Raw genomic sequence first — 69583 nt, 5'->3', positions numbered from 1 at the left:
ATCCATTCAACAAACAGTTCTGAATGTCTACAAGGTGCCAAGTACTAGGAGGCAGCCTGCCGGAGGAGATCCTGGAAGGCGTGGGTCCGCACTGGGGAGTTCTCCCTGACAGGTGCTCAAGACCGCTTCCTGCTCAGAGCATCTTGAGTGCAGGATGCTTGGGGGAGCAGCCAGCGCTCTTGGCAGAGTGAGAAGGAAAAAGATAGGTGCAGCACTTTCTCCATCTGAGTCCCAAGGCGAAGGGAAGAAATAACTCTTCTGGTTCTCCTGGCCACCCTGAATCTTGGATGTGAACCTATAGAAAACACCAGAAGGAGACTCAGCTGCCTCTCACAGGAAGTTCTGGGGCAGAGTGGGTAGGAGAAAAGCAAAGCATCCCCCCAAGGACCCACACAGACCACCAGTAACATGGAACTAGATTTAGTAAGAACAAGTCCAGAAGTGACACCCATCACGGACTATCCATCAGACAACTCCGGGCATCTCGCCGAGTCCACTTCCTTGCTTCCAACACCAGAGGACCAGGCCCAGCAGCTGCAGGGGAGGGCAGTGTCCTGGAATGAGACCTGCCCCTCCTCCTCACTTCCATGAGGCTGGAGGGCTTGGAAACTTGCCAGAGCAACCCTCCCTAACCCAAGTCCGCTGACCCACATGCCTCATTGATGCTGGAGGCGGGGAAGGTGATGAGGTGTAAATTGGAAATGCGAGTGGAGCCTTAAACTGACCCAAGTTCTAAAAACAGAAACTGGCCAGAAATGTGCATGATGTGTCCCAGATTTATTTGAGGCAAGAGAAAAATGGAATTGGGCAGAGCATAGAAAAGCCGTGTTTGTTTGCTAGGGCTGCCATAAAGAGATACCACAAACAGGGTGGCTTAAAATAATGAACATATATTGTCTCATGGTTCTGGAGGCCAGGAATCTGAAATCAATGTCTCAGCAGTTCCCCCTGACCCTGTAGGACAGAACCCTTCCTGCCTTTCCTGGCTTTTGGTGTTTGTCAGAAACCCTTGGCACTCCTTGGCTTGCAGGTGCATCCATCACTCGGTCTCTGCCTCCACCATCACGTGGCTGTCCTCTTCCTCTTCCTTCTGTGCGTGGCTGTCCACCCACACTCGCATTGTCTTAGAGCAGCGGTTCTCAACCTCTGGGTTGCGACCCCTTTGGCGGTAGAACGACAGGGGTCGCCTAAGACCATCCTGCATATCAGATATTTACATTACGATTCATCACAGTAGCAACATTACAGTTATGAAGTAGCAACGAAAATCATTTTATGGTTGGGTCACAACATGAGGAACTGTATTTAAAGGGCCAGAAGGTTGAGAACCACTGTCTTAGGGGGATGGCAGTCCTGTTGGATTAGGCCCACTCTAATGACCGGATCTTATTTAGATCACAACTGCAAAGACCCTATTTCTAAACAGGGTCACATTCACAGGCCCCAGGGGTGGGACTTTATTTAACATATCCTTTTTTGCAGGCAACATTCAATCCATAGCACTGTGATTGGAAAAAAAAGAAAATGTTTTCTCTTTGTGCCCCACAATATAATCAAGTGCTTATACGAGCTGTCACATTCATATTGCTTGATTAAAGTACATTGCTTTAAAGTATTTTATTCTTTTACTTGTAGAAATCTTCCTTAAGGATTTTTTTAGTGCATTAATCCATTAAAGTTTGCATTAGGTTACTTTACATACACCACTTACCAGTTGAATTTTTCACAGTTGACTATTAATATTAATATAGCAATTTAGTACAAGAAGTGTTAAGAGCTAGTGATAAAACCATCATCATAAAGCAAAGAGCAAAACTGAAACATATTAAATTCCTGAAATTTGAGCCTAAAATCTCCGCCACTATCCTAGAAGATTAAATAAATTCTAGATCAAAGGTAAAAGTTTTATTCTCTTAGGCTACTAGAAATGAATACGAAGCATTCATGCTTGTTTCTTAAGCAACAGGAAACCAATTCAGGCCCTTTTTTCAATATGGATTTTAATTTTGTTTATTCTGCAAGATACTGACAAAATAAAGGAGACCCAAGTTTAAAGAGCTTTATAAATCATCATGCGCTACATCTCAGACGTCCCTGAAGCAGAATCCTAAGACTATGAGTGAGTTCCTCTTTGAGGCAGTCTTCAACAAAGCTCTCTGCATTTTAGAATATTTCACTGTTTTTTCTCTTTCTGCAAAAACCTGCAACTCGCACAACCAAGATTCCTTCCATTTAAAGAGTGTGTCTCTCCTGCAATTTGCAGAAGAGCACCCAAGAGCTAACCCTAATCCACACCTTCCTAAGTTCCATTTCTGAGGAGCGAGAGTCTGACAGGTCCTGGTGTGTCTGGTTGGCGTCCGACACCACCTCCCTGCAGCTTGATTAATTGGATTCTAAATGGCTGGCTGTCTCTGAGGTCACCTTCATTCTTTTGGAATATATCATCTGTGGAATCAATGAGGCATCAAGCTCCTAACCAAACGAGTGGCCTGCGAAATTAGACCTGTATCTATTTTATGTTATGGGAGTGAGGCAGCCACTGCCGCTCTATTTGTCTTCTTGACAAGTTCTAGCTGTACAGCTTCAGTTCCACCTGTCAAATGTCAGTTAGCCGAGGTGTGTGTCACCAACTAAGGGACTCCAAGGAACAGATGGTGCCTTGAAAGTCATGCTCACAGTGATTTATGGAGAAAGATGATCATGCCAACATTATTTATAATGGCAAAAAATGACACAGCCTAAATATCCAGTGATAAATGATGGCCCCTCCATATGGAAATGGTACAAGACCATTGACCAACACCGCTTTAAAAAGATATTTAAAGGACATAATGGAAGGTGAAAAAAACAGGCTATCATACTGTATATGCTTAAACTATGTAAATTGTGTGTGTGATGCTTTTAAAAACAATGACTGGGAGAACAAATCTCTGGGATTTGGGGTTATTTTCATTTTCTTCATTCTCTAGAATTAAACAGGTACAGATAACATGTTTTGGAAATTAAAAACTGGAAAATTAATCAAATCAAGCCTAAATTCTCAAAGATTGATAACAATTGGAGATACTCGGTAGCTGTTTGAACTCAGAAAAACTCCTCTGAGACTCAGTTTCCTCATGTGAAAATGGAGACAATACCAGCCAACTCACTCTATTTGTTCTGAGCATTGGTTGGAGTGTATGTATATTAAAACTACTGAGTCTAAAGTGAATTGTGCATTCAACTATCTTGGTTTATTATTATTATTATTATTATTGTTATTATTATTATTTAGCATCAGTGGAGAAAATGCTTGGACTTCATCCTTTATTTCCTATCACACAAGACACTTTTACTGCCAACCTTGCCTTTGAAGCCTGATTTATTAAGGAGCCCACAGGCTGACGTAGAATGTTACTTGGAGAAATGGCTGGAGAATTCAGACTTTATATCTACCTAAGCTGGTGAAAGGTGTTTGTTCACTGTGCTCATACAGGCATGACGATGATGATTAATTTCAGCGAGGAAGGTTGAAAGTTCTCTTTGGAATGAATCACCCTTCATGTCAAATCAGTGGAAAGATCACAATAATCCAATTTTCATTTGCAAAAGCAGAATCAAGGACGCTATTAAAGCAGCTATAACTCTAATCCAGGTGAGAGATAATAGTAGTTTGGACTGAGGGTGTTATAGAGCATATGGGGAGAGGTAGCTAGGTTCAAGCTATGTTTTAGAGGTGGAATCAATAGGACTTGCTGATGGTTTGAATATAATTGATCATAGAAAGATACCAATGATAACTCTTAGGTTTCCGACTTGAGCAAAATTGGGTAGAATGACAGTGGGATAGGTTAGGGAGCTGAGAGAAGTCCCAGAGGAGTTGAGAAGCTTTGCTGAGATCACCAATTAGATAGGAGCAAAACAAGGACTAGTATCCAAGTCTCCTGATTCTGATTGAATTGCTCTCTTCCATATTAAATTAACTTTCCTTGGGGATTTTTTCAGTAGCATTATACCATTTACAGCACAGAAAAATTTTGTGTGTAGAAGTCCAGTTTCCAGGAGTAGTCAGATATTAATTTTGAGGCTTTAGACATGGGTGTCAAATGCACATGTCTTCAGAGCCAGGAAACATACACAGGTGAATATCAGGTTGATGGTTACAGAGAATGGGAAAAGGGGTGTTCTTTTTGATGAACCTGCAGCGTATATACCACATAATGGCATTCAAATCAAATTCAAATTAAAAAGAATTTCTAATCGCTCTCCTGCCAATTAAAACAGATTTATATGCAGTGTACCAACTCCTGCTAATTAAATGCAAATATGTTTGGTAACACCTTATTTTGCCTTTGAACACAAGCAAAAAAGAAATAAGTTCTGTTCAAGGACACAACTCTTGTTGGTCCACTTATTGAAAATAACAATGTGTTTCTAACTCTGTGGATATTTATATGTGAAATATAAATATAAATTTTATTCCATTTACAAAGAACTAAAAGAAAGACATGCCCAAACCAATGAGGATAATGAATTGTGATCCAGTGATTACGGTTAATCCAACCTTTCACAACTAAAATTCAAATAAATTAATTGGGTTATTTTACCTGATGCACTTATTGTTCCCTTGAAATATGATGCCAAGAAGCCTCAACCTCATCATTTAGAAATAGACAACTGAAAGAGGAAGAAAAGAGCAATTCAAAGTAGAAGCTATCATACAAAGTGATGTATGATCATATGGGTATTCAACAAGAAACCATGGGGAAAAAAATGTGGCATAGAAAGAACTGTTTTCCACCTGCCTCATGAAATTGCTTAATGTTTAGAAAAATGTTTAATTTGTATATTTTTAAATTGGGAAGCCATTCAGCCTACATGTTTCTTGCCAGTTTTATAATTTCCAAATGCATTAATATAGAACCAAATTTGGCAGAATATCAGAGTAGTGTATCTTTGACAAGATGCCTGAATGTCTTTTGTAGGCTTAATTTTTAAAAATATATTTAATGAAAGGTCAAAAATTTAATCCATTATGTAGCTCACAAATCAGAATAATTAAATAGCAATGAAATATCTTGAAAGAATATGACCCAAGGATTGTCGCTATCAGCTAACATTTTAGAATTTTTATTATCACTTTGTACCTGTTTTTTCATAATATTTATTTATTTATTTTTGGCTCTCAAAATATCTGTTCTGACTTTATTTTCTTTCCTACTCCTTAAAAAAGGTGGGCAATTGATTGATTTCTTCTGCTGGTAGGTTATAAACACTGAGGATAATGAATTGTGATCCAATGATTACAGTTAATCCAACTGTTCACAACTAAAATCAACCTTTCACAAATAACGTTCACAACTGTGACTATATGGACATGACTGTTTCCTTTCATCTGCTTATAGACATATATGCATGGAAAACCCAGGTGCCTAGCACAGAGCAATTATAGAGTGGGACCTCGCCCCCAGGGTGCCTTTTCCTCCCCTAGCGTATCGCTGGTCTTGCAGTTTGGACCCCCTGCCTTTCCTCTCTAGAGATAACACTAGGCCTCAGTTGTATTTCAGCTCCAGGCCCAGATAAGCAACAAAACCAGCCACAGCTGACATCAGGACCAGCTACATTAAAAAATGACCCCCTGCTCTGATGCTGGCCAATCAATCAGTGGAGACCACAACCCTGAAAGGACACCCCTGGAAAATTGCTGAATATTCCATTGAGATCTTCCCCTGGAACATCCCTAAAACCTCCACCCTTAAAACCTTTAGGAGAGCAGGACCCAGTGTGATCCTCCTGCCTTTCCCTTGCCCCTCCCTGTCCCAGGCACTTTACCATTAGCTTCCTCACTCCCAAGTTCCTAGGGCCCTTCCTTTACCTCTATAACTTGTTTCCTAAGCCCATTTCTTCTAGAAATTACTTCTACCTCTGTGATTTACTAAATAAATATTCTCTTACAGTTTGGCTCTTGGCTTTAAATTCTTTCCTAGCCAGAACCCAAGTACTGAGGTTACTGAACCCAGGTTTGGTTTGACCCCACCCACCAGTCAGACACCTGGTGCCATTCCCGCCACCCTCAACAAGTGCCTGTGAATTTATAAGAAAATCTGTGTCTATGTATGCTTCTTTAATAAAAACTATCTTTCCCCCTTACTTTTATTATGTAAACATTAAAGAAAGATAGTTAAATAAATAAATTTAAAACAGGATCATACCTGGGAAGGTGTTGGAGAGGGTCAATGGGGGGAAAACGTGGACATCTGTAATACTTTCAACAATAAAGATAAATTTTTTTTAAAAAAGCAGGACCATAATTTTTGGTCAGAGGATTAAATCTAGCCTTTTCCTAGTTTAGCACATGATTGACATGGAGTCAACTTCATTCTGAAATGAAAGGGGTGGATTTCACAAAGGATACTCCGGCCGGTGGCCTGTATTTGTTCATCGGTGGTTTAGATGATGTATTTATTGAAAGACAACATGCCGATGCACTTTGCTGGGCATGGGGGATACACATGGATGGCAAAGCACACGTGGTCTTTTGTCTTCATGGAGAGAAAACAGACGTCAATCACATCGTCACACAAATAGAAGCATGATTACCGATTGCAAGTGCAATTAAAGACCATACAGAGTGCAGGGCAGGATGTGGGCAACGGGGACATGAAGACAAACAAGCCCTTAGAGAGCACAGAATGCTCCTCCTCTCACACTCAGTCACCAGCTCTAGCTCTCTGTGTGTCTTTGGTTTTGAGGGGAAACCTAAGGGATTCCTTAAGAATATGCCACCCAGAAATTAGGAGTGCTCTATTGATGTAGCAATTAATTTTTACTCTAGTCTAGTTTTCTATTCCTCCCCCCAAAAAACTTTGTAGTCTGTATAAATAATAAATAATAGCTCAGGGATATGATTGTCCCGAGCCATATTCTCTTCTTCTGTCACAGAAGTCTTGTGGAGCTGCTGCAATGATAATCGACCTCATTAAAATCATCCCGACAGTCAGTGCTCCGCAGAAATTGAGGAGGATGCTGGGAAATCACCTTTGCTCTGCCAAGGTGCTGCGTCTCAATTAAAAGGAGCAGGTTTTCCCTGACAGGAGGGTAAGGTCCAAAATAAAGTAGTGCTTTCAGGATTACATGTTATCCGGGATATTTTAGAGATCCATGGTTTTTGTTGTTAGGGATTTTTGTTGTGCATTCTAATCTTTTTTATTTTATTATTACAGTCTTATGACTATTGCTCGTACAAAATCCCACCAATAGCCCTGCCTCCTGAGCTAGTTGCCCCCTCTCTGCACTGCTGCCTCCTCATGACATTCACTCAACTCTCATCTCTGCCTGAAAGCCCAGAAGTGCCCTGATCCTGTTTAGCCAAATAACAACATTTTAAAATACTCAATAATTCCATTTTCCAGCAGACACCGAGCATCTGCTGCTTCAACAGGAAAACAGGAAAGGGACTCATTCCTGACGTCAGGAGACATGAGCAAGTTGCCAGGTCAGGGGAAGCCTTGGTCGGCTTAACAATATAATGCAGTTACGAATCGCTGCCCTCCTTTACCTGTGGGGCTTGGATGAGATGAAATATATGCAAGGTGATATAATCAAAGCTTGACAAAGGCCTGAGGTTCGTGTGTGCACACTTTCTCTCTCTGCTCCAGGCACCATCCAGCCTTGGCGACATACTGATGGGGAAACGAGGCACAGAAGTCTGCCTCTCTGGGTCCTGGCCCTCCTGGATCTGACAGGTGAGGGTGCAGGTCTGAGGCCCCAGAGCTTGGACTTCTGCAGCCAGACGGAGCTGAGCCACCTGGTCGTGGGTGAGACATGGGGCACCTGGGGGCAGTCCTTTGTTTTCGCTCCAATAAATCTTGTTGGTGTTGCTCACATCCTCCTATGGGTGAGTCCCCGAAATGCTTTTCTCACGACTCCGTGGAAGAATCCTATTTCTACCCACAGCAGAATGGCCCCCATGAGAATTGCTAATTCAGTCACTTAAATAAAACTGTCTAAATTTAGATGTGCATATGGTACTCATTGAATAAATCTTAAAGGTGACACTTCTTGACAGGCAAGAGAAATATTTGAGTGCCAACTTCAGAACCACAAACCTTTCTAAATACTATAACTTGTGAGATACTTTGCCAATTTGTAATGCAAATATATATGCAGACACACACACACACACACACACACACTTTTCAAAGTATTCCTTTATATATTATATATGTTTGTCTTTATAGGGCAGGTGTTTATAGCTGAAATTGGATGGTATTGCTGTCTTTAAGTTTATTTTCTCTTTGTTTTCTTAATATTATTCTTTTCTACTACACCAGTGTTTTGTAAATAGGGAAAACAATTATTCTGATACTAGAGGCCCGGTGCATGGATAGGGTCCCTAGGCCTGGCCAGCAATCAGAGCTGATTGGGGCCTTCCAGCTGCTGGCTGGGGCCTTCCTTCCCCAGCTTCAGGCTGCTGGCTGGGGCCTTCCTTTGTTCCGTGCCACCCCCTGTTGGTCAGTGAACGTCATAGCAAGTGATCGAACTCCCGGTCTCCCGGTCGAACTCCCACAGGGACAATTTTCACATTAGCCTTTTATGTATATAGAGCCACAGTAAGCAATGGTGCATTTTGTTCATGTTAACCTTAAAGACATGACATATGCAATATTGTGAGATATTTATGTATAAAGTTGGTCTTCATCCAGGGTTATTGGCTCACAGCTTCCAAAACACTCATAATGTCCTTCAGTGTTGAGAGTGATAAATATGTCTTCTGCTAAGTTAATAAGGTGACTTTTGGAAAACTCTAAAGAATGGAGGCTGTTTGCCAGTGGACCTGACTGTGTGACTAAGGAATTGGAACTTTCAGTCCTAGCCTCTGACCTTCATCTGAGAGAAGGGGAGAGGGCTGGAGACTGAGCTCAATCACCAATGGTCAATGATTTAATCATCCATGCCTGTGTCATGCAGCCTCCATAAAAACCCAAAATAGCAGGTTCAGAGAGCTTCCAGATGGTGCTCGTGGAGACTGGGGAGAGTGGTGGGTGTGTCTAAGGTCTTGGCAGCTCCTTGCCCTTTCCCCATCCCTTGCCTAATGCATCTCTTCTACCTGTTGTTCCTGGGTTACACCTTTTCATAATAAACTGCTAAGCCAGTAAGCCAGATGTTTCTCTGAGTTCTGTGAGCTGCTCTAGCAAGTTAATTGGACCTGAGGAGGATTTCATAGGAACCTCCAATCTATAGCTGATCTCTTGCCAGTAAGTGATTTTGTATTTGTTTCATTCCACCAAAAATAAATATATTCCAAATAGCACAAGTAAACTATGCAGATTTTATTGACTGTTTAGATTGGAAACAGGGAGAATTCACATCATTCTTTACATACATATCAAATATTTTAAATCACAATTAAAATCTATGGCTTGAGAGAGACATAATGACTAATTGCAATTGATGGATCACAATTGGGTTATATTCAAACAAATGTATTCTTTAAAAATATAATACTATGAGGAAATTGAACTGACTAAATATTTAATGATATTAAGAAATTACTGTTAAATTTTTAAAGTATAATAATGGTATTATGCTTATATTTTCTTCCAGCACTTTTTTTCTGTTATTGTTAATCCTCACCCAAGGATTTTTTTTTTCATTGATTTTTAGAAAGAATGGAAGGGTGGGGGGGTGGGGGAGAGATAGAGAGAAATATCACTGTGAGAGACACATTGATTGGTTGCCTCCCACACACACACCAACCAAGGCTGTGGATCAACCAGAATCAAACCCTTTAGACTGAGGGTCAATGCTCAATCCATTGAGCCAAACTGGTGAGGGTTTCAAGGACTCTTTCGAATCCTTAACTTTTAGAGAAATATTCTAATATATTTGTGAATGAAATTATATAATGTCTTGGATTTACTTCAAAACAATCCATAAATGGGGGAAACAAAAGAAGACATACATGAAAGAAGATGGACTATGACTTCATAATTATTGATATATGAGCATTTATATACAACCATCTCTCTCTCTCTCTCTCTCTCTCTCTCTATATATATATATATATATATGTGTGTGTGTGTGTGTGTGTGTGTGTGTGTGTGTATTATTGATTTTTTACAGAGAGGAAGGGAGAGGAATAGAGAGTTAGAAACATCGATGAGAGAGAAACATCAATCAGCTGCCTCCCCTAGTGGGGATGTACCCGCAACCAAGGTACATGCCCTTGACTGGAATCGAACCTGGGACCCTTCAGTCCACAGGCCGACGCTCTATCCACTGAGCCAAACCAGTGAGGGCACCATCTCTACTCTTGTAAATGTTTGATATTTGCCATATTTTACAAAATAAAATAAAATAAAATTTAGACATTCTCTTCTCTTCCAAAGTCTTTCTTCAACCACCACTCATCAAAATTTCCCATTTCACTACATTTTTTCGCAAACTCCTGTTTTCTTAAGCAAGTCAACTCTCTCCTTACACTTACAATCTTATATAATAAAAACCCTAATATGCAAATCGACCAAGCAGCAGAATGACTGGTCGTTATGATGTGCACTGACCACCAGGGGGCAGACACTCAATTCAGGAGCTGCCCCCTGATGATCAGTGTGCTCCCACATGGGGAGAGCTGCTCAGCCAGAGCCGGGCTCACAGCTGGCAAGCGCAACAGCAGTGGCAGAAGCCTCTCCCGCCTCCATGGCAGCATATATGTTTGTCTTTATAGGGCAGGTGTTTATAGCTGAAATTGGATGGTATTGCTGTCTTTAAGTTTATTTTCTCTTTGTTTTCTTAATATTATTCTTTTCTACTACTCCAGTGTTTTGTAAATAGGGAAAACAATTATTCTGATACTAGAGGCCCAGTGCGTGGGTAGGGTCCCTAAGCTAAGGAGCAGCGAGCCGAGTGTAGGGAGCAGTGAGCAGGCGGGAGGTAAGGAGCGAGGGGTCCTGGAATGCAAGAGGGATTCCGGACTGTGAGAGGATGCAAGCTGGGCTGAGGGACCCCTCTGCCCCCCCACTAAGTGAACAAATTTTGTGCACCAGGCCTCTAGTCCTCAAATAGAAAAACAAAAGCCTCGAAGCTAACCATGCCCAACCTTTAAAAGACACAGTAAAGATGATTAATAGGCTTAAAGCCTATCCCTTGAGATCTTGCTTCTCATGCCAAAGCATCTGTTTAATCATTTAACCAAATCACAACACTCCTTGTGAATTATTACACTGGAATTTTTAAAACAAAGAAAAATGTATTCTCATGAATTTTATCAACTCAGCAGCATCAAAATTCATGTGTGTGCCTGTGTGTGCACATATACACTTGGATAGCTTGGTTTATGTATGTGATCAAGAGGCATAAAAGCCTAAGTGAGAGATGAAAAATTAATTTTGAGAGCTTGAGTTAAATAAAATAATAAACAAGTCAGAATGGGGTAAACCTAACAACTTAGGACAGTGCTATGAGGTATAGTCTCCATTTGAATTGATCTTTTATACTCTAATCTAATTTTATAGTCTTGCCTTTACTCTTATTCACTATTGATGATTCATATAAGGCCAACTGAGAAACACAGAAGGAAAATGTGATCAAGCATAGGAACTAAGTGAACATATCTGGTCCCCACAGATCTCTAGTCATATTTAGGCTTATGACAATCCATAATGTTTGGAACGTAACAGCATTATTGTTCTGGAAGACACTTGACTATCTACTCAAAAGATCCTCATAACACCTTTCTTCCATACTCCCTCTACTGAGAGGCATAGAAGCTAAAATACATGTTTTCCCAGAATCCACTGCAGTGAAGAGCAGCCATGTGATCAAATTCTTATGTTGCTCTTGTTCCCACCCCATGAAATGTGCATGAAATTCACCGTGGCTGTCTTCTCCTCCAAAATTAAGAATGCCAATACCACACACGGAGAAAGCTTTGTACTTTTCTACCTCCTTCCTTCCTGGAATGCAAGCGTGAGGTCTACATGATGGTATGGCAATCTTCTTGCAACTAGGAGGTCGAAACCACACTCCAAAGATAGCAAAGCCGAAAAAGAGAAGAACAATTCCTCAACAGCTGCCTGTCTCCAGATGGGATTTTATATAAGAATAATAAAACACTATGTTTAAGCCATGTTAAAAGTGTTTTCTGGGTTTGGGGTTTGGGATTTGTTGTTTTTGTTGTTGTTTTGCTTCTATTTTACAAGGAAACATATTTCTGACTTACACACTAGTGTTCCTGGCAGCAAACTAGGTGGCAGAAGTTCACAGAAACAACATCAATATATATAACAATGTTGCAGTCATCTGCTCCTGGCAAATATGAAACAACAGGGATTGGATTCATCCTTCCACACAAAATATCTAAAACAACAGACACGATATTTAAAAAAAAATGACAGTGTTCAGACACTGAACACCAGTTAATTCAGGATATTGATCTCTAAGAGTGGAGAAAATCAGTGACTGCCCCAACCTTACTCCTGGGGAAGAGCATAGGAAATCTCCTATCCACAAAAGGTCCAGTACAAAAAAAACAATTTAAAGTGTGCTGCGTAGGCATTAAAAACAACATTACAAATGATTTGGCATTGCCAAGAAAGTGAAAACAAAGTTGCTTTAGGCAGGAAATAACAATTCTTAGGTCAACTAATCTGAACTTCAGACTTTTACAATTAAGAAGCAAACTCAGTCCAGGGAGGTCAATTTTTCCAGAGTAATACAACTAGTTTGAAGCAGAACTTCAATGCAATTCAAGTTTCTGAACTCCAGGTTCCATGTTGTTTTTTTCTTTTTCCTTTTATTTCATACATAAATTCTGCTCTGGGGGCAGGGGGTATTTTAAATATATGTTTTATCATAACAATATAGCTGAGCACCATATAATTGTCCAACTCTTGGAAAATAAATAGAAAAAAATCAGTCATCTCCTAACATTTCCAATTGCTGTGAAATCAAGGAATTCTTTGGTATAGACAGTCACAAACATTATTTGCCACCACTTACAAAAAGAGTAAGAAATTGATTATAACAGTACCTAAATGACCACCTTTCTTCCTTTTGATTCTATTGCATATTGTTCTTTAAGTGCAAGTAATTTCCAACGTTTTTTATTTCCCTACTAGAGGCCCGATGCATGAAAATCATGCAAGAGTAGGCCTTCACAGCCCCGGCTGCCTCGGCCCTTGCAGCCCTGGCTTCGTCCGGAAGGTCGTCTGGATGGTCGTTCCGCTGTTCTGCCATTTGGTCAATTTACATATTATGCTTTTATTATTATTATCGTCACTCAATACCTTTCTGATCCACCAATTCTCGGCCCTTCTCCAATGGCTAGGTGAGTCATGGTGCTCAGGATGAGCAGCTGTGTTCTTGCCCAACCCAATGAACACCTTTCAAGTAACTGGTGATTGGTCAAGGATCTTGACCAGTGCTTCTCGGGCTTCAGCAAACCTAAGAATCACCAGAGGCACTCATTGAAAGTACAGATTTCTGCCTCTCATTCTAATTAACTAGGTCTGTGGCAGGCCTGGGAAGGGACATCCTATATAATAAAAGCCTAATATGCTAAGTGCCCGGTCGTCCGGTTGTCCACTCAACCAATCAAAGTGTAATATGCTAATGATATGCTAAGGCTGCTCAACCGCTCACTATGACATGCACTGACCACTAGGGGGCAGACAGTCAACCAGTTGACCAGTCACTATGATGTGCACTGACCACAAGGGGGCAGACGCTCCAACCGGTAGGTTAGGTTAGCTTGCTGCTGGGGTCCAGCTTATCAGGACTGAGCAAGATGGGCCAGACACACCCTGGAGCCCTCCCGAGGTCCCTCCCCAGCTGGCCAACCTCCCGCATCCCTCCCAGCCCTGATCATGCACCAGTGGGGTCCCTTGGCCTAGCCTGCACCCTCTCACAATCCGGGAGCCCTTGGGGGATGTTGGAGAGCCGGTTTCAGCCAGATCCCTCTCAATGCAGGAGCTGCCCCCTGGTGGTCAGTGCGCTCCCACAGGGGGAGTGCCACTCAGCCAGAAGCTGGGCTCACAGCTGGCGAGTGCAGCGGTGGTGGTGGGAGCCTCTCCCACCTCTGCGGCAGCACAAAGGGTATTCAACTGCTGGCTTAGGCCCGCTACCCCCAGGGAACGGGCCTAAGCTGTCAGTCGGACATACCTTGAGGGCTCCCAGACTGCGAGAGGGCGCAGGCCAGGCTGAGAGACCCCCCCCCCCCCCCCCAGGGCATGAATTTCATGCACCGGGCTTCTAGTCTGCAATAATAAAAGCATAATATGCTAATTAGACCAGACAGCAGAAGGACCTTCCAGATGTCATTCCAGATGTCCTTCTGGATGAAGCCGTGGTGGCGGGCCTGAGGCAGAGGCAGTTAGGGGCAATCAGGCAGGCAGGCAGAGTGGTTAGGGGCAATCAGGTAGACAGACAAGTGGTTAGGAGCCAGCAGTCCCGGGTTGCGAGAGGGATGTCCCGGATTGTGAGAGGATGCCGGCTGGGCTGAGGGACTCTAAGGATACTACGTGAGTCCTGCTACTTGTGGACAGATCAGAAAAGGGTGATGCTGAATTGGGAAACTGAACTTGTTCTTTACTCAGCTTGCTGAGGCCTTCTACAATAAATACAGTGCAGAATACCTGCCTATGAAAAGAAAGATGCATTCAAAGATTTAGTTGGAAGCATTTTACCTTTGAATCTGAGCTAAATGTCATTAATGAATAGAAGTTAGCCAGAGAAGCAACAGAAGCTGAGAACTGTGCTGAGCCCCTCCCCTCAGCCCCTTTTCCATCCAGACCTGTAGACTGCTGAGACCCCCTTTGCACTCTCTCTAACATCTACCACATTAACATACCATCTGGACACACCTTTGAAATTGTGGTCATATAGAGTTAGGGTTAGGGGAGCATGGGAACCAGATTTAGGTCCATACTAGTAAAATTGAAATCATTATAGCCAACAGATCTGTATTAAAAAAATGATTTGAAAATCAGAAAAGATGCCCTGGCTGGTTGTTCAGTGGTTAGATCATCAGCCCATGAACTGAAGGGTCATGGGCTTGATTCCTGGTCAAGGGCATGTACTTGGGTTGTAGGTTCTATCCCTGTCCCAGTGGGGGGCAAGTGCAGCAGGAAACCAATCAATGTGTCTCTCTCACATTGACATTTCTCTCTCTCTCTCTCTCTCTCTCTCTCTCTCTCTCTCCTAGCTCTCTCTCTCTCTTTTCCCCCTCCCTCCCCCTTCCATTCTCTCTAAAAATCAATGAGAAAAATATCCTGGGATGAGGATTAACAAAAAAGAAGACCAGAAGGAAGAATGGAGTCAAGAGAAAAAGCCTGAGCCTGGAATGAGGTCAAGTCCATGAAGGGGGTGGGTTGGGGAGAGGAGGAAGGAGGCAGAGAAGGCTCTTTGCTCGCTGCTGTCAGTTGGACATTCCACTCAACTGCCCCTGGCAGGGATTCCAGTCCACTGAGCATGCCCAGTAGGTGTGAGTGACTCACCAAGTAGAACCATCACCAAGATCACCACACAGGCCTTACCAACACCAAGCCTGTAAAGTGACCCCTGAAAACCGTTCCCGGATTTGTGATCCATGGACCCAACTTTAGGGAGAGGAGCTCCTTTGGTCTACAAAAATGGTTTGAGTTCCAGCTTCTAATTTCTTCCTTCTCGGACACTGGTCTCCACCAAAGGGACACCATTCGGGGAGATGCTGCCATCTTGTTGGTCAGCAGGAGGTCAGAAGCAAGAAAATGTCATGGTGGTAGAGCACAGCATCCTCCTCAACAGCAGCCCATCGCTGGGAGCTTCCAGATCAGTTTGCCAGTCAAGTCAAGGAGGGACTTGCATGTAGGGAACCCGATGTGAACCTTGTATGAGAAACCTGCCGCTCTGCTTCTTGGACCTTTTAGCCTCACTGTTTCTGATACTTAGGTGCTATCTCTTAGCCTGAACTAGCGGCAATATGTCTCAGGGCCCGGAGGAAACTGTAGGTAAGCATCGCGGTCTTCTGAGGAGTTAGGGGTGTTGTGTCTGTGTGACCATGTGCATACGTGGGGCTGGGGGTGGAATGTGTCATGCTGGGAGGTTATGTACCTTAAAGGTTTTCTGAAAAGCTATGCTGAAGTAAGATTGCTTCTCTCCACTCTCCCTCAATTCCAAAATAATAAAACCGCATTCGTTGTAAACCACCAATGATCGGCCCGGAGCCTGAGAGATGACCGTGGCTTATCTTCTTTGAAAATGCATAGTCTACCTGAGGAGAAAGTGGCTACAATACAAAGAAAGACAATTGCTTTTTGTCGCTGTAAGAAACACCCAAACATGTACATAAATTTTATAAAAGTTCCTTTGAGCCAAACTGATGCCATATGCTGGGAGCAAGCTCTCAAATGCTCGGCGGAATAAGTCTAACGGCAGCTTTTCTGCTTTTGAGATTAAGGAGGGCACATAAGGAAGATTACTTGGAGGTGGGAGGAAGCAAGGTGGGTTGGATTACAGGATAAAGATTAGGTGCTCTCTTGAGGGTGGTTATGTCTTTTTTTTTTCTTTTTTTTTTTAAATATATTTTATTGATTTTTTACAGAGAAGAAGGGAGAGGGATAGAGTGTTAGAAACATCGATCAGCTGCCTCCTGCACACCCCCTACTGGGGATGTGCCCGCAACCAAGGTACATGCTCTTGACCAGAATCGAACCTGGGACCTTTCAGTCCGCAGACCGATGCTCTATCCACTGAGCCAAACCGGCTACGGCTGGTTATGTCTTTTTTAAAAAAATCTTTATTGTTGAAAGTATTACAAATGTCCCCCTCCTTCCCCCACTGAACGCTTCTAGCCCACCCCCAGCCCTCCACCCTAGGCCTTCACCACCCTATTGCCTGTGTCCATGGGGTATGCATATATGCAGACAGGTTCTGCGGTTGATCATCTTCCACCCACCACCCCCACCTTCCCTCTGAGCTTCCACAGTCTGTTCCATGCGGAGGGTGGTTATGCCATATTTCAAAGGTGTGTTAACCGGGATGCACAGAAACAATGAACAGGGCTTGCTTAAAGCAAAGAGAAACCTTTTACTGAAGGAAAAAAACAAAACACCTTTTACTAAAAAGTTATAGGCTTGAGGTGTGACCTGCCCATTTTTAATTGTATGATCAGATGACCCCGGGAGGTTACTCTCCCTTTTATTCTGGTCCACACTGTTTGATTTTAAATACTGGAAGAATCCTGTGGAAATATTTTCCCCAATTTTCAAGTGTCGCTGCCTTTCTGCGTTGCCCAAAGAGGCTGTGCTAAGGGCTCTGTCGGAGCTGGAGGCTTGTGGGAACTCACCACCTCCAAAAGCATCTCGTCTACCAACGTGCCCTGCGGCCTAAAATGGCTGGTTTTCTTTGACTCGGTTTTTATTATTATTATTTTATTATCTTTATTTTTTAGTTTTCCAGAGAGCTTTCTTCAAATACAAATATTGCTGGAGAGTGCAAGTCAAAAACTTTTAGATTATTGTCAGAAAAGAGCGAGGTTCCATGAGATGGGACCATAAGGGGACCTAATAGGGCCCAGAGGGGAGAGGGGGTGGGAAGGGAGCGAGATGGGCTGAGGGAAGAGAACTGCATCACGCCACTGCCTTCTCGTGCTCACATCAGCTGTAAGGGATTCAGCCCATGCGCTCTGGGAGCTGAGCCTTGCGAGAGGGGCTACAGGTGATGCCTATGGGACTGGAGGGTTACATAGGAACTTAGCATCTTTTATCTTTCCCTCCACATTTAATTTAGGTTTGGGGGGGAAATACTCAGCATCAGCTCCTTTCAAGTGTGTCAAGTATAGGACATATGAATAATAAGACATAGTTTCTGCCAACCTATTGCGGCCAAAGGTAAACTGAGTGGGGGAGGGGGGGTGGGAGATTAAAGGATTAAGGAAAGACAGATAAGAGAATGAAAGCTGGGTCTTGGTGGGACGCTGTTCCCTGATGAGGAGACAGCGCCAGAGCCCACAAGCCATGTCTTTATTTTATAGCAGATGCCACAAGGCAAAGTAGGGGCGTGAGTTTAACCCTACTCAACTACATGCACCTGAACTCTAGCACAAGGCACGTGGGGCCACGTGTTCAGACCATAGGTTCAAGCTTACAACCACAGCCGTTGGCTATAATTGTGCTGGGAGGGCCCTGCCCTCCAGCTGGGACTTGCACGTGGTAATGAGAGGACCCTGTCCTTTCATTAGTCCGAGGCTTGAACCTGGCCAAAACACTGTAACCGAGCCTCACACCAACCGAGAGCTGACAGTTAAGGAGAAGAGGAGGAGAGGGAGAGAGGGGGTGGGGAGAGAAAGACAGAGGAAGAGAGAGGAGAGAGAAAGTGAGAAAGTGAAATCTTTGGGGGACTATTGATTGTGATTAACAGTAGGGCATTTTAGCACACACTTAATTCTTTCTCCATGCATTGTAGAGACTTTTGGATATATCAATCTCACCATCGACATGCTGAGCAAGGACGATAATATCAGCAAGGTAAGGAGGAGAGAGAAAAATCTCTTTCCCATTGACCTTTTCTAGCCTGGTTATTGCAACATTTCACATATGCCCTTCTTTGCCTAGACATCCTCTTCTCTCTCGGGCTTCTTATGTGGTAATCAATTTTTCAGGAAATACACTTACAATGACAGTCATTACAATGTCTAACCAATTCTATTTGGCATTTAAGGAATCAGAGTATCCAGTTCTAGAAGTGTGCCAAAGACTGCCCCTTTCCGTAACCTTTTGCAGGAAGATGTGGAAAGTGGGGGATGTTGGACTCACAACCGTGTAGGTTACAGCTGTAGAATTTGAGGTGCCTCTGAAAATCCCAAAACACCTCCCCTAATCATCTGTAATGCCAATTCACAATTAGAGGTTCTTTCCTCTGAAGGCTATTCTGGCTTCATTAACCTTTTATAAAATAACCGTATTGCTTTCCAAACAATAGTGCATCATATTATATTCCCTCCTCACAAGTTTATAAGGTCTTTATTGAGATTTTCATTTGACAACTGAGAAAAGGGAAGCACAGAGAAGTGACATGAGTTGCCTGAGAACAGCAGGACTACATCCAAACACAAGCCTGTCTGACTCCAAAGTAATTAATGGCCCTAGTGATTATTCAATGCAGCTTCCCTGGGAAGGGCAACGCCCATTTCTTCACTTCTTAATCCAGTGGTTCTCAGCCCTGACAATATGTTAGAGTCTGTATGCAAAGAGGGTTCTTTCACTTTTAAATGTGGGGGCATTACCTCGAGGTAACATGCTTGAGGCTGTGGAAGATTTCAGAACACCAGTCTCCCATCTTCCAGAGGCCATGGGGCCACCCAGGTGATGTGGAAGAGCCTTCACGTGCTGCATCTGGTCAAGCCATACAATTCCCAGAGTCTGTAGCTCTATTTAAAAACAAAAAAAATCACAACTTTCTCCCCACAAAGACATGAAAGAAGCAAGGGCCTAGAAATCTCCCTTAGGAACAAGCTTTGTAGCCTAGTGGCCTCTTTGGGAGTCACATTTGTTCCTTAACACTAGTCACTCCCTGGTAATAAGAGCAACAATGAGGTTGATGGGCATTTCCATTCCCCTGAGTGCCCTACAGGAAAGATTTCCAAGAGACTTTGGTCATCAGGTAGCCAACCCCTGCCTTCAGTTAGATTTTGCCATAGAAATGTAGTCATGTTAATTAAAACAGTTTTTAGAATGAACTTGGGTCTACCTAAAAGCCTTCCATTCCTGAAGATGGGGATCATGTTCAGGAAGCCCCAATGAAAATACATAACATCCCTACTGATGCATTGTGTAGTTTAACGATGTCATTCATTTGCATTTCATGAGATTCCTTTAGTTCTGCAACTCAAATTTCTGTGTATCCCTTGTATGTTCACAGGAAGACATTTATAGTCATCTCACTTCCGTCATTCAGAATACTGACATCTTGGATAATGCCATTGTCCAAAAGTTGATTTATTATGCTTCTAAGGACATGAGAGACAACCACGTAAGTTTGATTGTTGATGATGAGTCAATGTCGCCGCCAGCAACAGGTCTCTAAGTGGCCTCGCTGCACCCATGCAGACATCCATAAGCTTTTTGTACATCGCTGCCAGGACTGCACATCCCTTTTATTTGTTCTTCGTGGTAACCTGTCTACAGTGTCAGTGTCTGTTATTTACCCTATCACAGATGAGGAAACTCAGGCAAAACTAAGAAAGACTTTAGAGGAAATATTGCCCAACACACTTTTATATGAGGTAGTTGATGTTTAGAGAGGTGTTTTTTCCCAAGTGACAAACTATGTATTAACAGAACAAATGACTAGAATCCAGTGTCTTTGGGCTCCCGTATAAATTTTTATTTCTTTGTGTGCCTACTTATCTATGTACATAAGCATTGAATCTGAAAATTATTTGAAGAAATTATGTTGAGCCATAGGATAATGGTATTTTCTTCCAGAAAGGATTTTTATTTGTTTACCTGCCAAGGGAACTAACAATCTATGATTACTTTTAGAGCTTGAGATTTTTTTAGGCAACTTCTCAGTAGTAGGTTTGATAAAATTTACCTACTTCATATAGAGAGGGTAAATGGCGATGAAAGGAGACTTGACCTGGGTGGTGAACACACAATACAGTGTACAGATGATGGGCTGTAGAACTGTGCACCTAAACCGGTATAATTTTGTTAACCAGTGTCACCCCAATAAATTCAATAAAAAGGAAAATAATTGCCTAGGTCACCATTCCCAAAAGCAGAAGACTCTCCAAATATCTCCAATATCAAAGATATTGTTAGATCAGGACAGTGCTAAGACACAAAGCTCTGGCCTCTTAGTCCCAGTTTCCTCTCTTCGTGGCCTTTCCACCCCAGTAATTCAACCACAATAATTCATATCACTCAGACATAAAACGTAAATCCTATGTTTCTGGTGCCTGATCCACCAGCAAGAAAATATGTATTGACCCCAAGTTTACAAGGTTCCTGTGAAAACCTAGCTTGAAAGTGAACTAAAATCACCTCCTCTTTCCCTGCTACTGGCACCTACCCTGTGGCTTTCGCCCTGGGTTTATAAACAACCTCTTCTCCCTCTCTCCCAAAGCCGGGGGGACTTACAAATGTTATGTATTCTATTTCCCCTCTGCAGATTCACTCTGCTCTTTCTCTGCTCATTGTTGCTGCTTTCCTTTTCTCCCTCAGGTCCTCAGAGAAATCAGAATGCTGGCTGGCGAGGTTTTGGTGTCTCTTGCTGCACATGATTTCAACTCTGTCATGTATGAATTGCAAAGTAACTTCAGGATCCTGGAGCTGCCAAATGAATTCGTTGTGCTTGCCCTGGCCGAGCTGGCAACCAGCTATGGTATGGAGGGAATAGTCTCCACATTTTCCTGGGACACAGCCCCCCTGATTAACTGTTGAAAACCCCAGTGGGAGCAAACAGCAGAGGGGAGAGCATCTCTACCTTGTGCCGAGCCAAACATTACTGTCAGAGGGATTTGGGCGGCTGTGTACGTTACAGGCAGAGATGAGCCTGCCGACTGCCATTGGTTGGTCCGTGCTGTTCTGAATGTGGCTGGATCACCCACCCTCACCTTCCCTTTCATCCAGCATTGTGTTTGCAGAAGCACATTTTCCACATGGCGTATTCTGCAAACCAATGGACATTTATAGGCAGGATGGTTTTCTTAAGATTGTTGTCTACACCACTTTATTTAACAGATACTTATTGAGCACCTATTATCTGTGCTAGGCCCTTGGGGATATAGGCCAGTTCTGATGGAAGGGATGAGCATTCATGATATCATTATCCAAATAAGTAATTGCTACTAAACATAGGTGGCCAGGTAACTAGTGCCATTCCTTAATCCTCTAACTACGACCTGGATGGTGGTGGGGCGGGATGGAGAGCATCCTCCTCCAGCCTCCTGCGCCTGCCCGTGGCAGCCTGGGAACGCTTGTGTGGACAGTGTTGATATGAGGAGGGAGGCATGGCGGGACGCCCCAGTGTGAGAAGATAATGCCTTTCTCCTCTTGCCCCACGGCAGCGTCCCAGAGCATTCCCTTCATGATGATGACCCTGCTCACCATGCAAACCATGCTCAGGCTGGCCGAGGAGGAAAGCATGAAGGGAGCGTTCTGTGTCGGTGGGTACCCTGTGCTTTCCCCTTTAAGACCAGTCTTGTCCTCTCCAACACCTGCCATTTATCGAGTGCCCACCATAGGGAGGGCCCCGGCAGAGAGTTCTCTCTCTCCATCCTCATGACAGTTCTGCAAAGTAAGTGCTTATTAGACCATTTTACAGACAAGAATGTGAGAGCCATGGAAGTTAGGCAATTATCCCAAGGTGGCGACCCAGTCGATGAGATGCAGAGGCGGTATTCAAGCCCAGGTCTATGTAACCACCCAATCTATACTCTTTCCACTGCGCTGTATGGCCTCCACTTCTACTAGCCTCCTCTTTAATTGGATCACAATTTCTCTACAAGGATAATGAGGGCTTACCTGCTCTTCCCAGTTGGCTGAATTTTAGCATCTCTTTGTAATGCAATATCGTAATAGTGATAAGTAAACAATCTAATCAAATATAAGCAATCACAAAATCAAGTAAAATAGGTAAACAAATTATGGCCATAAATCTCCCCTCCCCCCCCGCCATGCACACACTTTCAAGCTGACATTCATCTACAGTAATCAAGGGTCTACAAAGAGCAACATGCCCCGGAATTCCTAGGGGGAAGCACTTACAGCACAGTGAGAGGCTTTCCGGATGGTTCTAGAGGCCTAGACTCTTAACTCTGACCTGCCACAGAGCCATCAGCTGCTCCGCCCTTCACTCAGTCTCAGTTTCACCCCAAAAAACATCAAATAAAGATTCCTCCACCCTTAACATCTCTAATATTATTATATTGTATTATTTGAAAGCCCATACTGTCAGGAATGTCTTCTTTACCTATCAGCCAAGACTATTTTACTCTATGTTACCCTTTTCCTCTTGTTCTGTCCTCAATGAAGGCAATTTTTGTCATTGTTGTTTTTATTTATTTTGATATTTATTTATTAAATTAATTGGGGTGACACTGGTCAACATGAACATATAGGTCTCAGGTGTGGGAGAAGGTAATATTTATATCTGACATATACTGAAAATTGACTATGTGCCTGGGCACTGCCTTGGGTATTTCATTTAACCTTCACAGTAATTCCATTAAGTAGATAACATTTTCCTCCATTTTGAAGATGAGAAAATTAAAGTTTTGGGAGGGTATGCAGCTTGCCTGAGGTTGTACAGCTAGTATGTGGCAGAGCCACGATTTGAATTATAACAGCCTGACTCAAGGACTTCTCAATACTTCTTGCTATGCCTGCCTACTATGACAGCTAATACTGTGTTCTGTAAATAAACTTTGGCACTTCTACTTGCAAAATTAGCAGCCAAGTAAGTAAGAGAAACTAAAATCAGAAATCATAATGGCAATGAATAAGGGAATTCTCTGTCTTTGTGTTATCAAGTCATTTAGTGCTGTTTGGTCCTAGAGCAACTTCTGCCTGACTGCCACCAAAGAAAAGGTATAAAGTTCAACAGCCATCCATCCACCCATCTATTCACTCAGTCAGCCAGCAAATAAGTAGACCCTGTATCCATTGTGTCGAATACCATCAACAGACAAAACATCAGGCCTTCTCTCATGTTACTTATAGGCCAGTGTGAGACACATACACACACAAGCACAAACACACGCATGCACAAAAGATTATGATAAAGTGTAGTAGGAGATTATCATAAAGAGTTCAGAGGGAATGTGAATGAGCCAATAAGTGGCCAGCTGTAAAGCTAAGATACTTGGCATCTTTACTACAGTTTTCTTTGCATAGGGAATACCCTTGAGAAAGTAAACTATGATTTTTCTTTTTCATCAATGAAAGGGGTAGAATGAGGGCTAAAGGAAAAGATAATATTATTTCATGCACTTGATACAAATTCATATGGGTTAGTGGCCCAAATGGACATTTTTGTAGGCCCAAGGTCTTTTTAAATTTTATTCAGGTAAAACAGACACACAGGAAGGCATACAAATCAGAAGTCGATGAGCTGTAACAAAATGACCATATCCATTTGACCATCACTCACATCAAGAAGTAGGACATTATTAACACCCCAGATGTCCTCTTTGTCTTTTTCCCCAATCATCTTCCTCTCCATTCTCTCACAATCTTGACTTCTAATATCATAAATTAGTTTTGCCCATTTGTGAGGTTCATACATGTCATTTCGTGTAGCTGTAGTCTATTTTTATTTCTATATACAATTACATGTCTATACTACAATTTAATTTTCCATTCTATCTGCTGGCAAATATTTGGACTGTTTTCTGTTTGAGGATCTGACAGCCCCCTCAAAAAACACACCCTCATATGAACATTCTTGTACAGTTTCTAGTGCCTATATGTATGCATATCTAATTACTAGATGCCCGATGCACGAAGATTCATGCAAGAATAGGCCTTCCTTCCCCTGGCTGCCGGCACTGCCTTTGCTCTGGCCTAGAGCCGCCTTCCACCTTCGTGCACTGCCCAGAGGCCCGGAGCAGCTGGGGCGGGGTGGAACGCCTGCATCGTCGCCATGGCGTCGCAAGCGTCCCAGCCTGGCCGCCGCCATCTTTGTCACATCAATTTGCATATTCCCTCCTTATTGGCTGTGGGCACCACCATCTTTGTTGCAAAGTGACAGTCAATTTGCATATTCCATCTTTATTAGATAGGAGGATTACATACCTAGAAGTGGAATTTCTGGGTCACCAAGATCACATAGACAACCGTGGTAGATAGCGTCAAATAGTTTTTCAAAGTATCTGTATCAGTTCATACTCCCACCAGCAGTATGTGAAAATACCAGCGGTACCTTAGTCTTGTCAACACTGGATATTGTCTTAGATTTTAGCCATTCAGTGTGATATATAATAGTATCTCATTATGGTTTTAATTCACATTTTACCAGTGTGGCTGGACACTTTTTATATGTTTATTTGGTATAGTCATAAGATTTTATAAGATTTTACTAGAGGCCCAGTGCATGAACTCATGCACAGGTGGGGTCCCTTGGGGTGGTCTGCAGGGATTGGGCCCCAGCTCATGTCCCCAGGTTCGCAGCCCCAGCTTGCACCCCCAGTCCTGCCTGGCACCTTACTGTGGCCTGGCACCACCCCTTCACTTGCTCCACCATCCCACTGCGGTCCCGCTCTCATTGGGGCCCATCGGGGCTGGCAGAGCCTCCACTGCTGCCCACTGCCAGTGCCGTGTCACCGATGCCTGTTGTGTTCTGTGCTGCCCCCTAGTGGTCAGCACATGTCATAGTGAGCAGCCGAACTCCAGAGGGGACAATTTTCATATTAGGCTTTTATATATATAGATTACACTATATTTGCTAATCATTAGTACTCTTCAATTATTTTGTGGTCCTTCCCACCATTATATTTTTCTCAGTCTGTGGTTGTTTTTAAAATGCAGCCCTTGAGAAGTTCAGCAAGGCCATTTACAAGTACGTCAACCACTGGAGAGATTTCCCCTATCCCAGACTGGACGCCAAGCGACTATCTGACAAGATCTTCATGCTGTTCCGGTTTATCATGGAGAAATGGGCGCCCATGACCTCACCCATACAAGTGAGTGGAGCCCCAGATTGGCTCTCCTCCATGCTGGGTGAACTTCCTCTTTTCACATGATTGCTCATCTCAATTTTTTTTTAAAGCTATGGGTTGTGTGCCCCAAATGTGTTTGTTATTCACTTGATTTTCTTATCTTGATTAATGGCCCCACTATCAACTTATCAAACCTTTTTTTTCCTATTTCAAATCCATATTTATTCATTCTGACTTTCAACTAATATATATTGAGTCTGCAGGACATGCCAGACACTATTCTGCATGCTGGGGATACAGAGATATTAAACAGACCAGAATCCCCACAGACAAGATAAAATGAAAAGAATACATAGAATGTTAGCTATTTCATGTCTTAGATACCATAACCCATATTTGGGCTGAGTCCCTGGTTAGGAAAACCAACAGTCCCCAGAAATTTCCTGCGTATGTGGATATCACATTGAAATAACATCTAAAGAATTTGCTTGGCTAGTTCAAAATACTGTAATTCTTTGTAGAGAGTAGATCACACACTGCACATATATAATCCCATTCTTGTCTTGCTTAATTGCTATAATTTTTTTTAAAGTGGGCTAAATTACATGCTAGTTAATCTCCTATTGCTCTATTATAAAAGATTTAACATGTAGCTACCTTCTGGAGTTTAGTTCCTTTTCTGTACTTTGAGCTATTAAGGCATTTATTTTTTAACATGCTGGGTTACTTAAATCATTAGCAAACATGGAATTTTTAAAAATATCCTACAGAAGTTTTTTCTTTAAGACACCTGAAAAACAAAATTCAATACAAATTTGATGGCTACTTTCCTAACTTCCCACAAGAGTTAGGCAAGTGACAAGAAGGTTCATAAAGTAATAAGGGAGCATAGAGAGAGAAGCACCTAACTCCAGTGATGAGCACTAGAAAGGCTGTGGCATTGAGACTGAACTTTTAACCTCTGAAGTCATTTAACACAGGGAAGGTCCATGCCCTAAAGAGGGAATAAAACCTACTGAATCATAGCTCGGGGATGGGATTCCATGCACACTTGAGTGAATCTGGTGGGAGAAGGCAAAGGGGACAGGGGAAAGGGGATAGAGAAGCAGGAAGAAATGAAACTGGAAAGGTCTTAGCCCAGCAGTTCTCAACCTGTGGGTCGTGACGACCCTTTCACAGGGGTCGCCTAAGACCATCCTGCATACCAGATATTTACATTACAATTCATAACAGTAGCAGCATTACAGTTATGAAGTAGCAACGAAAATAATTTTATGGTTGGGTCACAACATGAGGAACTGTATTTAAAGGGCCAGAAGTTTGAGAACCACTGTTAGCCACACAATGAAGAGCCTTGAATACTATTCAGGAACTTGGACTTTTTTTTTTTTTGAGAAATGAGGCACCTTTAAAGATTTTAAACAAGAATTTGAGTGCCAGAGAAATCATCCTACTATCAATGCTAAAGATGAATGGGGTATAGAGATGGAATAGGACAAGACTATTGGGAGGCTATAGAAACATTCCAGGTCATGAGTGCTAATGGATCAGTAGATGTAGTGTTGGGATACAGATCTAAGGAGTTACATGCTGCAAAATAGGGTCAACGGGACTTGGCATCAATTAGGTGTTTATAATGAGGGAAATGAAGGCATCCGGGATGGTTCTTACATTTCCAACTTGAATGATCTTGGGCCATTAATTAAGAGAAAAACAAGAAAAATAACAAACACATTTGGGGCAGTAAGAAAAATGTGTTTAATTTTAGACATTTTGACTTGAATGCCTATGGGACATCCAAGTGGAGACAGTAGTAGGTTTGGGGATATTCAGGGTTGGTGCTAAGACAAAAAACAAAAACTAGATACACAGATTTAGATATCAGCTTTATATACGTGACAATTGAATAAGGGTTGTGGATAGAAGGGTACATATTGAATTATCAGAGGGAACACTTTAGAACTTAGAATGAATGTCTATCCACTGTGCTGTACACCCGAAACTAATACAAAATAGTGTTGAATTCAAACGATAATTGAAAAATAAAATTTTAAAAAAGAGTATCTAGAGTGGAAAAGTGCCAAAAATAGAGTTTGGGGAGGAGAGATAGATTTTTAAGGGAAAGCAAAGGAAGAAGGACTCACAATGAAGAATTGAGAATGTGCTGCTGAAGAAGTGGGTGAACCAAGTGGAATGAGATCTTACAATCTAAGAAAGAAGGGATTGGAGCAAAGAGAAATCTAGACTCCACTGGCATAGTGCCCAAGCAAGAAAACTCTTGAAAGGGATTCATTTCACAGAAATCTGCTGCAAGAACCATCTTAGCTGACACACAGTCTTGAGTGAAAATAACGGCGGTTGTTATAAGCCATTAAATTTGAAGTGGTTTTCATCCAGAAAAATTTAGCTAATAGAAAACCGTTCATAATATAATAGTACGGTAGAAAAGGCAGAATGTAAAACTATATATTTAAAAAATGTTAATTTTTAAAAATTTTAAATCCATAGAAAAAAGTTTTAAAGGTTAAATAAAGACCATATTAAAAATACACCAAGCTGTGATTATCTATGAGTATTGTGGGTGCAATGTTTTCTTCATCATAACTTGGGGGATTTCTGAACTTTTATAATCAATACACATTACATTTATATTTCATATTTGTTCATTTTTATGTCAATGGAAACCAGATTATAGTGAATTGAAGGATAAATGGGAGGAGGGAAGAGGAAATCAAAAATATAAACTCCTTCAAAAAGCTTTGCTCTAAGTGTAAGAAAAGAGAAAGAACTGGGTGTGAATGATATTTGGTCAAAGTAATATGGAATCAAAGAACTTTTTAATATGAGGGAAATTTTAAACTTATTAACATAGTGAAAGTGACTATTAGAAGTTAAAGAAATAAGAGGGGTCAGGTATTGAAATGAGAATCAATGTAGATACAGGTATAGATATAAATACAAATAAAAATATAACTGCCTCATACAATGCTCTTAACCTAAACATTGTTTTTTAAGTTTTTAAGAAATATGTCTTGGTTGAAAGCAGTGAGGAAGTTTCAGGGCAGGAGATCTAAATCACCTGGTGTTCTGAGAAATGTACAAAAAGCATAACGAAGAACTATCAGTGCTATTTCTTTGCTGCCTCTGCAGACTTTGTCCATCGTTAAGGCCCATGGCCCCTCAGTGAGCCTGCTGCTCCATCGGGAAGACCTCTGTGAATATGCCCTGGGCCAGGTACCCTGGCTTCTGAACCAGTATAGTGACAAAGAGATTGATTTCCATGTCACCCAGGTAAGAATCACACCCTAAAGAGCTAATTCAGAGAGTCCACTGGCAACCATCCTAGAGCATACAAGGCTCAGGAGGCCCCAGGGAACCTGAATACCTGTTCTGGCAGCTGAGAAATATGATAGCAAGAAGTTGGCATAGCTGGATGTGGAAACTTCAGAAAGGGATTACAGATTTATTTTTCAAGCTGATGAAGCAGTGAACGAGGTAAAAGGTCCAAAATCACCAAAAAACAAACAAACAAACAAAAACATGCACACAAAAAACCTGGTAATGCAGGAAAGTTATGGGTTTGTTCTCCTCATAAAACATGATTTGCCTTCCACATCCCGTGTTTGTTGCTTCATGGGCAGCCCCCAACCAACCTTTGATTCTAGAGCCTGAAGCAAATACTGACTGCGGCCGCCCTGTATGAGGTCGCCCTTCCCAGGGACTTGAAGAGAAGCATCTTCGTCAACCTACTCCACCAGGTAAGCAGAGCATGCTGTCCAGACGGATTGTTTGGTTTGCACCGGTTTTCTGTTTTTAACATCTACCACCTGCTTCCTCCCCCTCGTTCAGGTGTGCAGAGTTCCAGAGCCTCCAGAGAAGGAAAATGAAATGGAAGCTTCAAGCTGTTTCCTCATTCTAGGTAGGACCAAGCAGCCAGAGGGTTTTTAACCAAAATGTCTCCAAGTGATGATGATGATGGCGATGATGAAGGGTGTGCAACCTGTCGCATTAGTTACTTTCACACAGACACGCACAACATGTTTCTTCAACTCACAGTATTCTGGGTCTTTCCCTATCTTACCTGTTCCCCCAAAGAGCATAATATATAGGGTGACAAATCCTCCCAAGAGATAAAACTTTCAGTTCTAAAACCAGAAAAGTCCCAGGTATATTTTGGACCTTAATCCCCTATTGAATATATCATTAGCAATTGTGGGGTTTTTTTCCCCCCATTTCATACATGGCCTTTTCATTTTGTTGATGGTTTCCTATGCTGAGCTGAAGCTTTTTAGCTTAATGTAGTCCCATTTGTTCGTTTTTTGTTTTGTTGCCTCTGTCTTTGGTGTCAAATCTAAAAACTCATTGCTAAGCTCTGGCCAGGTGGTTCAGTTGGTTGGAGCGTCATCCCATGCACTGAAGGGTCATGGGTTTGATACCTGTCAGAGTACATACCCAGGTTTCAGGTTCGATCCCCAGTCAGGGCATGTGTGGGAGCAACTGACTGATGTTTTTCTCTCTCTCTCCCTCTTTATCTAAATAAATGATGATAATAATAATAAAGTTTACTGCTTAAAAATTAATAAAATAAATAAAAACTTATTGCCAAGACTCATGTCAAGGAGCTTGGTCCCTATGTTTTCTTCAAGAAGTTTCATGGTTTCAGATATTACCTTCAAATCTTCATCCCATTTCTATTGTATTTTTGTATGGTGTAAAGTAGAGATCCAGCTCCATTTTTTTTTTTTGCATGTTGCTGTCCAGTTTTCCCAGCACTATTTACTGATGAGACTATCCTTTTCCTACTGAATAATCTTGGCTACTTCTAAAATTAATTGACCATATATGCATGTGTTTATTTAGAAGCGAACCTAGGTGAGTTGGTAACCTCTTGATATTTGAGATTATTTCAAACTGTGTCAAACCCAAAGTCATGCTTTTTTCCCGCTGGTCATCTCTTAATATCTATTCCTGTCTCTCTCCCTCCTTCACTCTTCTTTTCTTCTTGCTCTCACATCACGGTCTCAGCCATCTCCTGGTTAGAGGAGACACCAAGGTCTCAGGGTCAGAATACAAAACTGTGTTCCTTCCAACATAGTCCCTGAGGACAAAACTCAAGAATAACCTATACCTCCCATACCTACAACCTCCCCAAAACATGTCATTTCTACTACTTCATTGATACCTTTTTATTATGTTCGAGTTTTCCTCTGATTTTCTGTTTCTATACTCCTCTCTGCTGTATGCCCCAACCTAATTAACTTTCACTTTATCTCTAACAATTTTGAACCCAAACTGCTTTACCCTAACCAGGCCTTTCTTCACTGTTCCCTGCTTCCTGCCCTCCCCATGTTTCTCTTTATCTCCAAAGCTGGTGAGCATCACTCCTACCTCTGCCTCTGTGTTCACAAGGTGTTCTGGTGTCTCCGTGTCTCTTCTCCTTTTCTTATAAAGGCATCAGCCACATTCAACTAGGGCCCACCCTAATAACTTCTGCCAATGAAGTTTAACTTGATTTCATCTGCAAAGAACCTATTTTTCAAAATAAAGTCACATTCACAGATCTGAGCAGGAGTGGGCCCAGGTCAAGACAGCTCTCTTAGTAATCAAGCTGCTTCATTATTTCTGTGATACCATAGAAGCAAGAACATCATAAAATCTAACTACCAACCTAACAGTGACTTTGACAATCCTCACAGAATTCCCCTCTTCCCAATCACAAACATTTCACTTGTGCCTGGATGGCATGGCTCAGTGGTTGAGCATTTACCTATGAACCAGGAAATCATGGTTTAATTCCCTGTCAGGGCATGCGTCTGGGTTGTGGGCTCAACCTTCAATGTGGGGCGTGCAGGAGGCAACCAGTCAATGATTCTCTCTCATCACTGATGTTTCTGTCTCTCCCTCTCCCTTCCTCTCTGAAATCAATAAAAATATATTTTTTAAAAAAAGGAAAGAAAGAAAATGAGTTCTTGTGATGCCAGTATTTCTTAAACCTGCAGCCCATTCCAATCCTGCAGACCTGATGGAATTTTTTGATGAACAAATAAGAAGTAATAATGAAGTCACTCGAAGGGGGATCTTGATTTTGTTACGATTGGTTATCAAAGCTGAAGGTAAGTAATAGGGATGAAGCCAGAGTATATTATTTTGTACCAGGAAGAAAATTGAACCCGATGCATGTTCTAATCCTATCCTACATCTTTGGGATATTTATAGAACATTATATTCAAGTGAAGCTCTGTCTTCCTCGATGTCTATAATCTATTATTTTTAAACAGGCATTTTCAGTTACCTCTCTTCTTTTATTATATTTAATGAGTTGAGAAGGATGAGTAGAATACTTGGGAATTTAATTTAGAAGATCTAGTAAACTGTTTAAGTCGCCCAATAAACAAGCATGGGTAAGAAGAATGCATAATATTCTAGAGATTAGTCAATTTAGAAAAGAGCAGAATTTAATAAATTATCATATTTTTTAATTCCAAGAAGCACATATTTTTATGATATTGTAACATATCTTATAATTGACAGCATTTTAAATGATAATTAGCCACTATCGTTTTTTTAATGCAATATAAAATAATGGTGCTTCATAAAGTTAATGGTATCTTGGATTTATAAAATATGATAATTATTTCTGCACTACATCATAGTAGTTTTTAAAATTCAGTTATCATTGGGATTTATTGAAAAGTCAAACAAGAAATATGAAATAGTTTCACAAAATTTAAAGCTGATCCATTGGGCCTGATGGATTGAACTCACTTTGGACTCTAACTTAATTTTAAACAAGATGAAACCAAATATAATAGGGAGCAAAGAAAGCAATCAACATCTTTAAAGAGTAGAAGAAGAGATAGGAGGGAACTGAATAACCTAACATGCTAAGGACAAGAGACTTTACAAATACGTACCATAGTGGGTTTTCATCAATCCTAGAACATACTATACTCCTACTAAATCATGACCTCAATGTCACCTCTGTCTTTCAGAGCCCAACTTGAGGAGTCACATCACTTCAATCGAAAGAACAGTCAAAGTTGTCATGGGTGACCTCAGTATAAAAGTAAGAGAATTAATGGGGACTTTTATTCGGTTGGTGGTAGTTTTAGGAGTAAACAAAACAGTTTTGACTGATTAAGGTTTTACTTATGAGATTTCTTTATAAAGAACTTTGATCAATTCTATTTTTCAAAGAACTCTATTTTTCCGCCAAAAGATAAACCAAATTAAGACGCAGTTCTAAAAATAGTTATAATGTATCTTCCTCCAAAAAATAATAACCCCTGAGCATTGTTCTGTGCACAGACATCCTGTTTTCCAAGCAGGGAGTACCTAGAGCGAGTCTTGCACTAAAGAGGTTGCTCAATATTTCCAGATTATTTCATCAAAGTAGTTCATGTTAGGAAAGATGTAGAACTTATGCTGACACAAATGTTTAAAAATTATCAATTGTAATTTTTGTATGAAAATCATATTTGATTTGGATTAGAGCCCTATATAGAAACCAATGAAGAAAATTCCCCTAAGAATCTTTGATTGACTGTGACTGTGTTCAAAATAAAAGTTATGCAAAAATGGAGTGGTTAGATGGAAAAACCTGACCTAGTAATTGGCCAGGCCAATTAAAGAATGACTAGATTTTAGGGTAGAAGAAAAGAGCACAGAAACTTTAAGGAAGGCCAGCTCCTCAGGCAAAAACAGAAAGAAGATGAACCTCTTTTTTCTTCGCTTGGGGAGACTAGTGGGTGACCTTTTTGCTAATTGCCACCATGTAGTTCTGCCTCCCTGTTCCAAATCATTCTTTTCTTCCCACCCTCCATTAAAAGACCCGTTCACTAAGGAATTAGATCTGAGCTCTCCATCCTCCAGGAAAGCGATCCAATAAACTAAGGGAACCAAATTACTGAAAACTTGTAACACGGGTTCATAATCCCCCATTCCCGTCTCTGATGCCAGACACATTTCAGGATTCAGAATTTTCAGATTTTAGAAAAACATTACCATGACAATAGCCCATATAATCAAACCCATTAATATTTCTGCAGGAAAATGTGTAGACAGCCACACTATGTAAAGTAAGTAAAGACTACAAATAGCTTTAAAACAGTTCAGTTTGGGTTTTGCTGCTAATGAGCTGGCACCAAATTTAAAAAAAAAAAATCTCACTTTTCCGAGTTTTTTGAATTTTCAATTGGATGAGGGATTGTGGAACTTGACTTTAATGTGCTATCTTTTATTGAGGATTTTAAAAGCGAGGCAGTGTTTTAGCCCAAAGTTACCAATATTCTATAATGTATCAAAATAAAGGATATGTCTTGGGAGCTAGGAAGAACGGATTTTGGTTAAATTATAGTAACATTGTTCACTTTATACCCCTTTTTAAAAAATAAAAAATAAAAAAGATTTCCACTAAATGATCCATGAAGGTTAAAGAATAAAAGAAGCTAACTTTCCATTCTGCCCAACATAGTAAAGTGTTGCAAATGCGTTTTTCTGACTCTAGGTAAGAAATTCCACCCTCCTCCTCATCCAAAGCATGTGTGAGAAATGCTACATCGAAGCGCAGGAAGGCTGGCCACTCATCGAATATGTCTTCTCCCAGTTTGTAATCGCCACCAGGAATCTGGTAGGGAGAGGGTGCGGTTTTGAGCGCGGCCTTGTAACAAGTTCGGTTGACTCAACTGGGTTTTGGAAGAAATGCCTGGGGTTTGACTCAGTACCTGATTTAGAAGCTATGTTTCACTCTCGTCGCTTCTAGTGATACATTTCTCAGCCTCTAGGGTTATCAGTTCCCTTTCACTGACATCACTTCGGACTTACCTGAAACAAGTAATTAAATCACAGTGTCCCCTAAGGAGGGGGCAACCTGGCCTCCAGGGCCCGGGGGTGGTGTGGAGAGAGGCAGAGCAAAGGAGTTGTTTCGAGAACATCAGACACAACTATACTTGCTGCCCTGGAGTTGCCTTCTTCTGAATGAACAGCGGGGAAAGCACATGTGTAAGATCTCAGAGATCTTTTTTTTTAATTTTTTTATTGTTTAAAGTATTACAAATAGTAGTACATATGTCTCCTTTTTTCCCCCATTGACCTTCCCCCGGCCTCCCCTACCCTGGGCACAATGGAATACTTGCTGCTGTAAAAAAGATCTCAGAGATCTTAGCAAGTTCGTCACAACTAAAACTGAAGTCCACTAGAAAGCATTGTATTTGAAATTTTTTGTCCCAGAGAAAATTACAAAGGCCTGAGCGAGAGAGAGAGAGAGAGAGAGAGAGAGGAGAAGGAGGGGGAGGAGGAGGAGGAGGAGGAGGAGGAGGAGGAGGAGGAGGAGGAGGAGGAGGAGGAGAAATATCTGCAGCTCAGGGGTCCTCACAATTTTTGCTTTTCTGCTTCAGTCAGGGGTGTTTTTCTCAACCCATTCCTCCAGGAAGCATTTTAAAACAGGGATTAGATGCTGAAGACCGAGCCGGCCAGGCTCCATGAGCCCCTTAGGTTGAGTGGCTGCGTCCTCCACCCGAGTCTGAGCACTCAACCCGTGCAGTCAGAGGAGCCCACGGCAGGGATTCTGAACACGTCACCTGTTTCATGTTTCTTGAAGGAGAAACCAGCGAAACCTACCTCCCATGAGGACGAAGCGGGAGAGAAATCTGTCCAAGCAACAAGCCTCGAGGTCTTAAGAAGGCTGGACCCACTGGTCATTGGGATGCCTCAGGTAAGGGGTCTTTGTCACCACCAACAGTTACTTCGATCGCCTTTCTAAAGCTCTGCCCGTTTCAAAGTGAAGACGCGGATGTGCCCCCCATGTGTCATCAGCTTTCTGAAGCTCTGACTAGACTGGAGCATTGGTTCTCAACCTTCTGGCCCTTTAAATACAGTTCCTCATGTTGTGACCCAACCATAAAATTATTTTTGTTGCTACTTCATAACTGTATGTTGCTACTGTTATGAATCGTAAGGTAAATATCTGATATGCAGGATGGTCTTAGGCAACCCCTGTGAAAGGGTCATTTGACCGCCAAAGGGGTCATGACCCACAGGTTGAGAACCACTGGACTAGAGCAAGGTGATTGTGAGCCCAGTGCACAGCACATAGTAGTTCCGCAAAGACAGGTATCGAATTCATTCATTAAATAATGTCTCCTATCTGGATAGCATATGGCCATTTATCAGCACCTTAATATATCATTTCTCTTCTTCCCCTAATATGCCTAGATAAGCTGCTCTGTAGTAAATGGTGGTCCAATGCAGTGGCCGCTAAACATCCCCATTCATCTGGGGAGCTAGTCAAAGCACACATTCTCAGGCCTCCCTTGAAGCCTAAGAGAATCTGAACCTCAGGGCATGCGCCTTGGAATCTGTATTTTCCGTGAGCTAAATGATCACAAAAGTCAGGATATCATGGCCCAGAAATACCTGGTGCACCCAGGAGTCCATCAAAGACCAGTGTAAGCGGGTCAGAGGCTATTCCCAGAGGGAGCGCTTGAGTGGGGAGCCAGGGATGCGGTGCCCACAACACTTCCTCACATTGAAGAATCCACCAACCTGCCCCAATTCCAGCGACAACCCCACGGAGAGACGCCGACCAACACTCACAGCAACCAGAAGCTGAAGGTGAATGTGCTGTGCAGAGGTCTTGTTCAATGATTTCATCTTGACTTGTCCTGTAGAGCAAAATAACAAGAGGGGGGAAATTTTTCTAAATCAGTGAGGACCAAGGAGAAATTATGGAAAAGAATAAGCCACCCTGCATCTTGGCCTTTCCCACAGGTGCTATGGCCACGCATCCTGACTTTTGTGATACCTGCCGAATACACGGGGACGCTGGAGTCCCTGTTCAACATCATCCGAAGCCTGATTATGGCAGAGGAGAGAAAGAAGAAGAATGCCTCGGAGTCAACAGCCCTTGTCATTTCTACAGGAGTTGGTTTGTACATTCAAAAACAAAGCAAGCCCCGGCCGGTATGGCTCAGTTGGTTGGTTGAGCCTCGTCCCAGGCACCAAAAGGTCGCTGGTTCCATTCCCAGTCATGGCACATGCCTGGGTTGCAGGCTGGATCCCCAGTAGCAGGCGTGCAGGAGGCAGCCTAGCAATGTTTCTCTCTCACATTAATATTTCTCTTTCTCTCTCCCTCTCTCAAAATCTTCCTCTCTCTATAAAAATCAATAAAAACATATTTTTTAACAGGTAAAACATTTCTCTTATTTGAGACTCATTTCCAGAAAGGCTATAGGGCTTTGATGATATACCCAACCCCAATCTGGAATTTGCTAGCCCCTGCAGCAATAATGAACCTTACTTTCTCTTTCTAGTGAGACTTCCTTCACCACAGCAGCTCCTGGCCAGACTTCTGGTGAGTGAGTTAGGAAAAACCAATGTAGGATAAGTGGAAGCCAATATCGGCGACTCGGGTCCAAGCAAATGCTAATAAACATTACATAGACTCCCAACCAAAAGAAACACTAAAGGCATAATAAATGTTCTGCTGTACTAATGGCACTCATGAAACTTTATAATTGGCTACATTATCTTCTCACTCTGAAATGCTTGTTAAACTTTTTGATTTTAAAATAATCATAGAGTGAATCTGATCCATAAGTGCCATTGGAACGACTTCCACATCTATCACTTAGATTGCATATGTATCATTTACTCAAGCACTCGTTCCACATGCCCTTATTTAATTAACAAATATGTCTACAGTGTCGGTACCTTTCATTGATTTCTGCTCTAGAATCGGTGAGAACAGACTGGTATGATTTATCAAAAGATTAGCTAATGTAGGAATCAAGGGAATCCAGGACAATCGTAAAAAGGAAAAGGTCGGTGGCCTTTCAAATACCCCTGAGTTGACCAGCATTTTCTCTTCTATCTCACAGGTGATATCTATGCTCGCCAGTCTAGGGAAATTAAGTGGGGTTGGTGCAATAGGACTTCTGAAGCTACTGCCCGAGATAATTCACCCCAAATTGATAAAACTGTGGAAAGCACGCCTACCTGAGCTCCTGCAGCCTCTGGAAGGTACAGGGAGGGGGACCCGGTCTTGATCCGAGGAGGCAAAAAACACAGAGAAATGAGGCACCACTTCTCTGTCTAAAGCCATGGTTGTTCATTTTAGGCAGTAAAAGCAATGAACTTGATATACAAGGAGACACCTGTATTTTTTCCTTGATTGCTCATGTTCTATTTCTCTACAAAACACTTGTGCTAGAAGCACTTGTTGCTGACCAACTGGGCAACATCCTTCCCAGGAACTTTTACTTCTGCCCTGGTCTTCCTCTGGTCTTAGAGAAACTCTGTTTTGGTATTGTTCTAAAAAGTTATTATTCCTCCATGTTGAAATATTGAAATCTGGTCATTTCAGTAGTTACTGTTGAAATTGGCAAAAAGCCTAGATTTCGTCATGGATTGAAGACCCTCTGCCCACCTGACTAGCACTTGAAAGTTGGCAGTATGTTAAATTTCATCTGAAATAATCCTCGTGTGTAAAGACAAAGCTTGACATGGAACTGCAGCATCCACTGGGGACCTTGCAAGGGAGAAACTGAGTCTTCATTTCTGGGGCAATTATTGCATCCTTTCTTTTTTTAGGAAAGAATGCCAGCATCGCGCTATGGGAAGCCATGCTGCTTCAGGTAAGGGTGGCGGCTAGATTAATTGTTGACGATGGGGTGAAAAAATCAGCTGAAGTTACCCATCTTGACCAAAAAGAACTGGATTCCACAGGGCAGTAATCATCATTTCCTTTTCTTAGTAAAAGGACTAGGATGTTAGAAGTAATCACTTAAGAATTACCGTCTTTAAATCACCATAATCTGAGCAGCAATCTTTAGTCTCCAATTTGGTTAAGAGTTTAAGACAGTTTTGAATATTGTACTTAAAATATTGTTCTCTGGGTCTTTCTTAAATCTTCTCCAATTTTCAGGGTTCTTGTTCTCTCTCTCTCTCTCTCTCTCTCTCTCTCTCTCTCTCTCTCTCTCTCCTTGCAATTGCATTCTTTTACCATCATATAAAGAAACCGATCCCAGCAGGCGTGGTTCACTGGTTGAGCATTGATCCATGTGGTCATGGTTCGATTCCCAGTTAGGTCACTTGCCCAGGCTGCAGGCTTGATCCCCAGTAGGGGGTGTGCAGGAGGCAGCCAATCCATGTTTCTCATCATGGATGTTTCTGTCTCTCTCTCCTCCTTTCCTCTCTCTGAAATCAATAAAAATATATTTTTTTAAAAATAAGAAAGAAACTGAGACTAGCATAATTTCCACCTTCTAATACAATTCCACTTCCTCTCTATCTGCTTCTCACTGTCTTTTTCCTGATTCTAACAACCAAAGGGCCACATTGTGCCCTTTTTCAGAAAAAAACCCTCTTCTTTATGCCCCAAATGATGCCAAATTCCGCAAATTGGAATTTCAGCCAAGAGTTGTGCATTGGCTTTCCAGGGAGGGTTTTGGTTTCAGGAGCCTGCAGGAGGTCAAGGCGACCATGAGCAGGGAGCTTTGAATCTAGCAGGATTTCAGTTTACCAAGTGCCTACAGAGCAATTACATACAGTTTCCTTTATTTTTTTGGAATATTTGTTCAATTACAGTCTACTTTCAGTATTTTTTTGTGTGTTATTTCAGGTGTACAGCACCGTGGTTAGACAATCATACACTTTACAGAGTGCCCCTCCCGGTATTTCAAGTACCCACCTGACATCATTCATAGTTATTACAATATTATTGACCAAATGCCCTATGCTGGACTTTACATGCCGTGACTATTTGGTAACTGACATACGGCTTCTTTTAAAATGTCAATTTTCAGCCCTAGCTGGCGTGGCTCAGTGAATAGAGTGTTGGCCTACAGAATGAAAGGTCCCAGGTTCGATTCCCGCTCAAGGGCACATGCCTGGGTTGCAGGCTTGATCCCTAGTGTGGGGCATGCAGGAGGCAGCCAATCAATGATCCTCTCTCATCATTGATGTTTCTCTCTCTCTCTCTCCCTCTCCCTTCCTCTCTGAAATCAATAAAAGTATATTTTTAAAAATGTCAATTTTCGGTGACTTCTCCCAAGCACCTCCACCTCCCATCACCACCCCTTCCAAAAGGTACTTGAGAATTGATGCCTTTTAAAGACTCCCACAGTGATTCTTACCCAATAGGAGATGTGAGAGCCACTGTCTACTCTCCTGGTCCTTAATTCTAGCATCCACCTCTTCTCCTTACTCCTGTTTCTTTTATCTCCCCCACCCCCATCAAAAGTCCTACCTTATGTTCTCCTGCTACCATTTCACAGTCACTGTTCTTACCAGGAAGGAAGGTTTTCCCTCTAGAGAGACGCCTTGGGACAGTTTCTTTCCCCCTTGCAGTCTTGAGAATGCTTCTAGCCTTCTCCCAAAACTGTTCACATGTGCCTTCTTCCCTCAAATTTCCAAGGCTGTTTCATTTTTCCCCTTCAAAGGACCCACTCACTGAATGAGTTCCTATTAAGAAAATGCATACAGAATTTTTCATTGGCTTTGACATTGTGTCCTTCTCTAAGCTTAAAGTAGAGGACAATGGTTTTCAGAAAATGTAATGGATGCTGCCCTCCAAAAAGACAAGAACACCTTTGAATGCATTGTTCAGTGAAGAAAAACATGGGTTCAGATGGCTGGTCATGGCCTTGGCTCAGAACAATTGGTGAAGCTAGGAATGTTTCGTTACTAGAGTTGAAGTTAGCAAAAAGTGCCTGTATATGTAATTAGTTCGTAAAGACATTCATTTCTTTGCTCCAAAAATGTCCTTTTTTTTTTTAGTATATAATAAAGCAAACTAACATTGTGGAGTGTTTATAAATCTATTCACACCTTGAAAAATGTTAACTTCAATTAAGTTTCAGAATAGATTACTTTCTTTTAAGTCTTTAAGCAATTTTTACTTACGAAGAAAAAGAAAGGAAAAAGCACTTACCTATAGTGACTACCACTGTGTGATTTGTTCCTAATTGAAATTCAGAACATAAGAGAATATGGCTTTTAAAATAAAACAAGATACAAAGTCCCAAAGTAACTCATTTTTATATGGGAAATGGAATAATCCCGTTTAATATATATTTATACTTTTGAAAAATAAGGTACTAAGTATCAAGAAAGCACACTAAACAGTCACATCTATATCTGACTTCCACTTCCTACCACAGTTGCTCAAAGAGTCTTTATGGGAGATCAGTGACATAGCCTGGACCATTCAGCTGAGTCTGGATTTCAGTCAGCAAATGAGCAGTTACAACAACACCTCCATTGAGAAGGTTGGTGTCCAGTTAAGGGGCCTTAGCTCTACCTTATCATGTGAAATGGCTGCTCAGGTTCCAATTCATCTGTACTGCAACCACAAAGCGGGAGGAGCCCAGCCTGTGTGTTTCAGTGGTTGAGCATCAACCTATGAACCAGGGGGTCATGGTTTGATTCCCAGTCAGGGCACATGCCCGGGTTGCAGGCTTAATCCTCAGTAGGGGACATGCAGGAGGCAGCCAACCAATGATTCTCTCTCACTATTGATGTTTCTGTCTTTCCCTCTCCCTTCCTCTCTGTAATCAGTATTTTTTTTAAAAAAAGAGGGATGTGGAATATAATGAACAACATAAACTAATGAACTAAAATAGATCCAGAGACATAGAAGCATCGAACAGACTATCTAACCTCAGAGGGAAGGTGGGGGGCAGGGGCAGGGGGAGAGGGGCAGGGGATGTATGTGAGAGATCAACCAAAGGACTTGTATACATGCTATACATGCATATAAGCATAACCCATGAACACAGTCAGTGGCGGGGGGGAGGGCATGTGCTGGGGGGTGGGAACGAGCAGGGAGATGTCAATGGGGGGGGGAAGGATTCATATGTAATACTTTAAACAATAAAGAATTTTAAAAAATAAAATAAATAGAGAAATACAGAGGGGGAAAAAATAAAATAAAAAGAGGGAGGACTTGTTAGAGAAATGCTACCTTCTCTTCACCTCGCATTTGACCACATGTTACAGGGCCACAACTGTCTGAGAACAGTGAGGAGCATAGTGTCTTCAAGATAGACATGCTCCTGACTGAAATCCAGAGGTTCTGTTCTAGAGAAGGGAGACGAATGACTACTGGAAGGCCGATTGCAGCCCCGCCCTAGCACTTAGCATGTAGCTTGTGTCTTAGTTCCCACTGGGCCAGTTGTGTGAGGCTGGCTGTCAGAAAAGAATCTACTACAATTTTAAAAACTTAGAGCTAAAAGAATGCTCAAAGGCGTGTTCTTTCATTCCTCTGTCTCCAACTGGCCTTTACCTAACCCTCCTCGTTGTATGAACCCACTTTCTGCTACTTGCTACTTATGCAGCTGTAGGCAAATTACTTACCCTGCCTGGAGTCTCAATACACTGACCGATGAAACAGAGTTGATACCCACCTCTGGGGGTTGTGGTGTTATGAGGGTTCCCTGGGATAAAGTATATCAAGTCATCCGAGTCTTGCTTAACATTCTTTTGCTTGTCCTTTCTTTTGCAGAAATTCCTTTGGAAGGCCTTGGGAACCACCTTAGCATCCTGCCAAGATACAAACTTTGTAAGCTCACAGATTAAGGAATTTCTGATTGCTCCCAACCAACTTGGGGATCAACGACAGGTGGGAGCCCTTTCTCTCAATTTCCTATTATGACAATGACAGTTAATTCCATCTGGCAGTCTTATGATAATGTCTTACTTATCCAGAATTATCCAGGAATACAGTCAAAGTAGCCCAAAAGAATTTTTCAGAAAAATGGCACAACCCTGTTTAAATATCAGCGTTTCATTATTTAACCAGGTTTGTAAAAATCTTGAAAAATGAATTTTAATCATTCTTACTTAACAAGAGTAGCTTCGATATATTTTGACATTGGCTTTATAACTTGAGTATGATCATAAACATCAAAACCATTGAGTTTACAAGCTAAAATTAATGTTATATACCAATGGTTTTCAACCTAGAGAGAGTATCAGTATAACCTGGAGAGCTTTTGCAAAGCACTTTGACCTATTCCCTACCCTAGCCTAGGCTGGAGAGCATATATTAATGTGGAAGAACAAGAGGATGTGTATTTTAAAAAAAAATCCCCAGGTTAATAAGACCACCTAGTATAAAATAATTATTTGGTTGTGTTATATACTCTCCTCTCAGAAATTCCATGGTGTTTAGGTTTCTTTCTCCCATATTAAATGTCCACATACCACCAGGTCAGGGGACATGCTAAGGGTGTGGGATAAGTCCCCAGTTGGGATGAATATGAGAGGCAACTGATTGATGTTTCTCTCTTTCTCTCTCTCTCTCTCTCTCTCTCTCTCTCTCTCTCTCTCTCTCGCTTTTCCTCTCTAAAGTCAATGAACATATCCCCTTTTCTGTTTCTCTTTTCTTTGTAGCACGTATTGCCATCAAAATACTATATAGTTACATTAACTGAATTTGTGTTTATCTAATATCACTTCACTTGGTTGTGAAATCCACAAGGACAAGAAGTTTTGTCTGTATCCTTTTACTTTTGCATGCCCAGGAACTAGAAAAGTGCCTGACACATAATTGATGCTCAATAAATATTTATTGAATAAGTGAATGGTTAAACTCCAAAGATATCTTTTCTGATTTTAGGGAATAACATCTATTTTAGGATACTGTGCCGAGAACCACTTGGATATTGTCTTAAAAGTTCTGAAAACATTCCAAGATCGGGAAAAGCGTTTCATGAATCGATGTAAGGTAAAAAGAAACACACACGGTCTTCTGCACAGCTTTTGGTCATATCATACTTGCCCCTATCCCCAAGTCTTTAGCCCAGGTCAGGACTGTGGGACAGCAGGCCCTGTAGAATGACCAGCTGGATAACAACACTACTCTATTTTCTGTCACTAATGCTGACCCAGAAGGCCCCAAGGAGCTCTGTGTGTGCCTAGGTTTGTCCCTACAGCTGTTCAGGCCTCATAGACAATTTCCATTGTGAATGCCCTGCTTCCCCTGACGGAGATAAATTTAATAAGTAAACATTAACACAAGCCTCTCACAGGTAGCTCTAGTAAAGCCTGATGTATCCACAGCACAATCCAGGGTGTTTAAATTTTGACAAACAAGAGTACCCATTTTAGTCAGATTTTAATCATCCCAGGCTCGTTTCTTAGCCTCTATAGTCATCCATAGGATTAGGAAAAGACATGAGAGAAAGGAAACTCCTTCAGTCAGATTTTTCATATTTCTCCTTGTCTTCAGGGTCTTTTTTGTGGGAAAAGGAGCCTGAGCAAGACTGATGTCATGGTGGTCTATGGGGCCGTGGCCCTCCATGCTCCCAAGGGTCAGCTCCTCACCAGGCTTGATCAAGACATCGTATCCCAAGTCCTGTTTCTCTATGGCCAATGTTGTCAGGTAACGACCCTGACAGGCTGACTTAATTTCCAGGCTGGGGTTCCCAAACTTTGGGGGGGCTCAGTCCCTGGGAATCTTTGTGCTCAAAGGAACAGGCCAAACCAAGGTAGGGTCTGGTATGTTTGGAAGATGAAAACGTGTGGAAACAGAAAAGTTTACAGTGAAACAGGGCCAGGTAAATTACCTCTTTCCTATGATCTTGGGACATTCATGTCATACCACTCCCGTGATGCCTCCCAGATCAGTTATACCCATAGTGGTCTCACCTATTTTTGAACTTCAAACAATTACTCCCATTCTACTTCAGGGCAGCTGGCTTATTAGTTCCATTTAATAGCCTCTGAAGTATTGCTAATAATAGTTGTTTAAACTTTTATATGGTAATATTTGTAGACCACATAAAACGGTGCTGACAAATAAATGCCGTATGTGTACCTTTAAGTGAATAAAATATGTCACCCATCAACTACCCAACCCACCTCATGTTGTACTGTTTTCCCCTCCACATTCATCCCAGCCACCCAACCGTCCCTGGTGCTCCTCAAACATGCCAAGAGTGTTCTACTTCTAATGCAGAGCCACCGAACTGAGTTAGAATTCATCCCATTATTTCTGCCCCCAAAGCACTTTTTGTATCTTTCATAAAGTGCTTTCTGCATATTGTCAATACAGTCCTTTTGCTGACTAGTCCCAAGTTGCCACCTAATAGTCACCTAGGGATCAAGTTTAAAGTAGCTTCCCAGACCCATTTTCCAGGCAGGTTGGTTCAGTCAGTCTGGGTAGAGTTTGGCATCTGTATTTTTAAAGTTTTATGAATGATTCTTATCCACAGCCAGATTTGGGGGGCTTTCATTGACTATGTATCCATCTGCTTCTCCCATTAGATTGTTAGTACCTTGATGTTAGGGATTGTACCTTATGCTCCTTTATCTCCTCTTCTGTGCCCTCCACAAACCCCCTGGCTGACATTTATGCATGTGTGAGTGTGGTAAGCATGGAACCATGGGGAGCTCATGATATGTAGATGTAAGCAGATGTCAGTGGAAGGGCATATAGGGTCAAGATTCTCACACCTCAGTTGCATGAGAACAGAGAACCTGTTGTAAATAGAGATCCCTAGTGGACCACAGTCTTCTGGGATAGATCATTGAACCTGTATGTATAACATGATCCCCAAAAGATGGTTCTGACGGACCCAAAATTTGATACACAATGACAAGAACAGAAAACATAACAAAAAAAATTTTATGTTACATTAGTTTTTAGTCCATCAGTGAGGAAAATTTTGATAAAAATGAAAGAGGAAAGGAATTAAAGATATTTTAGATAATGATGACTGTACATTTTCAAGGTACAATCAATTTTGCTATAACACACCATACACACTGACTAGTAAAAGAAACACCTCAGAGATGATGAGGAAAATGCGCTGAGGGGCACAACATTCAAAAAATCCATCAATGGCACATTTTTTAAAAAACAGCTATCTATTTTTTAATATATTTTTAAATAAATTTTTTCCTTGAAAAACACCTAAAGTCAATTATGACAGTTATGAAATATCATGGTGTGGCGGCAAAGAAAGGTTATCTGAAATCTGATGGACCGTTGCAATGCCAGATTTGGATGGGGAGTGCCCATAACCCAATAAACTGAGGAAGCAAACACAAAGCCCAACACCTACAACTACTCCCTCACGTACCCATCACATGGGAACCAGTTCGCATTTTCAACGCAAGCATTAGAGCAGAGCTGACTGTATCCGGCTCCAAGGTGAGCTGCCCTATCGCCTGTACCTGTCCTTTCAGGAGTTTTCACTGCTCTTCCTGCCAAGTGCCTTCCCCTATTTTCCTGCCCAAGTCCAGAACAGCCTCTTCCAACTGAGAAGCCCGAAACCGCTGTAGCATAGTCCCAGCTCACCCAAGGGACAGTTCCTGCCAGTGTACCAGGCCTCGCTTTGAAAAATGGGGGAGGAAGTGGGCGCTTTGGCAAGACCGGGGGTCCTGCTTCACTGTGTCCTTCAGGTTGAGGGGCGGGGCTTCTTGTTGGGGCGCCGGAACTCTCTCGCTGCTGCTCCAGTATCTGCTTTTGCCTTTGAATTTTCAGGTTCTGGGCATGTCTGTGATGAACAAGGTATGTGATATATTTGAACTTACATATTTGAACACAAATCATGCTCCCTGGAAGTGCAGTAAGCATAGGTGTCCTCTGGATTTGATTCCAGAGGAAAGGATCCCAATACATAACTAATCAACCCAGTTCTGAAGCCAGGATCCCAGAGCCTAACCCACCAGTAGATCATGAAATTCATTTAATAAATCACAACCAGCAACATTTTTGTACTTAAATAAATGAGAAATGCATTGCATATAGTAATAACTATCCTAAAACTTTTATTTCAGATAGATGATGATGATAGATAGATAGATAGATAGATAGATAGATGATAGGTATAGATATTGTGTGTGTAAATATTGGGTGGAATTGTAAACTGTTTCCTACTGTGATTTATGGTCAAAGAAGTTTGAAAGCCATTACTTTAGAGGAACTTCCATATATGGGTCAGGTGGGGGTCAGGGGCGGAAGTGGAAGTTGACCTGTTTTTCCATTTCCCTGCATGTCCTGAGGTAGACACGACAAAAGGAGCGGAGAGTCTCGCTCCTTCTGGGTACACGTTTCAACCCCAGGTCACACGTTTACAGAACCAGGAGAGCTGCCTAAGACCCCTGCTTGTACCTTGAATCATTTTGCTTTAGGACATGGATCTGCAAATGAGTTTCACAAGAAGTATCACGGAGATTGGCATTGCTGTCCAAGATGCTGAGGACCAGGGGTTCAAGTTTTCCTACAAGGAGTTGCTGCTCGGTTACATGCTGGTGAGTGAGCAGAGAGGACTCAGGCAAGGCCCTGAGAAGTCCATTACCAAGGTTGCGGGGCTGTCTTCCTAAAAGTGGGTAAAACTGCCCAGTCCCAAGGAACAGACCTCGACTGTATTTCTGCCCGAGGGCACCCACGGGTCCAGTGAGGTTGCAGCTGCGTCCGTGCTGAAGGGAAACTCCCTTGATCTTTTCTGAAACATTTCACCTCCTTGTTTGTGGCAGGACTTCATCAGGGACGAGCCTCTGGATTCCTTAGCTACCCCTGTTCGGTGGAAAGCCTTAATCGCCATCAGATACCTCAGGTAGAGAAATTTGTGCTGTTCTCATTGAAAAAATGGTTCCTCCCCCATGTCCTCCTTCTGACTTAAAGATCAGTGCAGACTCCAGGGCACCCTCCCCAAAATGAACACAGTTCCTCAGTGAACTGTGGGGCCCTTCAAACAGGGCCCTTTTCTCTCTCCAGAGTTGCCAAACTGACAGATTGGTCACTTGATTCCTGACAGAGAGAAGGGATGCTTAGAGGAGTCGGATGTATTGATATATGAAGACTGAAATTTTATGCAAAATGACATTTTTCTTCCTAGATCTTGACCTGTAGAAAAACTTTAATCTTCCCATTAAAAAATTGTGAAAGGCTTAATCAATTCTAGTTGGTTAGTAACAATAAGCCTGAAGAAGAAAATAATGTTAAACACATTTTTAAAATAGCATTCCCCCCCCCCTGCAGTATAAGAAATTCAAGTTCACTGTTAAAACTTGGAAACCATAGAAAGTTTTAAAAAAAACAATAAAATTACCCCTATTTTATTTTATTTTATTATTTTATTATTATTTATTTATTCATTTGCCTAATAGCCCTGGCTAAGACTTCTAGTACCATGTTAAATAGAAGCAGCATCCTATTCATTCCTGATCTTAGAGGGAAAGTTTCCAGTTTTTCACCCTTGAGTATGATGTTACCTGCAGGCTTTTTATATATGGCTTTTATTATGTTGAGGTAACAAAAATCATTTTTTTTCCTTCTCTGTGGGATGGTTGATTTTGAGGCTGCAGGGAGCAAGCTGGCTCCAGACTTCTCCAAGTCCACATTTCTTACGTGTCCAAAGACAGGGACCCACAGACACGCCTTTGTAGGAGGGTACAGAAATCATTTTTAATGGCCTCCTAATAGCTTATTATTTAGATGTGCCTTATATTACTTAACCAACCTCCTCTTGCTATTTTTGACTGTGGCCTGTTTTTAAGAACTACAAATAATATTTTGGTGAACACCTTTATGCAAAAAGTGTTCTCTGAACTTCTAATGATAAAAGTTGACAATTTGATTTAATAAACATGATTAAGTGTCATCCTTGTATCAGGCACTGAGCTGGGTTCAAAAAGGACAGTAATAAACAAAATGTGGCCTTGCCCTGGAAGGGTTTTAGCCTCCCGGGAAAACAGATACAAAGCACACCTATGGGATGTCTCAAACGTGTGGGAGAGGCGAGATAAGGGAAGGCACGGGTTGCCATGTTTACAGAGAGGAAGGAAATCTGAAGACAGCTCACATACATAAACCTTGAACATGAGTAAGAATTAACTAGGTTCTGGAACAGTGTTGTGAAGTAGAAATATAATGCAGGTCACGTGCATCATTTAAAATTTTCTAGTAGCCACTTTTAAGAGTACAAAGAAACAAGTTCAATTGATTTTCATCATGTTCTTATTTAATCCAAGATATTCAGTTATGTGATCATTTTAACATGTATTCACGTGGCTCTCACTCCAGTAAACTGAAACCTCGGCTCTCACTGAATGACAATCTGAACATTCTGGAAGAGAACATCCGGAGGCTGCTGCCCCTTCCGCCTCTGGAAAGTCTCAGAAATGAGGGCGAGACAGACAAGGACAAGGAGCACATCATTGTACGTGGGGTGAAGCCCGGGTGGAAGGAAGAGCCCATTGGGGCCTTGCCCTCTCGCCTCGGCCTCACCTCCCACTCGCCTTGGATTTCAGTTTCTCTACGAACGGTCCATGGATGCTCTAGGAAAGCTGCTGCGGACCATGATGTGGGACAATGTGCGAGCCGAAGACTGCCAGGAAATGTTTAATGTGAGTAGGGCCACTGCTCAGACTGATCCCCAGGCCCCCTAATCTGTGCGCCGGTGCACCTCTCAACCTGGACCTCCTCCTCCTCGCAGGGAGACGTCCAGCCCAACCCACTCAACCCCAAGTGGAGGGCCCATTCTGTGGTTCTGTTATTCTGTCCACTCAGCAATAGTGTGAGGGGTGGTCAGTTCCTGTCGCAGCAGAGGCTGGTGGGGGAGAGGGAGAGAGAGAATGCGAATGCATGGATCAGCAGGACACTATGGAAAGGATGCTTATCCTTTGACCAACAGCTTCTCCGAATGTGGCTTGTTTCACAAAAAGAGTGGGAAAGAGAAAGAGCCTTCCAGATCACCGCCAAAGTGCTGACCAACGACGTGGAGGTGAGTCCCGCCTGGAATGAGTAGGTTTTGTTGCTTGCTAACAGCAGGGATCTCCGAGGCCCCTGGAGTCCAAACCTCCCCCAAGCTGTCTCCAGTCCCCAACGGAGTGCTTTCCAGGGTGGCACGCCCACAGGACCAGCCACGTGGTTGTCTGTGTGCTGCTTGCTTACTTTCCACCGCCCTGAGAGGGTAAGTCCAATATCCCCTTTCATTCTAAGGACCAGCAGGGAGGAATCAAGGCACTTTCTCTCTCCAGTGTTGGGAATGTCCGGAGGCATTATCCAGCCACCCCATCACCTTGGGGGCCCCTTTGTCCTGCAGGCACCGGAGAACTTTAAAATCAGCTCCCTGCTCGGCCTCCTGGCCCCGCACTCCTGTGACACCCTGCCCTCCATCCGCCAGGCCGCAGCCAGCTCGGCCATTGCTCTGTTCTATATACAAGGTGAGCGAAAGACAAATGGAGAGAAAAATACTTGCTTTCTTCCCAGTTTTCCTCCTTGTACATCTGTTTCTCTGCTCCTTCTTCTCTCTTTCTCCCTCTCTCTTTCCTTCACTCCCTCAGTTCAGCCATTTCTGAGTTCTAATACCCTAATTGTGTCACAGAATTTGCCTCTTGGGTCTTTCTTCCTCCGTGGTTCTATTATTCTTTTTTAGAAATAAAGATAATGACACCAAAGCATCTTAAGGAGCCATGAAAGTGGGTGGAATGTTTGAGAGTAGCCCTCACATGGTCTCCCAGGAGGAAGTGATGCTTTCATCCTGTTTCTCTAGGAGAGAATTTGGGGAAGGTTTCCCAGTTGGCATCTCAGGCCCTTGGTCCGCTCTCTGAGTGCATGTGAATAACTGGCATTGTCAGTCAATGTAAGGAATTTAAAACCCCAATGTCGGGCGGAACCCAGCAATCAGGGCCCCTGTCCAAGCTACATCGGCGGGTGTTTCTTGGAGCACAGCCCCGCAGTGGGTGTGCTCAGCTGTGTGTAGGCCAGGGAGGCCAGGCACACTGGTCTCAGTTCAGTGCCATCCACCTTTAGTTCACTCTCGCAGGCACTCGGGAACTATTTCCCCAACGCTTTCCCAGGTGTCGAGCACTGTTCTGATGCTGGAGACGCAGAGATATTACAAGTCAAAAGCTGGGATTTGTTGGGAGAGGATGGGTGAGGGCATAGTCAGTTAAAGAAAAAAAAAAAACCAGCAGAAACAGAATAGGTATGAAAGTCCCTTGGAACGTGGGAGGATAATTCATTAAGTATATATGCTCTTACCAAGCCAGAAAAAAAAATGAACTAAGGAAGTGAGGAACCATTTCAGTAATCGAAGAAATGTGCAAGGGAAGAAAGGAATTTGAATTCTATAATTGTTCTACCTATTCTTCCTCCAGCCCCCTTTATTTCCCTGAAACTTGCAAAGTTCAGGTCTTCAAACACTCTTTGTTAAGAAGAAATCCCATAATCTGTTATTCACTTTAACTCTCTTTCTTGATTGATCAAATGAGCATGGTAGAGAGAAAGAACATGAGTATTAATTAAACACCTACTAGACACCAGTAACGAGTATGATACTAAATTAAATACCCACTTGATACTCATGGATGCTGCTCAGTCAGTTTTGAGATGAGGGATCCGGGGTTAAAAATGTACCAGCAGCTTGGACCGCAGATCTGTGTGACTCCAAAGTCTGTGTGAGTTTTGCTGGGCTGGGTGGCCTTCCACAGAATCATTCAGGTGTGTGTTTCCACAACTACCATTCATTCAAACATCAAACAGGCAATTATTACTATTTAGGTCTATAAACTGAGATCAGCAAGCACCTACTCAGTACTGATGTTCCCATTGCACTAGCTTCCCATTCCCCCCACAGCAGCTCACCATGGAATGGAAGTTCAACAGAGTCAGCAGCACGGTAGGGTAGTAAGAGCCTGGGCTTCAGTGTCAGAGTGTCAGACAGACCAGGGCACAAGTTCTAATTTCCCTATTTTTACTCACCGTCATGTGACCAAATGGCTTCATATCTCTGCCTCAGCTTTCTCATCTGCAAGATGGGGACAATAGCAGGAGGGTCTACCTCACATGACCTTTCTGAGTAACAAATGAGATCACTGTATGCGAGTATTTAACATGGTGCCTGGCAGGTGGAAACTACTCAGTATGTGTCTGTTCTTATGCTCACTGTCTCATCGGGCAGTGTGTTTGTTGAAAGTGTCCAGCAGCTGAATTCGTGTCTCATCACAATCTAGCCAGCCTCCGCCACGTCTATCAAGTCTTTGACCTCCTACCTGTGTCTCCTGTGGTTGGTTTTAGGTGCTCACCTGGAAGCGGAAAGACTGCAGGGATGGCAGGAAGGCCTGCAATCTGATGACGTGCAGGTCCAGCTCAAGATTTCTTCTAAAATAGCAAAGGTAATAGACATGGAGGACTGGCCAAGGGCTGTAAAGACGATTCCAGATTGACTTTTAAATGAGTAAGCTGTGTACAGCTCACTACCAAAGAGGGCAGCAGCATAGCCATTCAAATAGAATGAAAGACCTTTGTCCTGTCGTTTATGAACTCTGGGTTGACATGTGTACAGCTGAGGCCTGCTACTGCTCATTTCATGCTCTGGGAAACCTTGTCAATCAAGCGGCCCTCTCCAGGCTGAGGGAGGCAGTGGATGGAGTAGAAGGAATGAGGGCTATAGAGTTGATCAGGTATGCTCTGTGTGCACTGCTCAAAGCTCAGAATCCTCAACTTCAAAATAATGACCTAACCTACCTCTCAGAGACGTTGAGAGGACTGGTTGATCAATTCATTCATTTATGCAATCATTCATTTACTCACCTAATATGCCCTGGGCACCTACCATATGCCAGACTTGGTCCAAGCTCTAAGAACAGAAAAAGACAAAATGCCTGCCTTCATTGAGCTTGCATCCCAGTACATGGAGTCCGGCAAATAAATATCAGGTCAGGTAGTGATCACTGAGAAAAATAAAGTCCAGTAAAGAAAGGGTAATCCCTTAGAGAAGGTCACCCTGAAAGAGGGAAGCATGCAGACATCTGGAAAGAACATTCCAGGCAGAGGGAAAACAGCAAGTGCAAACGCCCTGCCCTGGAGAAAGACGTAGATAATGAGATCCCAGAGATAGTCCGGGGCTGATCCGGGAACCTTGCAGGCCTTGTTAAGGACCTTGGCTTTTACTGCGATTGAAAAGTAAAGCCAGCAGAGGGTTTTGAGCAGAAGAGTCGGGCCCACTACCTACCATTGTGCCAGTTGTGAAAAATGCACAAGTGCACCCCATGTGAGGTGGCATCACTCCTAAAGTAGACATTGTAGAGTTGTATGTATTATGGCAATTAGCCCCAGATGTCAGTGAAGGGTCCAACAAAGTCCATCAGAATAGAGGGCAGAACACCTTTACCTCATTTGCAAAAACCTTGTATGGACTAGTGATGGTTCTGTGAGGGGGAACATGACTGAATGTATGTTTCTGAAGGGTCATCTGGCTGCTATGTTTAGATTAGAACATAGGCTGGCAAGAGCGAAATTGTGCCAGTTGTGAAAAACTTTGGAGGAAACTGCAAGAATCTAGGTGTGAGATTAGGAGACTTGGACTAAGGAGGCAGAAGTGGTGACAACAAGAAAGTGATCAGAATATGGGAGAAAAGCAAAATGGGGACTTGGGGGGGGGGACATATGTCACATAGCTAAGAATTTCTGAAGCATGATAGGTACTCAACAACATGAGTTTCCTTCCTTCCTTTCTTTGTAAACCAACACCCATCACAATGTGATTTAAAAAAAAAAAAAAAAAGAAGAAGAAGAAGAAGAAAGAAAAAAGATAGCCATTGAGCTTGGACCCCAAGCAAGCATTTGGTGCTACATAGAACAGGCTAGTCTAGCCCTCTGTTGTGGGAACCGTGATAACTCACAACCTGGGAGACACACTGCTCATGAAAAGGAACCTTTTCCTCTCAAAGATGGTCCCACCAAACATCACCAGGCCATGTAATAGAGGGGAAGCCGGTTGTGAAGAGGAATGTGCTCATACCTACAGATTCATGATTATGACCACGTGGTTAGTTAAAGCCCTAGATAACGCTCCTGGAATTCATTCAGACTGCTCGCTTTTCACACACGCACTCACCCTCACACACTGCTATCAACCAGCTTCCTGTATAGTTCTTGTAGAGATCAAAACTGCAAAGTGTTCATTTTCTTGACCTTTTGTTGACTACTCTTAATATTGAGATTGGGAAGACCAAAATGCAGGGCTCATAAGAGTTCAGACTCTGCATGTGATGGAGGCACCTGGTGTTCAGCTTGGCACTGAGTATACAGTGATAGATTTTCCTGAACTCTCAAGTCTTAGCTATTCTTTGGCAGATGTGAGACTTACTTCTATGCTATATGAAATGTGTGTGAAGTACTGCGAATCATATAAATTACTACGTAGGCATTATGCGTCATTTTTCCCTTATGAAATATACTATATCACTTTAGTTTGGAGAGAAAATTGCATCAGCAGACCTGGGATGGTGTAAACTGACAAAAAAGGCAACTCCAGGGAAAGTTTGCTTAGAGGCCAAAGGTCATGTCTATGTCCTATTTTAGTATTTTCCCTGGTGTCTAAGGCCCCAGTCTTATGCTCACTGTTTGCCACGCCCATCGGTCTCCAACATCCCAGGACAAGGAGTAACTGCATGTGGTGGGTGCCCGGGCGTGAAGCGAGGTGGTGGCTAGCGTGCGTTTCTCCGGCGTATCCTCAGGTTGTGAGTAAGCTCATCCCGAGTGGAGAGATTCTCATGTTCCTGGAGGAGACCCTGGATGGTCTGGAGACCCTCAGCGGCCCCTGTGCCACGGCCTGCGGCCTGTGGATGGTCGCCGCCCTGAAGGAGCAGGGAGCTGCCTTGGAAGATCAGGTACACTGACTGCCCGGCTGACAGCCCAGCACAATTCTCACCCTTCTGAGCAAGATGTTTTCCCACCGGCTCTGCTTTGCCTTTTGAAATTGCTGTATATCCTGTGGGACCCAGACCAGATGCCCCTCCAAAGCGATGCCAGTTACTGGTGGATCCCCCCGTCAGTCCTGTGTACCTCTCGCATACCATCGGCCGTACACTGGCTCGCGCACAAGCCTTTGAGTACATGCCCAACAGCCTTTAGCAGACACCCCTTTCTTTTGAGAGAGTTCTGCATCGTATCCACCTCGGGTAAATTTCTCACGGCGCTTAGCTTAGCACAGCACCTGGCCAAAACCAGCCTTTTGCTAAATTGATTTAAGGAAAAAGACCCAGCGCATCAACAATTCTCCTGAATAAGAGAAAGGCCATGTGTAGACTCGATGATCATTTTTAACATCTTTTATAATTCACCAACCACCGATAGGCTGACCATACCCGCCCTGAGCCTTTCACGTCCTAGAGGGAAAATGACGACGTAATGCTGGCTTTGGCTTTTTCTTTTTAGCTGTTGGAGATCTTGGGCATAATTTACTATCACCTGCCAATCCTCAGGCAGAAGGAGGAAAGTTTTCAGTTCATTCTGGAAGCCATCTCCCAGATAGCCAGCTTTCACACGGAGGCAGTTGTCGCCAACCTTTTACAGAAGCCTCTGCCCTTTGACAGGTAGATTCTGACTGAACTGGTCCCTCCTCCCAGGAAAGGCCACCCTGCAGGGCATCGGGGAAGGGCTTACTGTTTGAAAGGTAGCGAACAAAGCTTGAAAATATCTCATTAATTCAAAACTTAATGTTTTCCCTACTGTGTGTGTATATATATATACATATACATATATATACACTCATTGAGCAATGATGAGATTTTTTTCTTAAATACACCATAGGAATAAGTGAATATTAGAAAGTGAATATTTCTCCTCTTTTTGGTTGCCCAGAATTCACCTTTTTGAGAGGCTTCTGTCTTGGTGGACATTAGCAAACCTCAGTAACCCAAGGCCAGAATGCGGGGTTGTTAAGTAACAGCCTTATTGCCCCCGGGCATGCTAACATGTCCCTCTGCCTCGCAATGCTGGCTAGACATAACGTGGTTTTAGAGTGAATCCGATGGACACGCTCCTACTCCACGGAGTCGTGCCTTGTCCGCTTGCTGCCCTGCTGCCCTAGGGACACGAAGACGCTGTGGAGGGCTCTGGCTGAGAACCCCGCCTCCAGCAGCAAGCTCTTGCGAGCCTTGACCGTCAAACTGGACAGCGGGTTAGAGGACGACCTGGCGGGCATGGACGCCATCTCAGTGAGTGGGACCTCCCTGCCCACCACAGGCCTGTTCCCACCTGGAACTTGATGATGTATCGTTTGTCACACTTCTCCTCTCCTGCCCTGATTTTAAATCAACTCCAGTTTATAACAGACAAATGAGCAATCATTGTGTCTGTGGCTACCATTTTCAGAAGCAAATTTCTCAGCAGCCCAAAGAAAATCTGTGTTTCCGCATTTCCAGATTTGTCTTCAGGATAGCTGAAGAGCCCCTCTTTTTTTGAAAGACCCCACTGCTGGAGCACATGTCATTTCATCTGCCATGTGGAGCCGCCCAACATGGTAGCCCAGAGAGAGAAACAGTCTGAGCTGAGAAGTTTTCAGACCAAGCCTTCCTTTTTTTAAAATTTTTTATACATTTTATATTGATTTCAGAGAGGAAGGGAGAGGGAAAGAAAGATAGGAACATCAATGATGAGAGAAAATCACTGATCAGCTGCCTCCTACATGCCCCCTACTGGGGATTGAGCCAAAACCTGGGCATGTGCCCTTGCCCAGAATCGAACCCAGGACTCTTCAGTCCACAGGCTGACGCTCTATCCACTGAGTTCAACCAGGGAGGGCCCAAGCCTTCCTTTTCTATGTGTTTTTACCATGAATGTGGCCAGCCTGGGAGGCAGTTGTTTGGGGAGAAACAAACTTGCTGATCAGCCCAGTGAGCGAGTGTCCTAGGAAGAAGGAGCCTGTCTGACCAGGGGTCCTTTCTCCCCTCAGGTGGCCTGTGCTATCCAGGAAGTGGTATCCATAGGCACCCCTGTGACCAGCTTGTACCCACAGCTGTTCACTCTCCTCCTGAAGCTGGTCAGCTGCACCCTGGGCCAGAAGATGCCCACTGCTGCCTGGAGCTACAGGCGGCGGGTGATGCAGCAAGGGGAGCGGCAGCAGATCATGGACCCCTGCAGGCAAGTAGCCAGGCAGGGAGGGCCTTCTAGAGCTGTCCTGATCGCAGGTTGCAGGGCCAGGACTGCAGAAGTCAAGGCCAGTGCCTTCTGGCACAGCCTCAACTACCCATGAAGATATAGGGCTCTACCATGCCTAAGCCATGGAGCAAATCTTCCCCGAGCCCATACGCAGCGGAATTGCCCAGAGCAGTCACAGAACGAATGAGCAGCTGTCTTCTTCCCAAATGGCCCACTCTGTTTCCTTTAGTTGAGACCTTTCTATATACATATAATTTTATTTTTTTAAATTGATTTCAGAGAGGGGGAAGGAGAGAGAATCATTGATTGGCTGCCTCCTGCATGCCCCCTACTGGGGATCGAGTCCACAACTGGGCATGTGCCCTGACCTAGAATTGAACCATGACCTCCTGGTTCATAGGTCAACAACCACTGGGCAACAATGGTCACATACTAGCCATTGGAAGATGCATCCTGACTTCTGAACTGCTGTTTCAGAATCAGTGAAATATGGTCTTTTTTCAGTTTCCATCCTTTAGGGCTTCATTTTCTCATGAGAGGTTGGCGAGATTGTGTGGCATTATTTACCAGCTCAAATCATCTCGATGTTCCCTTTGATCCCAAAACTAAAGTATGAGGTCAAGCTGCCTGTGTTTCCCTGGCCCAATATCCATTAATGCAGGAGTGAGGGAGCATTGTGGGAAAGAGGAAGAGTGAACCCGGGACATCTCAGTGCACTGTACAGGTTGACTTACTCTTGTAATGCCAACTGGCCTCCCACCCCTCAGGCTCTCAACCACAACTCTGAAGTGCGTGCAAACCCAAGCCATGAGAGAAGGCCTGGCCAAGGAGTCTGACGAAGGGGACAACTTATGGACGCTGCTCCACGGTCCCAGCACCCACCACATGGGAGTGTGTGCACTGGCCAGGTAACCTGCCAATGTCCAAGAACTGCATACAAAGGAGAAAACTCAGAACAGGCAGCTTCACTGAGAGCAGTTGACCCACCAAGGGCTTGTATACAGTCAAGGAGAAGAAACAAGGAAGGAGCAAAGGGGGTTGGGAAGAGATGGTAGGATCAGCCCAGAACTCACCACCCCCTCAAAAAAACAGGGATACATTGAACAGTTCTAGGCACGTTGCATTTACTAGTACATTGGGCTCTTGGTAGGCAATCTCTTTCCTTGAACATTCCTCCTTAGAGGACTTATTTTCCTGCTAGAGAAATAGACTAAAATTTCCTCCATTGTTTAGCAATAAACACGCCTTTGCTACAGCTGGAAGCTTGCGTTTTCTAGGAGCATGGCCGTGTGGCACCATGGAGTCACAGTGGACATCATGGGGCAGCTCTTCCCATCGCTCACCTCCTCCTCGGAGAACTACCGCATAACCGGCACGGCGTTCTTCTCTGAGGCAAGGCCAGCTGCCCTCACAGCAGGCTTGCGGGGCCCCTGCGGTATTTCTCTCAGGGACCTGCAAGGGGACCTTTGGTAGTGGAGGGATCCGGCCACTTCCAGAGACATGGCACCTGAGCAAGGAGTGAGGAAAACATAGAGCCCACCCTCAACCTCTTCCTTCTCTCTGGTCTTCAAAAGCCAACCTCCCAGGACAGAGGAGGGTGGAGAACAAATATGAGAGGGATAAAACCAAAAGGCATATTACTGTCCCCAGACTCTGGGATAAAGGCCGTCCTGGCTGGTCCAGAGAAGGGACATTGTCAGTAACTCCTGTTTTCCCGTTTAGTGTAATTAGAAGCATCTTCTTCACTGGGTATTCTGTTGTCATCACCACGTAACCTTGACCTGTGGGCTGCTCACATCTAGAGCTTAGCTTCTGCAAGACTTGCTTGTTCACTGAGGGCCCTTCCCCCTCTGCTCCATGAGCAGCTGGGCCTCCTCTTCAACTGTAGTTCTGGTGCCTTTGCCACTCTCCTGAAGGGAAGCCACTCCCTTAACTAAAGGGGAGGAGTGTGTTGATTTCAGCTCATGAAGGAGCCGATCCTTTGGCGGCACTGGAATCTCCGTGACGTGCTGATCTTGATGGATCAAAGCGCCTGGGACTCCAATGCCACTTTGAGGCAAATGGCCATCCGAGGGCTCGGTAATACAGCTTCTGGAGCCCCTCAAAAGGTAACAGGAGGGTTGGGGGGGTGATACTTTATTTAAGTAGAGTTTGAAATACTTATTTACAAACCCACTTCTGGTGGCAAGAAATTAAGGGCAAATCCCAATAAATTGCTGAAGTTGTAGCTCTTGATTTGCAGTACCTGTGACCCTAACAAACATTCAGTCTCCTTGTCTGGGGTCTTCTACCCTATTCCAGATGCACATACAACTGTTTTTGAGATTGAATGACTCTATTTCAAAATAGGTGCGGAAGCATAAGCAGCTAATGTTAGAATCTGTCATCAGAGGTCTGTACCACCTGGCCCGTACCGAAGTCGTCTGTGAGAGCTTGAAGGCTCTAAGGAAGATCCTGGAGCTGCTCACAGACCGAGACGTGAGCTTCTACTTCAAAGAAATAGTGCTGCAAACAAGAACCTTCTTTGAAGACGTAAGTGAGCCTGTTCAGGAATCTCCCCTTCCCAGAAGAAGTGAGTGAACACAAAGAGGTTCAGGTAGTGCTTGTAGCAGACAATGTTGGTGTCCCATCCATATTCCTTGGCCTGCCCAGAGGTCACCTGCCTCAGAGGTCACCTGCACAAAGGTCACCTGAGCAATTCCTCTGCAGGCTGTTAGCTTCCTGTGTAAGGGGACTCTCTGGCCCGGGGATCATAATTGGTCTGAGCAGGGTGGGCTGGGCATTAGGAAAGGACCCTCAAATGATAAGAAACAGGAGTTTGTAGAAAAACTCCCCAGCTTCCTCGCCCCTCAGGATTGAGCTCCACCTTCTCACAAGGGTAACACACTCATTCATATTCCCTGTTGTAGCTTTTGTCTCTTCCCTCTCTCATTCCCCCTCCACATTATGCTTCCTGGACTCACTTCCTAAATCAGTTACTTACATCTAAATCCTCATCTCAAAGTGTGCTTTGGGGGGAATGCAAGTTATGACAATACTCAGTACCGGACTAGGGCCCCCATAAGACGTCGTCACCTCCAACACTATCTTTTCCACATCCAGGAGTCAGAGACTCAAAACACTTACGTGGTTCATTTCATCCAGGAGTCAGTAGGAACCAGCTCTTGGGCCAAATCGGGCCCAGAGCATCTTTTTGTGAATTGGGTTTCACTGGAACACAGCCACGCCGGCTGTGTGGAGCACGCTCACTGGTTGCATAATGTCTGTGGCAGCTTTCCCACTTCGTTTGCAGAGTTGATTAGTTGTTACAGAAACCAGATGCCCCACAATGTCCAAATGATTTACTGTCTGGTCGTTTAGGGCAAAGTTTCTCAAACCCCTGATCTTATAACCCGAATCTCAGAAAAACACCAGGCAGCCATCCTGGGCGGGGGAAGGACATTTTCCTTTATAACTTCTGGGAAATTTAATTTTATGATTTGTTTTTGGTGTATTCACTGTCATCAGTGTAAAACTCTATTTCACATCTAACTTAAATTGATATTTTTGTGATCTAAACCTGTTTTTTCCATGTTGTGTTGTCAGAGGAGATGGAAGACTGCTCGCTGCCTCCTTCTGAAACATTAAGGCTTTATTCAATTACCTATTTACCTCCAGTCTCCAGACTGGAAAGTCTTTGTTTCCTTCATTATTCATCTTAACCTAATTTTTCAGTTCCTGCAGTATTTTACGAGCCAGTGACTGCGTTGTACTTCTCAATGAGGCCAGAGAAATATCAAATGTTATCTAAAGAAAAAGTACCTCAGATCTCCACTTTTCCTAGTCATTCACTCCTTTTTTTAAAAAATCTTGCCCTTTCTTCGTGACTCTTTGGCAGTATATTAACCGTACAGACCTCCAGGTTTTAGCTTGCAAATGATGCCCGAGTCCGGAATTCTCCAGTTTCGTATTGGTCAGTGTCCCTTGTTTACTTACCTGCTAGCCTCAACCTGACCTTTGCAAGGAGCTTTCTGCTCATTTCCAACTACTTTCTCCAATGTGTCAGGATTACTCTTAATTCCCATCTGGTTCTCAACAATGTTTACTTGGCTCCCACTCAGGTCAGTATCTTCTGTAAAATAACAAATGTGCTCTCTTTTTCCATTACACAGACAGTTGATGACCATCTTTAACAACAAAGGTCTGAACTCCCCCCTGCAGAGCCCCATCTGTTTGTTAGGTTTCCTGGGGTGGTTGTTGACCGGCGATCATAATTCTCTTAGATCTGAGCCTCCAAAAGTCACACATTCACCTGCGACATTAGTGGTCAAGATCATCTTTTTCCATCTTATTGCAGAAGAAAAACAATCGAAAATCTTGCTGGTTAAATTAGACCTTTTTCATTTCTACTATGGATCAATTCCATTGCATTTGCATAAAAGTTTGATAAAACTTGGGTCATAGCAATGACATGCAAATTATTCTCCCGTAAAGCTCTCTTTCTGCAAACATATTTAGCTGTACTTTGTGATACTTTGCCCCTATAGTTTCTACAGATTAAACATACAATGTTGTGATCTCCAAATCCCCCTCACCTTTTTTTTCAATATTTAAGTCTTTTCCAGGACTTTGCAGAACATGGAGACACTTGGATGAAATGGTAGAACAGAAAATAAGGCTGTGGTCCCAGCTCCAGGCCCAGCTTGCTGCTATTTCCCACACTGTCACCCTGAGCAATCACCTTACTCTCTGTGACTCATCTTCTCCGTTCAGAACAAGGACATTAAACTCTAACGTCTCTCCCAGCACCCAAAACCCTTGTGCTACTTCTCTTTTCTGCTTTTTCATCATCCCAATTAGCTGATCCTTCCTTAAACTATCATGAGGTCATCAATTTTGGAAAATTCAAAAGATTTGCTTAAGTAAATATCTCTCTACTTTTGGGGCACCCTGTTATTAATTAGTCTTCTTTCTTTTTTAAAAGAATACCTTTTGAAAATACATCCTGATCACATTCCTAGGACATTTAAAGAATATTTCTATTACACAAGTCACATCTCATATATTCATTTAACTTTGCTGGCCCTTTCACACAGACCAGCATTATGTTTTCTGGACGATCTTTATTAACTTCCTTTTTCATGGCATTTTGTTTGTGTGTCCACTTATGCATTTAATTTGCCTTCAGAATTAACTCCTCTACCTTCTCTTTCTTTCTCATATTCATGGGAATGCTTTTTGTTGGGCCTTGCTTATTGCTAATCTAAATATTATTCTGCTACTCAGGACGACTTTTTCTTTCATTCCTCTGCCCCTACATGGGTATTTTAATCTAATTTTCTAGACCTGGGGTTTGGAGAAAAGCACTCTGGAAAATTCCTCCAGGTTTGTTAGAACTCTGAACCATATCGGCAAAGTATCTGAGGTAATAGAAGGCATCTTTCTCCACCACTATACCCTATGATAGTTAAAAAATCATTGCCTACCATTCAGGACAACAAGCAAAGAAGTCCCAGAATTTCACATATGCAAGAATAGAGCTAAGCACTTCTTTGTTTGTCCTCTCTCTTTGAGACCCAAAGCTCAAATTTCTAAGCTGCTTGTAATTTCATTAGAAAGTATTTGCACTCAGTCGGCATGGCTCAGTGATTGAGCATCGACCTCTGAGCCAGGAGGTCACCGGTTCGATTTCTGGTCAGGGCACATGCCCAGGTTGTGGGCTCGATCCCCAGTGTGGGGTGTGCAGGAGGCAGCCAATCAATGACTGTCCCTCATCATTGATGTTTCTATCTCTCACTCCCTCTCCCTTCCTCTCTGAAGTCAATAAAAATATTTTCTTAAAGAAGTATTTGGGAACTTGGAGAAGGGTCCTGGGCCTTGGACAGTCTAGATTAGAAACGCCATAACCCTAGGCTCCTGATGCAGTCAGGCTGATCTGTGTAAATACAAAATAAACAGGAACTCTCCCTGGCCTTCTGCTTCCTGCTTCTCATTCCTGTGGTCACATTTCCCCATCAGCCACTCAGAGGCAGCAACCAAGTCTCCGGGTCTGTGGTGTCCCTTAAACCCTTGACCCAGAGTCATTTAAACTTTGGTCATGTGGGTTAGCGAGCTGCTGGAAGGGAACATCTGGGGGCTGTGACCGGTCGGTGGCCATGCAAGGGTTCCAGCCTTCCTTTGTGAAATGGGGCCGGGCAGGGTGGGGGTGAGGAGGGGGTTCTGGCTGGAAATGGCCGGAAAGGGGGCTCACCGATGACTTGCATCTGTCGCCACAGGAGCAGGACGATGTGAGACTGACTGCCATTGCCTTATTTGAGAATCTGGCATCCCTAACAGGAAGAAGGTGGAAGATTTTTTTTGCGGAAGAAATTAAAAAGAGCATGATTTCATTCCTTCTCCACTCTGGGACCCCAATCCCAAGGTTGGAGCTGTAAGTGGCCCTGGCACAGACCCCTGCGCCTTCTCCTCTCCTGTGGCCGAAAGTGCCCGCACACCCAGTGGCTGGGCTGGAATCAGAACTAAGTCCTCACTCGCAACTGAACCTGAAAACCACTTCTCCAACCCTGGCTTCTCTCGTGCCACCTCTTCCCAAGCTTGCTCTTCCATCCCTGAAACCAGGAAGGTGCCCACCCTGACTAGGAAGCCCTTCAAGTCCCTGACTTCTACTGCTCCTTGCCCAATACTAGTTGACATGTCTTCCTTCTGGGAGGGGGTGCGGCACTATGGACTGTGACGCAGAAAACTCTGTCTTTCAGGCTTGCCGTGATGTCCTGGTGGTCTCCATTCCTTTCCTGGGCCTCCAGGATCTCTATGGGGTATTAGACCGTCTCCTTGACGGTCAGGATCCACCAAGGGCCAGGGATTTCTATAGGCAATTCTGTGTGAAACTGGTGAGTGTGCAGTCAATGTTGCCTGGAAAAATCACAGGCAAGAGTCCCAGCAATTCCCAGAAAGACAAACAACAGGGCAAGGGATCTCTGGCCAGACGCAGAACTGTCTTGGAAAGACGGCAGTGATTCTTGGTATTCTGCCCTATTTCCCAAGTCCTGGCTAGAATCTGTTCTAGATTCCTGCAACATGCCTATCGATTAGACCCATAAGCCCAGTAGCTTTCCGATTAAATTTAGGTTGGAATAGCCATAAGACATCTTCCAATAGAATAAGTAATGGCTGTGTGAGTTTCGCTGGCCTTTATTTTTTTCCTTCTTATGACCTCTCAGTTGCTGATTTTGAGAAAAAGATCTCTTTCTGGTTGCCCACTTTGCAATACGTATCTCTTCTAGGCCAAGAAAAATCAGGAAATACTGTGGATCCTCCACACACACTCATTCACCTTCTTCAGCAGCAACTGGGAGATGATCAGGAGTACAGCTGTCAAACTCACAGGTGAGGGCACCTCCACATTCCCCCCTCAGGTATGTCTGCTCTTTGCACCTAGTTGTGCTTTGACTGCAATTTCACTCCAACTTGAAAACTGGTATCATGAGTATGACAAGAAAGAAGGAGAGGAGAAAGAAAGAAAAGAAAAGAAAGGAAGGGAGGAAGGGGTGGGGGGAGGGAGGGAGAGAAGAAGGAAGGAAGGAAGGAAGGAAGGAAGGAAGGAAGGAAGGAAGGAAGGAAGGAAGGAAGGAAGGAAAAATGTCTTGCAACATCTCCCTTCAAAGGAACCTGTTCTCTTTGGGGAATGAAAACTTACATCTCCTGACTTTCCAACACTCACTCTGCATTCTGGGCCCTTTGTGCTTCTTTTGGTTCCAAGTCATTGCTCCTTCTTTTCTCCAAGATTTTGCTTCAAGCCTGCTGCCCCTGCCTAATTGTTTTCCTTTGCATCACTTCTTAACATAAACCATAACACACCTAAGCTCAGTCAAGCTGAGAGCTTTAACAGCAGCTGGATGCGAGTGCCAAGTGTGTTGGTGTGGGGCCAGCAGACCTTGGCTCTGCTGTGTGACTCTGGACAATACACTTAACTTCTCTGTGTTGCTTCTTTGTCTGGTCTATAAAAGAGGATGTAGGTGAATCTCTGAGAACCCTTCTATTATGTAATTGTAAATCTGTTCCAACTGATCAAGCCCGCAGTGAACAGACCCACTAGCGTGGCCACTTTGAAGAGTAAGGATTCTTTATTCGATCATGTATATGATCCCACAACTACACTGTAAACTTTTTGAGGACAGGGACCATGTCTTACACACATTTGAAACCCTGACAACCACTGGCACAGCCCCGGGGAGGACTCAGTATGAGCTTTCTCAAATGCACATCGAGTGTGTGACGACACTCCAGACCCAATAGTCATGATCCTCGCATCATCCTGGGGGTGCGTGGAGTGCTGTACAGTTTCTTCATGCACTAGCCAGACCGTTTAACCCCTGACCAGGTGCAGAGTCTGGCCTGACCCCTCGCATGGCCTCTTCCTCTCTAATGAAGTCAGCATCTTTTTCTCCTGTTGATTTTAGATGCCATTGTTCTCAATCTGACCAACCAATATGTGGAGTTATTAGACAAAGAACAACTGATCACACGTAAGTACCAGCCCCGGTTTCCGCCCAGGGTATTGTATTCTCAGAGAGAGAAACGAATGCTGCTCCAAGTTGCATGCCAGCCCAGAAACTGAAAACCCTAGTGCCCCATTGTTGTCTCCGTTGCTCCCCAGATGCTGGAATATCTCTGGGGTATAAGCCAAGCCCAGTCCCACCCTTTCCAGGCATCCTAGCCAACAGTTTTCCAGTTGTCTATTGATCGTAAGGTCAGGATCTTCTCTTACCTCATTTCAGTGTTAAAACACATTCTCAGCTTGTGGCTCCAAATCCTACCTTTTAGGGTAAACTGAGAGCTTGGGAGCTGGAGCCCACCTAGGGCTGACCCTCAGTGGGGGGCCCGCAGTGCCGCACATCCTGGGCCTTGACTTTCCTTCCCCACCGGACTCTGCTATTCTCTCCATCTCAGGGCTCCAAGCACTTCGGCAAGACCCCTGTATCAGTGTCCAGAGAGCAGCCGAGGCTACCTTGCAGACCCTCCTGAGAAGGTGTAAAGAGATGAACATCCTTCCATAAACCATCAGGAAATAAACTGCTGTTCCCATAACTGACTGCTATCTTCCTCCCGGTAACTCACAGGCCTGCAGCATCCTAAGGAAAGACACGGTGCCCGGGTGGGGTCTGGAAGCCGTGTATTCCTCACCCACCGGGGTCTCCCTGGTGGCTTCCACGAGGGAAAAGTCACTCTCACAAATTCACAGCCACACAGCTTTGCCACAGGTCAGCCCTCTCTCGGGAAACTCAAATCCCAGCAGATACCAAAACATGACAGAACTGGAAACCATTCCACCGTCATTAAGAAGAGGGCCCCTGCTATTCTCGCACACAACCCTTTTTCCTTCTGTCTTAGCCATCTGTGAATTGCTACCCACAGTCTTTTCTTTCTAATAACCAACTTGACAGTAAACTCTAACCTGTCTGTTCTTTCTGGGTAATAATTGATGTGTCAGGACTCTGACGGGTACCTCTCTACAAAAGACCCTTTCTGACATTATGTTAAATCTCATGGTCTCCTCTCCATTTTCATCCCAGAGCATTCCTCCCCTTAAATTGTGTGTGTGTGCGCGCATGTGCATGCGTGCATGTGTGTGTGTGCACGTGTATGTGTGCGTGCGTGTGTGCGTGTGTGTGTGTACTCATTTAACACCACCACCATTCTGATTATTTATCAGCAACATTATCCAATTGAAGTATCCCTTTACACACTCCTGTTACTTCCATTCTGATCTCTTCATCCGCAGATTCTTTGAGGAAGCATCTTTTGTTCTTGTAAAACTTTCTAAGGACCGAAGAAATCTTGTAGGTCAGAGATTTTAGGCCAGAGTTCAGTTATTGAATTGGTTAGCCAATATTTATTGAGTGCCTACAATGTATAAGGCATTTTTGTAGCCACGGGGGCTACAACTATGAAGAAAACATATTTAAAAATTCTACCCTCATGGAGCATATTCTATGAAATCTGTGTATCAATTCTAGAGGCAGGAGCCAGCCTCCAAGGCAGTGTGGTTCTTGCCTCCTGGGGTCTAAGTGGTCTCCTCCCGTGATGAGTAGAAAAATAAAAATGGCCTGTGCAATCAGTACAATAGTTCAGAAATGACGAAGTGTGACTTCCTAGGCAAGGCCATCAATGGCGTTGCACTCTCTGGAGTCACTCGCTTTGGGGGAAGCCAGCTGCCATGTCATGAGGACCCCCAAGCAGCCCAGAAAGAGTTCCAGAGCAAAGGACAGACGCCTCCTGCCAACACCCAGGGCTAGCTTCCTAGACATTTTAACGCTCCATCTTGGGAATAAATCCGAGCCCCAGTGAAAGTCTTCAGATGATTGAAGCCTCAGCTGACACATGGCCGGGATGATGAAATAAAATACAGAATGCCCAGTTAAATCTGAATTTCAGGTAAACAATATTTTTTTTTAGTAAAAGTATGTCCCGATTATTGCATGGGACCTACTTACAGAATTATTTATGGTTTATCTAAAATTCAAATTTAACTGAGCACCTTGTATTTTATTTGCTAAATCTGACAACCCTACTGCAACCTAATGACAGCCCCAAGCCAAAATCACTAAGCTAACCTCCTCCTGAATTCCTGAACCACAAAACGGTACGAGATAATAAATCTCTGTTGCTTGAGCCACTGGGTTTTGAGGTAATTTGCTATGCACCAGTGGGCAACTGTCACACGGAGGGCTCATGATCCCACCAAAGTTGTATGCAAATGTCTGAGTATAATTGAATAGGTACATTTTCTGGGTAATGGCTTTCATTAAATTCTTAATGGAGCAGGAAGTTGTTCCCAACCCTAACATGTGAAACGGAGCAAGGAAAGAAGGCAAGGAACATGGGTTGAGTTGACCTCTTTGGGCAGTTTAAGAAAAGTGGCTTTGTGAAGCAGCTCTGCTCAGAGCTTCCTGCAGGGAAGGATCTCTGTGCTGCACTGACCAGTGTGGTGGCCACGAGCCACGTGTGGCAACTGAGCACTTGAGATGCGGTTTGTCTATCTGAGGAACTGAATTTTCATTTTTAAGTTTAATTAAATGTAAGTGGTCATATGTAGCTAGTAGGTGCAATATTGCACAGGACAGTTTCAGAACATGGGACCAAGAGTTGTAATAGAATTTGGGCCGAGCCACCTAAGCACCACCTGAACAGATGTATAAATTCACTGACATGGGACCCTGGCCAATCCTCTTTATAAATCCCCATGATTCCTCTCCACCCCTCTTAGCACCCAGCAGAATCTTCCTCATCGATTTCTGGGAATTCAGTAGAATGGCCGCATGAAGTACACATTGCCACTGAGCCTTTATCTGTCTAAACCTGAATCTTAGAAAAATTCACCCTGACAAGAATTTCCAAGACTTTTTTTTTAATCACATCCCAGCTCCACCTCTTAGAGCCATGTTACTCGGGGAAATCATGTGACCTCTCTGTACTCCCGTTGCAACATCTGTAAAATTAGGGTAATAATTATCTTCATCAAGGAGCTATTGTGAGGATTAAATGCATTAATGTACAGGTAGAGCAGTTAGAAACATGGCCCAGAGTCATTGTTAAGCAAATGTTAACTATGCAATATAAATATTAATAATATTAACAAACGTATCATTAGAATCACAGACATCAACATAAACTCAGTGACTGGTATAGAAAGCCTGTTGATTATGCAACCCCCAGGGGGCCATGTTCCTGACCTTGGGAGGCTGATGATGAAGCAGCCCCTCCCTCCATTCAGTCCAGCCCAGCAGCAGGCACTCCTTTCTCTGGCTGCCTCTTAGTCTCCGCAATACCCCATCGAAGCCTTATAACTCCTCTCACAGCCGACAGAGTGAGCCACAGTCAGGCTGTGTGACAGGAGAAATTTAGATCTATTTTCTCTCCCCAACAATAATGTCTATTAATTCCAACGACTACTATTCACTGCCACAAGCCCTCTCCCCACCGCCTGCCTTCCCTGTGGGGCCTCCCTCGGCCTCTGCACTTCCTCTCCAGGGACCAAACAGGCCTATTCCCCAAGTGAGAGAGACTTCTGGAGGGTCTCGGGGAAATGGAATTACAGAGCAAGCACGTGCTCAAGTGCTGTTGAAGAAATTACCGAATCTGTTCAGCCTCGCTCCTGCGGCCTGCCTCGCTATTGTTAGCGCGTGTAATCATTTCTCAACTCCTGTTTACTGGAGGCTGGAGAGACTGCGATGTTCACAGGCCGCTTAACGGGCCAGCGCTGCTTTGCAAGGCGCTGACTCACGTTGTTTTGCAACTCAGTGCTCTGCCCTTTAACCCAACAGTGAGAGCCAGTGTTTTGCTGGTAAATGGGGGCCGTTGAGCTTGGCTGACCCTGCTAAGAAGGCAGTTTCACCAGAAAAGAGGAGAGCAAAGATCACAGATGGGAAGAAAGAACAGGCTCCCAGAGACAGGAGCCAGGGGAATTGCTTAATTGGAACTGTCCCTGCATGACCATAGTTTTAAAGGATAAAATACTAGACCAGCCACTTCTTCTGAAGCCCTCAAGATACTCTGAGATTATAGCAACGATTTTCTAATAGCGTTTTATTATGACTTAACTTAGTCCTCAATCCCACCATTAACCTTCATATTACCTAAGTATAGAGCGGACAGCACATAGTCGGTCAGGTATGGGGCACCCTGGGAGCTAAGCAGGAGCTTTGATCTAGGCCCCTGACAGAGAGCACCTTTCTGCCAAGCAGTTTTATGCAGCTGCAGCTGGGAGTGAGCACTTCCTGCAGTTTCTCTGTTTTACTCATTTATTGCAGGTATCCTTAAACTGGGACGGTACAAAGCATGGCGGGGGGAGTCAAGAGCAACATGAGGAAAATGTTATTACCAAAATGTGTGTGTGTGTGTGTGTGTGTGTGTGTGTGTGTGTAAAATCACCAAGTCATGGCCTGAGAAATGGTATTTGCTTCTTACCTCTAGTTTGTCAAACTATTTATTCAACAAAACATCCTTACTATTTGCACTCCTTTTGAACAAACTTTCCTGGATTTTATTTATTGAATTATGTGGTTATCCTGAAAGCAAGATAAATT

At 43.4% G+C, this 69583-nt stretch overlaps 1 protein-coding gene and 1 pseudogene across 1 annotated transcript; one reads left to right on the top strand and one right to left on the bottom strand.

Annotated features, from left to right (window-relative positions):
• The first annotated feature begins 15940 nt into the window (after positions 1–15940).
• MROH2B (maestro heat like repeat family member 2B) lies at positions 15941–65554 on the top strand. Its single transcript, XM_023755053.1, is given in 43 exon segments — positions 15941–15968; positions 18424–18485; positions 19879–19989; positions 21186–21345; positions 22031–22129; positions 25491–25645; positions 28772–28912; positions 29287–29379; positions 29471–29540; positions 31621–31734; positions 32614–32687; positions 34128–34250; positions 35220–35333; positions 36389–36545; positions 36931–36971; positions 37498–37639; positions 38210–38253; positions 40780–40887; positions 42123–42239; positions 43239–43346; positions 43851–44003; positions 46110–46136; positions 46760–46879; positions 47105–47184; positions 48654–48789; positions 48881–48976; positions 49264–49353; positions 49675–49795; positions 51651–51748; positions 54095–54247; positions 54795–54952; positions 55450–55576; positions 56314–56501; positions 57287–57427; positions 57797–57911; positions 58481–58627; positions 58869–59051; positions 62774–62897; positions 62900–62928; positions 63254–63388; positions 63782–63884; positions 64958–65023; positions 65448–65554. Coding segments are annotated over 43 exon segments (4758 nt in total).
• LOC111826331 lies at positions 47905–48017 on the bottom strand (annotated as a pseudogene).
• Positions 65555–69583: the final 4029 nt, after the last annotated feature.

This window comes from Myotis lucifugus, unplaced genomic scaffold, assembly GCF_000147115.1.
Source record: "Myotis lucifugus unplaced genomic scaffold, Myoluc2.0 scaffold_68, whole genome shotgun sequence".
Classification (NCBI taxonomy): domain Eukaryota; kingdom Metazoa; phylum Chordata; class Mammalia; order Chiroptera; family Vespertilionidae; genus Myotis; species Myotis lucifugus.
This window is presented reverse-complemented; position numbering and strand designations above follow the sequence as displayed.